General features: G+C 33.2%; 2 protein-coding genes across 2 annotated transcripts; one reads left to right on the forward strand and one right to left on the reverse strand.

Annotated features, from left to right (window-relative positions):
- The first annotated feature begins 11509 nt into the window (after positions 1–11509).
- On the forward strand, positions 11510–14037 carry LOC134244101 (uncharacterized). The gene has a single exon (XM_062726378.1). The coding sequence runs from the start codon at positions 11607–11609 to the stop codon at positions 13788–13790; it is 2184 nt and encodes a 727-aa protein (XP_062582362.1). The 5' UTR covers positions 11510–11606; the 3' UTR covers positions 13791–14037.
- A 12082-nt stretch (positions 14038–26119) lies between these two features.
- Positions 26120–58885, reverse strand: LOC134244077 (uncharacterized). The gene is made up of 5 exons (XM_062726352.1): positions 58584–58885; positions 55780–55927; positions 52973–53005; positions 30436–30500; positions 26120–28583 (listed from the first exon to the last, which is right to left on the reverse strand). Exons 1-5 carry the CDS (start codon positions 58774–58776, stop codon positions 28276–28278), a joined length of 747 nt encoding a protein of 248 aa, XP_062582336.1. The 5' UTR covers positions 58777–58885; the 3' UTR covers positions 26120–28275.
- Positions 58886–72089: the final 13204 nt, after the last annotated feature.

The raw sequence follows: 72089 nt of genomic DNA on the forward strand, positions 1-72089 counted from the left end.
TTACACATATTTTAACAAAAGTGTGGTGCGCCGTCAATTCAGGAGACGTCATTTTCGGGGGAATCGCATCAGAGAAAAATCGCTATATTTCTGTTAGTACTTCAAATATTACGTCCGATATCTAAATACATAATAATAGAACAATTTAAAGGTAAATTTGAGAAAATTGTTGAAAAATATCGCGAATTTTAGAAAATCAATGAGTTAAATTTTTGAATCTGCATGCTTGTACTTCAAATTTTTTGTCGTGCGCCGTACCTCTCAATCAATGATATCAACATACCGATAATTTTGGTAGAATTTTTTTAAAATACAGAAATTTTGCACAAAATTTATTGGAATTTTAAAGATACATATTTCTGTGAAATTTTATAACTATATGACGTCTGTAAGAGTAAATAATAGCACAGTCCGCGTAATTTTTGAACGGCCCTCGTATATACATGTACGTAATATTTTAGCATGATGTAGCCAATGCTTGAAGAGACTTTTTTTACAAACACATGAAAGTTTTAATTTACTTCAAAGGTTACTATGGGTTTCTTTTTCCTTTCAATATACATGGGTTCAATTTTTTCCGAAACAAGTGCCAGTGGTATTCGTGTATATTATTAGACCTGAATGACATTCCATTATTATTATTATCAACTGCCCTTACTTAATTAAGAACATTTTAACATATTATAATATTACCTGTGATCAATCAAGAATATTCAAAGAATTGTGTCTTTGTGGGTGATATGTCATTTTTATGGCATATTGTGTAAAATATGAACGCTCTATTTCATTCAGGATTTATAACCAAAATTGATTTTATTCTAGTCAATCGTGAAGGTAAAGGTCTTTTTTGGTCAGAAATCATAGCATACTCGGGAATATCTTGTCAAATGTAATGCACATGTCAAACATGAAAGCCCTATCTCTTCTTTATCAAAAGTCATCAGGAAAAAAAAAATTGCAAAAAAATGTATAAAGAATGTCAAACTTTAAGGCCAAGGACATACGATCAAAAATAATCGTGTCATAAGAAAGTTCTTGTCACAAGCAATACATAAACTTGATTCGAAAGCCGATATAATATTTGTCATAGATAAAACACAACTTAAATCTGAAAGCTCTACATCTTCTCTTTCGAATGTTATCGTCAATTTAAAGTAATAATTTTTTTTAGTAGGTCAAACTTCAAGGTTACGGGGTCAAAATTCATAGTGTATTTAGAAAGGTCTTGCTAGTAATACACAAGCTTAATACGAAAGCCTCATCTATTTTAATTCAAAAGTTTTTGAAAAGAAAATCAAACTTCAAGGCCAAGTACAAGAGGTCAAAATTTATGATAGAGTATTTAGAAATATCATGTCACAGGTAATATGCATGTTTTATAGGAAAACCTTACCTTTTCTCATTAAAAATTTATGGCCTATTCTAAGCAATGTGTATTTTTTAAAATTAGGTCAAACGTCAAGATCACAGGATAAAAAATGATAGTGTATTTAGAAAGGTTTTGTGACAGAAAAAATACATTTTGAATATTAAAGTCCTTCCTCTTTTCTTACAAATTTGCATAGAACGGTCTTGTCAAAGACAATACACAGGTTTAAAATGAATGCCCTATCTCATCTAATTCGAAAGTCATGACAAAGATTAAATTTTAATAGAAGGTCAAACTTCAAGTTCAAGGTAATGAGGCCAAACAACGTAGTGTATTTAGAAAGGTCTTGTCACAGGTAAAATATTATATTTAATATAAAAGCTCTTTTTCTTCTCAATTAAAAGTTATAAGGAAAAATTAACATTCTTCTGAAAGGTACGTCAAACTTTAAGGTCAAGGGCACAAGATCAAAAAGAGCAGTGTATCGAGAAAGGTCTTATTACAAGCAATACACAGATTGAATATAAAAGCCCTTTCTCTTCTCATTCAAAAGTTATGACCAAGGTTAAATGTATGGCCCATTCAAAATAATGTTAATTTTATTTTAAAGTAGGTCAAACTTCAAGATCAAGGTCACGGGGTAAAAGTCATATTGTATTTAGAAAAATATGGTCACAGGTAATATACTTGTTTAATATAAAAGCAAAATCTCTTCCCATTTTATAAATTTATGATCACAGGTAATATACTTGTTTAATATAAAAGCCCTTTCTCTTCCCATTTAAAAGATATGACCAAGGAATAAATTTTGTGTCGGACGGACAGATTGACAGAACTACAGTTTGACAGACGAATGAGAATTAATATATCATCGGTTTCGCAAAAACAGGGGATAATAAAAGAAAATGTTTGTATTCATAATAAATAGAATGTTCTTATCAATTGCCAGTTTATATTTTTTTCGAGATTCAGGAAATGAAAGAATGTGAATGGCAGTTGAGAATATTATGTAAATTTTAAAAACATTACTTTAAAGAATCTTACCATCTCTTCCTGAAAAAAGATGGATAAAATCAGATATTAGAATTATCAGCACAGAATTGGATGTACTCATTTTTACTGGAGAAATGTATTTTGAAAATTGATGGCTTGAATTCGCAATTACCTGTAGAAAAGGAAAACAAGTTTTAACAGGTCGATACCACTAGATTTTCTGACGTCAGCATAAATTTGCATCATATGTGCTTGGGTTAAGGATACTGCGTAATTTCTCTATAATGTATTGTCGAGGTAATCCGAACTATACTCGTAACATTTTTCCCTGCACAGTATCAATTTCAGTTTTTTGTATAGTTTTCTGCTTTAGGTACAGTACAATGTCACGGGATATCGATTTTACGCCATAAAAAATGCACTTTTTAAAAATTACACATCCCACTGTATACTTAAAAAGTTTCTGTTTAGTATACAGTGAGATATGAAAGAAGAAAAAAAAATCCAGGAATTTTAAATTAAGAACTGTTACATTGATTCATATTCCACATTATGGAAAAATATTTACATTTGCAAATGTTTTCCTTTATATAACACGACTGAAAGCAATGTGTATCTATAACTGTTTAAATACTGGTTCTGGGTCAAGAGGTCATAGATGTGCGTATGGATAATCGTTTGACGTAATTTCTCAGTGACGTCATAAAGGGTCGACGCACGTTCAGAGGATTACATACATGCCGTTGGGTTTGAAAAATAACGCATTTCACACGTTAAAAGTCACAATCAGGCAAATATAAAGTATGAATAAGTCACAAATGTAAATATAAGTAATAAGGTATCATTTTAAAACATCTATCGGGCTATAAATACGGGTTGGTACAAGATTAAATTCATCATAAAGCCCTTCGGGCTTTATGGAATTTAATCTCGTGACCAACCCGTACTTATAGCCCGATAGATGTTTAAAAATGATACCTTATTTCTTAAATATTTTTGCTTCGTTGAAAAGAAATCAATTTGAGGAGTAAGATTGTCACTATTCAAAGCGACAAAAATTATGACGCTGTTGATCGTCACCGAGCAGCAGATAACGATGGAAGAACAATAAAAGAGCTTCCGTACACTCTCCTAGTGTGAGAGTAATTCGTCAACTAGAAAAGTCAGCGCTTCTCGTAAAAGTCCATTAATCAAAGTAGAATACTTGTTTTCCGCAAAATAATTTTATATTCAAATCTAGATGTTCATCAGTGCTTACTTACCTTTGTTTTAGTGCAGAAAGGTCAATATCCATTACAAAAGAGTTTGAAAATTAAAGAAAACCTCATATTTCTCGTTTACTTTATCATAAAAGGTATACTTTTTTCTTTACTAAAATAAAAACATAATTTATGTGCTTTTACATTTTCTGGGTTTTTTTTTAGCGCTTTAGCATTTCACACTGTTTTTGCACGTGTTCCTGTGTAAAATTAGCATACAAAGTTATTATTTTTTATGCCTTAAAATTTAAAGGAATTGGCCAGGAAAGAAATCTCAAAGTTTTGAAAAATTCACACAAAGACTTTTTGGACATAGGTCCCCCCTTAATCATAGTGCCGTGGTCCCTTTAAATATTAGACCCCTCTAACTCCATCTAATTAAAATTGAAAACCGCGCTTTAGTTTTATAAAAGGTAATAAGAAATCCCTCGAGTGGATGTTAATTCCGGAATGTTTTTATTGTGTCTCATTAATATTCGGAGTAGCTGGGGTATTTCATCGATGGATTGAAAACATGTACAGAGCGAATTTATATAATGGTTTCTGGAATATACATAATACAAAATATACAGACAACTTCTCAAGGATTACGCCAGTTTTTTTTTTTTGAAAGAGGGCTGCTTGGGATACTCCTTCCCTAAATCCCGACCCCCTTCAAACTTCGGTAGTTTCTGCGTGGAATATTAAATAAGGGAAGCCTACTTGTACGTACATGTACATGTAAACGGAAAAATCATTTTAAAGAGAAACTACTTCTTTTGCATTTTCTAAAAGATTAGTGCCGTATATTTTGATATCAACTCTCTCTCTCTCTCTCTCTCTCTCTCTCTCTCTCTCTCTCTCTCTCTCTCTCTCTCTCTCTCTCTCTCTCTCTCTCTCTCTCTCTCTCTCTCTCTGTACTTTAAAAAGATACAGTTAATACTTAGTTCATGTAATGGTGAACAAAATAGCAAAACAATTTATTCGGTGCTGCATGATGATATTTTATCACTAAAACAATTTAAACTCATATTATAATTCTGACGTTCTGTAATACATTCATTGGTAAGATTTAACAGTACCTTGAATGAGGATTAAAAACATTTTAGAGATTTTTTTGTCACTAATCGGAATAGCTTGTCGAGAAGGGCCAGAGAAGTTGCAATTGTAACCACTTAAGAAAAATATATTACAAATATATAAACCAACAAAAATGAAATTTCTTTATCGACGAATTGTTTAAAATAATTAATATTCATTTTGTAATGGCATAAACGACAAAAAAGTTTAAATGTTCCTGATAATGCATAATCTTATTTAATCGTTTTTACATTTTTTTTAATCAAAATGTACTTTCTTATATTTATCAATGGCGACCAAACCGAAACTACCATGATGCCGACGAATAGGTTAGTCGGAAAACGCCCTTTCAAAGGTAAAACTTATGATGGCCGAAGGTACATGAAAAGAAAAGAGTACCGTCTACAGTTGTCCAGTTTGTTTGGAAAAAATAAACAGACCAAAATGCCTCCCTTGTTTACATACATTTTGTGAACAATGTCTGCAGACCTATATATCCAGGACTGCCATTGGGAAAGATCCAGAGAAGTTTGATTTTGAATGCCCTGTCGCGTGACATGTCGACCTGTACGAGGGATTTCCGTGAATGATTGGGCAAAGCATTTTCCTACCGACATATTGATCAACATCTTAATGGAATCGAATGATAAAGAAAAAAATAAATAATGTGCCATTTGTCTACGTGATAACAAGGAGAGTAAGGCGGAGTCCTGGTGCCATGACTGTGCAGAGGCTATATGTCCTTCCTGTAAGCATCTTAATCAAATAGTTGCTTCACTACGGAGACACAAAATTTTAGCGTTACCTCTTGATGGGAAATACGAACAGTTTAATTTCCTGGAACTAGACGAACCCTGCCATTTGCATCAAGGCAAATATGTAAAAGTTTTTTGTTTGGATCACGAAACTCTTTGCTGCAGCGTTTGCATTGCAACGCAACATAGACATTGTGAACGTGTGGAAGCTTTGGATGAAGTTTCTAAAAATATGCCGAATTCAGTCGTGGAATGGAATATTGACGCTCTTTCAAAACTTCAAAGATTATAGAAGAAACTGCAGTACATAAAGAAAGTGAAATATTGCGCAACAATTCCAAAAAGGAAGAAATTCTGAAAAATGATCAACAGAAATTGCGAATATCAAAACTAAACTTGATGACTTTCAGCAACAGTTTGAAAAAACCTTCTTGAAGAAGCATGAAGATATTGAAAAAAAAGTCAAACAATGCATTTTTGACATGAAGCAGTACCTTTTAACTGTCAAAAACGGAAGGACCCTTCTTTTTGCAGTTCAAAAAAAGAGACTCGAGTAAGCAAACGTTTCTGTACTCATTAAAGATATTAAGAGATGTAGATGAACAGTGTGAACATTACAAAACCAGAAATGAAGAGTATGCTTATGAACATGATCACACAACAATACTACAACAGATATACGAACATGATAAAATAGACGAGGTCAAGTTTCCAACAAGACAATCAGGGAATATTTGGAATTTTTCAAAGTATTTTCAGCCTTCCCGGTCTTCGAGAACATGGATAAAGACAAGACTGCAGCAAGTTTTGAGAATTTACAAAACCCGTTATCTCTTAAAGCAGTGAAGAAAGCTCCCAACTCCAGAACAACAAGGAATATTTATAAACAGTGAAACATTTGCAATGGTCTCGTCGTCAAATTCTCTGCTATTCTACAACCCATCCGATGGAACTTCAATGCCATGTTATCCTCCATGGAAAACAGCAGGAAAGCCCTTTTTAAGTTCCGGGCCAACCAGAGACACTCTGCACATAAGCAGTTTGACCAAAATTTGGAAGTTGAAGATGAAAACCATAAAAAATCAACCATTGCTTCTTGTGTCAGAGAAATAGATCTGAAGCTTTTGCGTTTTTGGTGTAGATGAGGAGCATAACAGAATTGTAATAGCATCAACAACCCAGTTGACAATCTTTTTACTCTCCCCAGTCTCATCAGTTATTAACACAATCGCTTTCCAGAAACCACAAACGGGTCATGTAATGGCTCTGTTGAGGACCTGTGACCGGATTGCTATTCTGACAGGGAATAATGAGGTGGTTTGTTTTTCAATGACTGGAAAAAAAATATTTTGCTATCAACAGAAAGATGAAGAAAATTTTAACTATTTGTCATTTGACCCCCAGAATAATGTATACTCCTTGCAATGGAAAAATCCAAAGTGTGAAAACTTTGCTGCACCATGTGGGAGTTGTAGGCGCATAGGAAGTACATGTAATAAAAGAACTATAATACAAGTGTGTAAAGTTATTCTTTATCGGACAAAGGCGCCGTTTGTGACAAAAGTGGCCAATATTTTTATGGCAATTGTAAAAATTGTGGAGAACAAGCAAACGCACATTTGAAAAATGTTCTTCATATTGAGCATGACGGTAGTAGTTGTCGATGTTTTATTTCAGATTGACCCAAGCCATTTTCATGTTTTTCATTCAAGTATATGATGAATGTTTTATTGTCCATGGAGGAGTACTATCTACACGCTTCATAGCTGAGATTCATTTTTTTTAATAAAAAATTTATCTGTACATAAGGGCTGTAACATTAAATATTTAGTGATCTTTTTATTATATGCACACTTTATTTTGAAATAACAATCACTTTAAAACTACAATAACATTTTTATGCGCCCGGATCGAAAGATTTTTTGTTTGTCCTGTTTGTCTGTCTGTTTGTCTGTTCGCCTGGTTGTCTGCAAACTTTAACCTTCGCTATAACTTTTGAACCATGAATGTTAGAGACTTTATATTTGGCATGCCTACTTCACAAATGAAGTTCTTTCAAATGACACCAAGGTCAATGACCTTGTGACCTTGACTGTGACCTATATGCTAAAAATAGAAGCTTTTTTGCAAACTTTAACCTTTGCCATAACTTTTGAGCCATAAAAGATAGAGACTTCACATTTGGTATACATACAACACTTATTAAGCTTTTTAAAAAGACACCATGAACAATGTGACCTTGACTGTGGCCTATATGCTAAATATAGCGTTTTTGACAGCAAACTTTAACCTTCGCCATAACTTTTGAACGAAGAAAGATAGAGACTTAATATTCGACATGCATACTCCACTTATAAAGCCCTTTCACACAACACCAAGGCCAATGACCTTGTGACCTTCACTGTGTCTTATATGCTAAAAATAGTTTTTTGAACCTTCACCATAACTTTTGAGCCATGAAAGATAGAGACTTTATATTTAGTATGCATACTTCACTAATTAAGATCTTTCAAATGACACCAAGGTCAATGACCTTGTGACCTTCACTTTAGCCGTTATGCTTAAAATACGTTTTTTTAATTTGTTGCCGCCGGGCGCATAGTGTTTCACAAGCACATCTTGTTTAAATTGTTGTAGATAAAGTAATTTTTTTACGTTTGAACTTAGAGAAGCTTTTCAATATGTAAATATGACTTTTGCCTATAGTTTGACTATCAAACCTGTTTAGAGTTATAGAACTAGTGTTTAGAAATAAATATGTCGTCGAAAATGTTCATGTTGATATCCTTAGACCCGTTTTACAATAGAATTTACGACTACATGTAAGACGAAAAACTTTGGTTGATGTCAAAATTTTGCAAAATTAATGATTAAATTTAAGATTCCTATCATGAAAATATCTTTCAACATTCTTTTTATAAAGTTAAAAATTTATCTTCAATCTAATGCAGATAAAAAAGTTAAAAGCAGATTAAAGTTTGGTCTTAGGCGGTTTTTTGTGCCCCAGAGACACTGAATTATTTATACTTAAATATATGACGTAAATAAAATGAAAATTATTGTCCCCCGCTTGAACAGTTGGGGATATTAATTTGGATCTATCTGTCATTCTGTCTGTCTGTAACGCTTTCGTTTCCACACGATATCTCGAGAATTCCTTGAGCTTTCGAATTGAAATTTTGCATAGCAACTCACTATGGACTAAAGAAGAAACCTGTTGATTTTGAGGTCAAAGGTAAAAAAAATTGCATATTCTGTCCGTTATAACACTTTCGTTTCCGCGCAATATCTCGGGAACCCTTTGAACTTTTTCAATGAAATTTTTCAGAACAACTCACTGTGGGCTAAGGAAGACCCCTATTGATTGAGGTCAAAAGGTCAAAGTTCAAGGTCGTAAATTTTTTATATTCTGTCTGTTTGTAACACTATCGTTTCCGGGCGATATTCCAAGAAGATTTTGAGCTTTTGCAATGCACATGTAATTTTATACCAAAACTCCCTTGGAGCTCTCTCTTCTCTCTCAAAGTGTCCCGCCCCGTTTGTTTTATTATTATTTTATTTATTGTATTTTTTACATGTCGCTATTTTTAGCACAGGGGCAAGAGGAGAGTTATTCCGTATAAAACAGGTTCTCGGCAAACTTTATATTCTTATTACAACTATTAGAACTGTTTAATAAAGGCCAAATTAGACACCATTCATTGTGTGAAATTTAGTATATCGAACGTGAATATATACATGTATGTGACTTCATTTCTGCATATAATTTATGGCGGTTGCAAGCGTTTCCGTGGTCATGTGGTATGTCTCTCGCTTCACATGTGACATGGGTTCGAATCCCGGATGATCCACTATCTTTTTTTCCAAAATATTTTTTCATACTTAATGATAGTATTCAGTATATGAAATGAAAAATTTATTAGGTCTGGCTTGTACAAACTCATAAAATCATCATGATAAATACTCCATATATAAGAATCTTCTATACACATAATAAAGAATAAGCAATCAAATCTTTATATCCATATTGGCATATTTTATTTTCTTAAGTATACATTTAATAATTCCACAAATTCAGTCAGGGGGATCGACCCCCCCCCCTCCCCCCGAACTGCGCATGGTTTACTTTTTCCCTAAGCGGGGGACAAAAATTCTCTGAATTAGCTTGTTAGTATTATTACAATATAAATATTCAGACATTTATTCACAGGAATGGGTTTTCGTTTTACAAATTATTAAAGATCCTAAAACTTAACAAAATCTACCAGATCTGGAGTCGGTGGTCCGAGTGCTTGACTGTCACTCTCCAACTGCCGAATATACTCGCATGAAAATTAATATAAAAATACAAATTAATATTTTATCAATAGAAAAATAATGAAAGAGAGAAAAATACAAATAGATATCAATTAATGGATTAATTAAATAAACACAAAGTCACTTTCATTGTTCTTGTAAGAGTCACTCAACAGACATGGAAGGGGAGAAGGTGTTCCTTTGGGTACATTTCACACGGTGACAGAAGAGTGGAAATATTTTTCTGGCAAATTAAAGAGATGAAAATACCACAGAGTCTGACACATCTATTTCAAACTTGGATATTTAACTTGAAAAAGACATTAATGGTAATCTAACAACAAAGCTATATGATAAACGTGACGAATTTTAACTTTTCTATCGTCATTTTCCCTTACTTATGCAGCAATATACCTTTGTCACCTGCATACGGAGTGTATATATCTCAGTTGATTCGATACACAAGAGCTTGCTCTACGTATGAATAATTGATAAAAGGAGGTAAATTATTGACAAGCAAGTTGATGAAAAAAGAATATCAGCCATTTCGTTTAAAGTCATCATTTCGTAAGTTCTATGGTCGATATAAAGACCCTGTCAGCAAATACAATTTATCATTGAGTCAAATGCTGACTGACCTTTTTCATACTTATAGTAAGTCCATTATTTATACAGTGAATTGACGAAGGATTTTTCCGTTATTTCCTGATCATGACAAGGAGCACACGGCGGGTGTGACCGGTCAGCAGGGGATGCTCACTCCTCCATGGCACCTGATCGCACCTCTGATATTTCGGAGGTCCTTGTTTGCTTTGCTCCTATTTTGTATTGTTTTATGGAATTTGAGATTGATTACTGTTCGTTATCTCAATATCCATCTTCACCAGTACGAATAGATGATAGATCACTTTTTGGCAGTAAATACCAAAACGATGCCTCATACTTGAGCAAACTATTGCAAGATATGTGGCTGCGGTTGTCAATAAGCGTTTGCAAATACTGGGTGTTCTGGAGCATGCTAACGCTTATCCTGATATCCTGCTTATCCTGACACTGGATCTCGCATATTTTGATAATGTGAAATGTTTGCAAAAGGAACAGTAGCAGTTTTAAAAATGTCATGAATCTCGATTTTTAAGGTGAAATATATGGAGAATTAACGAACGGCATTCAAGCTCAAAATTCCATTCAACAATACAGAATAGGAGCAGAGCACACACAGACATCCACAACATCTGAGGTGGGATTAGGTGTTATGTTAAAACCGGTATACAAAAGACTTTCTTATTTAATTAAACAACCAGCTGAAAGTTTTTTTTAAAAAAATGAAATGCACTTTCTTAGATTTTTTTATCAATTGAATATTTCATTCTACATGTACGTTAAACTCATTATTTTTTTTTAATGAAGACTATTAAATCATGGAATTTTGGATTTCTCGAGTTTGAGGACAAAGTCATTTAATATCTATTTATAGATGCTTATAAGTAACTGCAGTATTAGTATTGCAAATTACTTATATTTAATTGATAAAGTTGAGAACATTATATTTAAATATAAATACTATTTGTTGTATGGGGAAAACAAATCAAGATGTGTTATCTGGGGATTTTTTCAGATCAATTAATTTATTAACATTAGAATATGGAGAAAAAACTTTCTATAAAAAAGGAAACATTACAAAAACTTTTATAAGTCAGTGAGATTATTGTTAGAATTTGAATAACTTGAAAATGAAGCACGTGGAAAAGATTAACTCTTTGAACGTTGTTGACGGAACGACTGACAGAATTAAAAGATGCAATCATTTTTTGTTCCAATGTGCCACCATTCTTTTCCAAACCGATACTGTAACCTTGAATCGTAACAGTCAAAATGGCGGAGGGAGCAACTAAATTAAATCCCACAATTTACAGTTGTCCGATTTGTTTGGAAAAGATTATCAGACCAAAACGCTTGCCTTGTTCTCATACTTTTTGTGAAAAATGCCTGCAGACTTTTATATCTAGGGCTGCCATTGGGAAAGATCCAGAGAAGTTTGACTTTGAATGCCCTGTGTGTCGTCGAGTTACAAATCGACCAGAACCATGGATTGATGTGGACGAATGGGCTAAATATTTTCCAACCAACATATTGGTCAACTCACTGACACGTTCAAGTGCGGAAAAATCGGAGGAAAAATTGTGTGCCATTTGTTTGCGAGACGACAAAAAAAGTAAGGCGGAGTCATGGTGTTATGACTGTGCAGAGGCTATTTGTGTTTCTTGTAAACGTTTTCATCAAATTATCGGATCTCTTCAAAATCACAAAATCTCGGCACTAAGTTTTGAAGGCAAAGATGACAAGTTTACTTTTCCGGAATTAGATGAACCTTGTCATTTGCATGAAGGTAAATGTGTTGAAGTTTGTTGCTTGGATCATGAAAAACTTTGTTGCTGTTTGTGTGTTGCAACACAGCACAGGCAATGTGAACATGTAGAAACTGTGTCTGATGTTGGTGAAATAATACCTAAAGAAGTCGTGGAGTCGAACTTAGAAGTTCTGTCTGCAATATCAAAGATAACAAAGGAAGTTTTAAAGCACAAAGAAAAAACAATTATGCTCCTTGGTGCACAAAATGAAGATATCCTAAAAAATGTTTCCAACGAAATTGCAAAAATTAAAACTAGACTCGACGAACTGGAGCAACAATTTCGAAAAACTTTCATGAAAAAGCATGAAGATATAGAAGAGGAGATGAAGCAGTGTGTCTTAGATATAAAACAATACCTCCTGATAGTCAATAATGGAGAAGCACTTCTTTCTGCAGTTAAGGATAAAGGTACCTCAACACAAATATTTCTCTCTTCCGTGAAAATTAAAAGAGATATCGAAGACCAGTTTAATCAACTCAAGATCAGAAATCCCGAAGACAAAGAATACGATTATAAACATGATCATACGACAATATTAAAACAATTTTGTGAAAATGATAAGATTGATGAATTTAGGGTCATTGTAAAACCGACAGCCACTCTCTGGAATTTGTCATTGCATATGTCATCATTTCAGATATTTGAAATAGTTAGAAAGATACAGCCATCGATGGTTTTTGAAAATTTGTCCGAATCCGAGGCACTGAATATTGAGAAAAAAGGAGAGTTTGAACTACCGTTTCTTGCAGAGCAGAGCGTATTTATAGATAATGACACCTTGGCATTTGCTTCATCGTCGAACGTTCTATCATTCCATAATCTTGATGGTTCGTTACACTCATGTGTTTCGTCTTTGGAATTAAAAGGACAACCTTATCTATGGACAGGGTCAACACAAAATGTTTTGTACGTTGGATGTCATTCTACAATACAGAAATTACAGATAAGGAAGAAGTACAATACTATAAATTTTATTTGTAACGGAGAGGTTGACTTAAAGCAGGAGTTTGATATGTTTAGTGTTGACGAAACACAAAATAGAATTATCATCGCATCTCAGAGCAATGTGGTGATCTTTGCCCTTTCTCCCGCTTTGTCAGTAATTCATACTATCCCAAGGACAGATAGTAACGCAATAATGAGTATTTCGAAAACATACGAACGAATTGCATTTGTAGAAGGAGATGGGGTAGGTTGTTATTCTACGGCTGGGAACGACATATTTCTTTATGAGAACGCTAACATGAAGAACCCAAAATTCCTTGCATTTGATTACAAAAATAATATTTATGCTGTGTGTTCAATGCCTCGAATAGCGAAATGCGATCGTTTGCATATGTATTGCAGAAAATGTGGTCTTCATAATTACGCTGAAGGAAGAGAGCTAGATACTTTATTGAGAGAAAATATAATTTGTGGAAGATGTAACCAGGATTTATATGAGCCCTGCCGAGATGGCAGATGTGGAAGACCAATAAAGGAACATTTACAAAGTGGCGGAGTTTTCTGCATTTTCAAGGATGGAAATAACAGCCAGTGCCTCCTTTCAAATTATCCAGGTGCCCGCTATTTGGCGTTTAATCCTTGTTATAACGAATTTCTCATTTCTGATGGAACAAAGTGTACTATCTATAAACTTAGCTGATAATCCTTCATGAAAATGTGCTAAAACAAACAATTTGCACTACAGTGTCCATGTACATCACGTGTTTGATTTGTTTTTTATTTGCTAATTTTCCAATCGTACAAATTGAGTATAAACTTAAGATATGAATGCAAGGTACACAGTTGTCATTATCGCAACACATTGTTATGCGTTAAAAGATCCGTCATTCAAATATAAAGAGGTTTATAGATAACATACTCGCTTGACAACAAAACATAATTTATAACACTGATTTATCAATGGTTTTAAACATTGTTAAATGTAAAATCAATCATGATATAAATAGAAAAAATCACTTTAAAATAACTTTAAAATTATATGTTATAAACGACTAGAGTACCTTTACTTGCCTGTTTACTTATAAATTCAGTTTTAAATTGGCACTTTTTCAGTTTGAAGATATATAATATGTTTGATTTTAAGTAATCATTTATGTTTCAGGTTAATATAAGGATTGGGTTACTAAAATGACATAAATATAATATTAAGCCTTATTATATAGCTAATAAATGTATATAGCACAAGTATCTAATAAAATACTACCAAAGTCCAGAGAATTATAGCATTGCCAATCTTAACGTTTTATGGAACGCTGAGTTTGTATTACGTATACGAGTATGTCCGAAACATTCCGAATACGAGCGTTCAATATCAAACGCCCCGTTGTAAACAAAAAAAGTCGTCTGGTCAAATTCTCGGAGCTAAATTAACGAAATGAAGTGGCATTTATTTTGTCACACAAAAGGAAATGTTTATTTAAAATTTAGTACGTAATAGACCCATTAAAACCTTAATTAGCAAAAAATCATATCGCTCGGTAGGGTCTTCGGAATGCTGCGATATTGAACTCTAACTGAAGAGACGTTAATTTGAATACCGATACTAGAAAATCATTAATTTGATTTTTTTCTAATTGGAATAGTTAGTATAAATTATGTAGAAATGTTTTAGCTATATGTATATAATAAAGGAGTTGTTGAGTTTATATTGGTGATTATTGGCACTCGTTGGCTGTTCAAATGCACTCACAAGCATTTGAACAGCCAACTCGTGCCAATATTCACCAATATTTTAAGTTCAATAGCCCTATAATATTTCTTTAATTTTTCTGAGAGCCAACAAAGGTTAAAAAACTGTTCAGTGTCCGTTTGTCAATTTAATTTCTGTTTGTATGGTGTTAAATAACCTTATCACAAGTTCAAATTCTTAAGATCAAGTACGACAGTTTTAGCTAAACTACTAGTCGATACAACATCCTTAAGTAAAAGAGAATTTTAATGTATACAGAAGAGGTTCACACCCTCTTTCTAGATGGACATAATTAAAACACAATGACAATTCTATCTTAATAATTTATAATCTTATCTTATATGATATATTATTATTATTTCAATATCTTCTTTTCAAGAAGGATATGGAGATAAAGAACAGTATTCAATCTCAAAGTCCATAAAACAATACAAAATAAGAGCAGAGCAAACACGGACCTCCGAAACATCAGAGGTGGGATCAGAGGCGGGATCAGGTGCCATGGAAGCAAGAGGAACATTTATAATCTTATATTCAAGTAAAATTATCATGATAGAGTAGACTCATTTTTCTTTTGGTAAAGTCGCGACCGCTTGACCACGGGGTAGTGTTGGGCAAAACTGTTTTAAAGTAATTATAACACCTAATAATACATAGGATCGAAATCTATTTATAAAGAATAGAAAAGCCAGGAATTATTATTATAAGAAATAACCCCAAGTAATGTAGATTCAAGTTCATGCAGTTCATTCCTTCAAGGGAAAAATGTTGCACAAAAGGTGAAACATTAAATGGAGTCTCAACTAAATTTTGATATGTTTCAATTAATTTTTTTATGAAAACAGCAACTTTTTAAAGCTTTGTTTCTTATTGGCTTATGCATCAACTTTTACTTTTCAAAGTTGAGCAAAATAAAGTTAAATTTAGATAGAGATATTTTAATATCACTAGAATTATTTTTCCATTTTAAATCTCATTACCTGCATTGTTGCATTGCTACTGAATTTGTACATTTATATGTGAATGCAGATAATTAACACTTCCCAATACCTCAATGTAGGATTTCTATTACTATGCAGTATGAATGCAGGCTCATCTCAGGAATTGTGCATTATAATGTCTATCAATGTCAGGCAAGGACTGACTCCAAGCATTGGTTGACTTCAAAGTCAGTCAGTCAATGCATGGATCGGCCAACTGCACATCAGTCAGTCAATTGACCGACTGCACAGTCAAGCAATGCAGGCATTGGCCGACTGCACATCAGTCAGTCAATGCAGACCTTCGCCGACTACACATCAGTCAGTCAATCCAGGCATTAGCCTACTGCACACCAGTCAGTCAATGTAGGCATTGGCCGACTCCATAGTCAGTCAATACACCTTATTCTCTAAAGGTAGACATTGAAGCCCCAGACTTGCATTGGTTGACTTTGAAAAAGAGTTCTGATATTTTTTTTTTCTAGCGCATCATGGAAAATATGCCAGCAGAACTATTGCTATTCATAATGCCATGTTCACTGAATAATCGTTGTTTATTACTTACATGTATATTTGCATTCTTTGATTTTTTTTCAAGAATATCAGAGGAAATCCTGACTTACATAAGGACGCAGCTTCTTGTCTTCAGTAAAGAAAAACATACAGCTTCAAAACCAATAAACCTGATTAATGCTCCTTTTCTCTAATAAATCACAAACATATTTATAAAGTATTTCCCTTCCAAACACAGTCACATTTTTGTTTGTTGCAGTTGTGACGTCATCGATCAACGTTATTAAAACCCTCTGACGAAAATCAATAATTTCACACTATGATGAAAAAAGAGAATGCTTTTATAATGATTATTATTCCAGAATGCTATTCTATATTTTTTTTTAGTTTTTCTATTTATTTTTACTAGCTGAAATCATTCTTGAAATCTACTAGTTAAAGATTTTTTTCCTTTCTGAATGTTATTACCCAAGTGTGAAGAGTTATCGTTCTTTGTTCAAATACGCATGATACAAAAAATAAGAATATGGCAGTTCTCTACAATTCTTAAAAAGTTTTATTTTACAATTAAATACATTTACCAAAAATTGAAATTTTAAAGATATAAATCAGCAATTTTAAATATTCTGAATTTCTTTTTTTTTCAAAGAATATTATTAAAAACTTGTTTTTATTCCTCTTATGAAACATTTCATATATATACTTCTCAACACGGTGTATAAGTATAGTAGAAATGTCCAACACGAGTGTCATAGAGCAATTGCACTCATAGTAAAAGAAATTGCGTCTATAGTGCTATGAATGCAATTGATGACTGCATATTCATAGTGGGAGAGTGCAGTGGATATGCAAATATATTAAATTAACACAGGAATATTCATGGAAACGTGATATTTTTAAAGTTATACGCCAGCAAAGCAATAATTAGGAACAATATTAAAGTAAAAGCATCTTGGAGGATTAGGATGTGACCAAAATACAAGGTGAAGTTTTTGTCATTGGTTAGGACGCCAAAATCTCGTCGAGATAACTTAAGTATTTCGGCAAGTTGTAATCCTTGTGAAACACTCGGTCTCAGGACAAACAAGAATTTATCAAGATAATAAACAACATAGTTTGGTTTTGAGCAGGTACGTAGCAATGGGGCGGGGAGGCCCTCCACTATTTTCCCAACATTAGTTATACTGTAGGAAATGTATATTGAAAGGCAGGTTGGCCTCCCCCAATTTGTGATATAAGGAAAGAATAAAATTGGCATTGAAAAAAAAATTAGGGTGTGACCAAAATACAAGGTGAAGTCATTTTGTTTGAGAAAATAGGATTTTCGACTTTGGGCAACTGTTTTTTTTCCTGTTTTTTGCTTGTCAACTTTTCCAGGTAAGGTACTAGTATTCTTTTTCTCTGGCTGCCGCCTCTTTCAAAAACGATGCTACGTGGCTGCTGAGTATTGTAATTAACAATGGTTTAATAATCATAAAGCATAGACATTAAGATATTCCAACTTAACTCACTATGAGTTATAAATCATACGTTGATGAGATGGATAAAGCTAATCCAAGAAAGATAACCTTAGCTTTGGCTTCGGTAAATGTCGTCAGTTTCCGCAATCCAAGTCGTCACAAACCATGCGCATCTTTCTTCCTTTTCCCGAAGTTTCTGGTACATACTAACACAAGCAAGATCTGCAACACAATTCCTTATTCATATCCTTTTTTTCTCAACACAAGTGCGAATTTTTGGTTAAGATTTAATAATTTCATATTTAATCTACAACCCCTCCGATGGAACTTCAATGCCATGTAATCATCTTTGAATTAGCAGAAAAACCCTTTTAAAGTTTCGGACCAACCAAAGACACTCTGTACATCAACTGTTTGACCAAAGATTGGAAGCTGAAGATTAAAAAAAAACATTTAAAAAATCAATCAATGCTATTTGTGTTAGAGAAATAGATCTAAAGCAAGACTTTTGCGTTTTTGGTGTAGATGGGGAACACCATAGAATTTTTCCAAAACCCAAGTGACAATCTTTTTATTCCCCCCCTTTGTATCAGATACTAACACGGTCATCTTTGAGAATCCATAAACTAGTCCTGTAATGGCTCTGTCGGGTTGCTATTATAATGAGATGGTTTGTTTCTCAATCACTGGCGAGGAAATACTGTTAACGTGGAAATTTTGACGATGTGCTAATTTTGACTATATTGACGATTTTTCTTTTCTCGTCAAAATTTACACTAGTCAAACTACGCATCATATATATAGCATCACAAGAGACATTGACCATTCTACAATTTTACCGCTTAATTTTCTCGGCTTTCCCCTATTAAAACTAGACCAAAGTTACTGTTAATTTCCTTTGTAATTAGTTATGAAAACATAGTGATATATAATCACACTTTTTAAAAAGAATTGAATCTAAGCTAGTATATCAAATACTAGCATGCATAAAGTAGCGTAATTATCATGCCTTGCTTGACCAGGTTTGTTACCTTAGGCAATTGATCGCTTATAATGAAAACAAAATACAAAATGGTACAGTAATTTATGTACCCGTAATTGTATCTTTCACACATATAGGGTTTGTACAATCTTACACACTGTAGATGGTCTTACTGTAACTGTGGAATTCTCTTTTTACTTTGTGAAATTAAAAATGCATATCTTGATTCACTATTTCGTCAAAATTAACACTCGTCAATTTTTGTAAACAAAAAATCGTCAATTTTTCAACTCGTCAATAAATCCACGTCCACAGTATATCGGTTTCAACAGAAAGACGCAGAGAAACTTCAATGTTTGTCATTTGATCCCAAGAAAAATATATACACATTCTGTTGTTATTTAGTCGTAAACTAGGTTAACTGCTCATACGCAGGATATACCAGTTAATTTAAAATAAATCATTTCTAATTAATATTTAATTTTCCATTTCTATGTTTTCTCCGTGATAATTCTTTGAAAGTTAGTTGACTTAATATCTTGATAATTCTACTGGAATGTTAATTTCGCCAAGGTCAGGAGCTATAAGTGCATCTAAATCTCGCGCGTCTGTCTTTGGAACTATTGAAATTTTTTGTCCAATCAAATGACGCATTACAGCCCAAATTAAAATTATTCGAGGTTTATTTCGCTAGTCGGAAAGGCCAGAGAAGTTGTGATTGTAAGTTTCGGAAATTTTTTACAAATATAAAAAAAAAAATTAATAAAAAAAATGAAATTTTATGATCGACGAATTATTTAAAATAATTAATAATAATTTGTATTGGCATAAATGAAAAAAGGCAGAAGTGTTCCTGACAATGCATGTTTAATCCTTTTTACATTTTTAATCAAAATGTGCTTTCATATATTTATCGAAGCTACCATAATGCATTTCGTCGACAAATAGGTTAGTCGGCAAACGCCCTTTCAAAAGTGAGAATTATAATGGCCGAAGGTACATGTAAAGAAAAAAGTACCGTCTACTGTTGTCCAGTTTGTTTGGAAAAAATAACCAGACCAAAATGCCTCCCTTGTTTACATAGTTTTTGTGAACAATGCCTGCAGACCTATATATCTAGGGCTGCCATTGGGAAAGATCCAGAGAAGTTTGACTTTTAATGCCCGTTATGCCGTCGCGTGACAGGTCGACCGGAACCAGGGATTTCCGTGGATGACTGGGCAAAGCATTTTCCTACCGACATATTGATCAACTCCTTAATGAAATCGAATGATAAAGAAAAAGATAAATTATGTGCCATTTGTCTACGTGATAACAAGAAAAGTAAGGCGGAGTCCTGGTGCCATGACTGTGCAGAGGCTATATGTGCATCCTGTAATTAATCTAATTAAAATTAGATCCTTTACGCTCCTTTATTTTGCTATGTCGCTGTACAGCGACATAGCAAAATAAAGGAGCGTAAAGGATCTAATTTTAATTGGATTGATCCTGTAAACATCTCCATCAAATAGTTGCTTCACTTCGAAAACACAAAATATTAGCGATACCTCTTGATGGGAAAGACGATCAATTTAATTTCCCGGAACTAGACGGACCCTGCCATTTGCATCAAGGCAAATATGTTGAAGTTTTTTGTTTAGATCACGAAACTCTTTGCTGCAGCGTTTGCTTTGCAACGCAGCATAGACACTGTGAGCGTGTGGAAGCTTTGGATGAAGTTTCTAAAAATATGCTGAATTCAGTCGTGGAATGGAATATTGACGCTCTTTCAAAACAATTAGAAAGCGTTTATCTCGAAAAGTAAAAGGCGCACTAATCTGAAAATTTCAGTAAATGTTTATTCATCATATTTAAGTGCATGATAATTATTTTGATAAAATATAGGCAAAAATAAAGATTTTATTATGCTTGAATGTACACGGGGTATTTACCTACGGCGCACCAAGGTTTTTGACTTGAATTGACCATAGAAGAATTTTTTTTTTTAAATATCACCATATCTTAAGTATACAAATGAAATGGGAGTTTTCTTAGCGAAGTCTTTTTTGATCGAGTCCCTGAGGAGTACAAAACATAGGATAAACTCCTAATGTAATTGCAAAAGACGCTATCACAGTAGACCGCCCGATATGAGATTTTCTATTAGTTGAATGATGGTGAGAATATTTTCCGTAACTTACTAATAAATCTTCAGAAGATCGCATGAGGGTGCCAACTGGTTCTTCGACCGTTCATGGAAACTAAAAATGTTCATCAATGAAATTCCTAAATTTAAGTCGGACTCATCCAACTTCATTTTCAGCAAAGATAAAACGTGACGCCGATTTAGACACATTGACGTTATAATCCATGCGCCGTAAGGTGATACAATACATGGCATAAAATCTCATAATTTGTTTATTTATGCATATATTTATCTGAAATTTGCTATGTATATTACTAAAATATGTACTAAATAATAGTGAAAATTTCAGAATGCAGTGATGTTCAGTTTCTGAACACTAGACAACTTGTCCACGATTTTACGGGACAACCCTCGTACATGTAAAATATGTCGTCCATGTTGTATATGTTTATACCTAGACAGGTTAGAAATAATTCTGAACTGAATTGTCTGGCTGTACTGTTATACATGATGGACATAAATTAACAATTCGGGAACTGATAAAAAAATATAAATATTCTGAAAATTAAAGAGAAAATATTCTGTATACTGACAAATTAAAGAAGGCTTAGTGCTTTGTAACATTTGGGTTACAGTGTACCACTTTTTGGAAGGTGTTTTGTGTACAATAAAAGACATGATAAGTCAACTCCAAGAGAAAAATAGAAATTTTTATTTCATTGGCAACAAAAATTAACTTGTGATAAAAATATGACAAAGTATAGTACATTTGATTACTTACTACCTTGCCATTATTTTCTTAGGATATCGATCATTTGACAAGTTTGTTAGATTGATTGATTGTATATTGTTTAACGCCAAGTCGGCAATTTTCAGCCATGTTTCGGCGGAAAGTTTGTTAGAATTGTAACGAACATAATGCTGTATAACAATGTAGAATCAATAAACCAACGAATTTTGAATAGAATGATTTTTAACAGTTACATCAACTAAATATTACAAGTATTTCCTTCTTATAGAGACCAGTGCTGCTAATCAGCCTATACACGACTGGGCAAGCCGTTTGCATGAATATAAATTTTCTTGAACATTGGCTGTTCCATCAGTTATGAATATTTAACACATTTATTTTTACTTTAAATGTTTTCACATACTAATGTTAATATAGGCAATAAAATATCTTTTTTTATATCTTATTGTTTAATTTGACCGGTGGCCCACGAATGATTACTCACAACGAGTCATTAAGTGGGCAATGTGGCTCTTCTAGGGATGTATATACTTTTCAAAATATAAAAAAATTAAAACGCATATAGAGTATTATAAATTTCAATAGAAAATTTGCAAAGGTTTTTAATTTTTTGTACCACCCTTGCTTAAAAAGTATGAGAATTCATAGTGATTTGAATATCCGTCCTTCCGTCTTTACGTCTGTCCGTCCGCCTGTTACCTTTTCGGATACCCATCTTTTACTACGACCATAAGGGATAAGGGAGAAGCGTAATCATTATTTTCTTCATTATATAGTTGTTCATTCAGAATATTTGTTATTAACAACCCTATTCCTTCATTTCAAAATTAATTGCGTTCGTTGAAAATCACTAAATAGTTTATAGTACTAGGTAAAGAAACATGCATTATAATTTTATTGTGTAATAATGTTTCCTTTCATTCTTGATAAAGTTTGCTGCAAGAATGTTTGGTCTTGGGATTTTGGATTTCTCGAGTTTGATGACAAAGGCATTGGATGTCTATTGCTAGATGCTAATAAGTAATTAAACAAAATTAATTTAAATTACTAATAATCATTCGATAAAGTTTTGAACTTTAGATAGAAATAAGAATAGTATTGTAAATAGTTTGAAAAAAAAATTTGTTTGTCTGTGTTTTCAGATCAATTAATTTGCTAACAATGAAACATTTTTTAAAAACCTTCTTTTTAAAGTTATATTTTGTAGGCAACATTTAAAAGAAATTATTGTTAAAGTTGGATAATTCGAAAATGAAGCACATGGAAAGGATTAACCCCTTTGTACGTTGTTGACGGAAAGCTAACAAATTTAAAAAATGCTGTCATTTTTTTGCTCCAATGTGCCGCAATTATTTTTTAAACCGAAAATAACTTGAGTCGTAGATTCTGAGGTCAAAATGGCATAGGGCACACCTAAAATTAATCCCACTATTTACAGTTGTCCAATTTGTTTGGAAATGATCATCACGCCAAAACGGTTGCATTGTTCTCATACCCTTTGTGAAAAATGTCTGCAGATTTTAATATCTAGGACTGCAATTGGTAAAGATCCAGAAAAGTTTGACTTCGATTGCCCTGTGTGTCATCGAGTCACAAATCGACCGGAACCAGGGATCGTTGTGGACGAATGGGCTAAATATTTTCAAACCAACATTTTAGACAACTCATTGACAACTTCGAGTGCTGAAAAATCTGATGATAAATTCTGTGCCATTTGCTTGCGAGACGACAAAAAAGTAAGGCGGCGTCATGGTGTAATGACTGTGCAGAGGCTACATGTGTATGTCCTTCCTGTAAACATCTTCATCAAATTATTGGTAGCCTGCAAAAACACAAAATCTCGACATTGCGTTTTGATAACAAGGATTATAAACCAAAACATCTGGAACTGGACGAACCTTACCCTTTACATCAAGGTAAATATCTTGAAGTTTTTTGTTTAGATCACGAGGCCCTCTGTTGCAGTGTTTGCTTTGCAACACAACATAGATACTGTGAACACGTGGAACCATTAGATGATGTTTCCAAAAAGATGTCAAATTTAGCTATCAAAAGGATTATAAATGTTCTTTCTAAAATATCGAAGATAACAGAAGAAAGCTTTGAATTCAAAGAAAAGGAATTAATTTGCATTTAACACAGTACATTAAAACAGAACTTGATCAACTGCAGAGACAGTTTGAGAAAGGTCTACAGAAAAAGCACGAAGATATTGAGGAAAGGTTGAAAAATGTGTTTTCGATTTGAAGCAATACCTTTTGTCTATCAAAAATGGAAAGATTCTTCTCTCTGATATTGAAGAAACAGGCTCCAGTAACAAGCATTTGTTTCTGCAGCAAAAACAACAAGAGATGTAGAAGAACAGTTTGAATGTTATAAAACTAAAAACGCAGAAGACGAAGAATATGATTATGAACATGATCATACCACAATTCTGAAACATATTTTTGAACGCAACAAAATAGATGACGTCAAGCTGCTTACAAAACCGTCAGGTACTATTTGGAACTTGGGTATACATTTATCTTTGTTTGGCATCTTTAAGACGGTGCAAAAGGCAGATACCTCAAAAGTCTTCGAGAGTTCTTCAAATTCCATGTCACTGACAGCAAGGAGGAAATTGGAATTTGAATTGTCTTCACCTGCACGCCTTGGGATTTTCCTGAACGAAGAAACACTGGTAATGGTTTTATCGCCAAATACTTTGCTATTTTGCGATCCTATCGACGGGACAACGATTCCTTGCAGTCCTCCTTTGGAAGTTGCAGGACAACCATTTTTGTGCATTGGACCAACCAATGATACTCTGTACATCACCTGCCTTACCAAAATTCAAAAAATGAAAATAAGAAAGAAAACAAATGGTGTCACTACCTGTTGCATTGGAGTAATTGATTTAAAACAAGATTTTGGCGTTTCTTGCGTTGACAAAGATGAAAGCACAATAATAACAGCATCCCAAGTTCAGGTGACCATCTATAAAATATCACCTGTTTTATCAACTGCTCGCACCTTTTCCTTTCAAAGTCCAGTAACTGGTCCCATATTTGCCTTGTCTAAAACAGGAGACCGGTTTGCTATACTAAATGCAAATGAAGAAGTCGTTTGTTATTCACTAACTGGAGAAGAAAAATTTAGGTATCAAAACCTATATAAGAGGAGCCCTCGATGTTTGTCATTCGATCCACTTAATAACATTTATGCAGTGTATTGGAAAAAAATATGAGCTGCCAAAACTTTTATACGCAATGTACATGTAGTCATGAGCAGTATAGTTATGGTATGTGCAATTATGGATATTATAATTCAAATACTGATTCCTATTCTGTGTCGATAAATGGTGATCTCCATAACAGATGTAATTCTTATGTACAAAGTAATTGTCAATCTTGTGGACAACCACCAAATGCATATTTAGAAAATGGCGGACTTTTCCAGATTCTGTACGATGGAAGTACCGGTCGATGTCTTATCTCGGATTATCCTAGAGTCATTTTTATGTCTTTCAAACAAGCGTGCGAAGACTTTTTAATCTCAAACGGAAAGAAGATTTCCATTTACAAGTTGAATTGCTAAGTTATAACTAAAAATCTTTTATCGTTAAAGTATCTGTGGACGTTCGTCTTTATTAATTTTAGCCACTTTCAGCTCAGCTTATGAAGTCGAGATCAATATCTCATAGACAATATTTACTTTACATTTGATTTCATATAATGATAAAATGGAGATATACATACGTGTGCATAACATACAAATTCAAAATATTACTCAATTTCATTGTGTCCTTGTTGAATTCGCTTATTACAAATTAAAGTGTTCCTAGATTTTATGATTTTTTTTTACATTTTGCTAACTGTGTCCAATAATTTCATACAAAAACATATTCTACACGTACATGCAATACCTTCCTGGACCTTGGTCAGTCAATAAGTTATAAGTAGAGTCTTTATCTGGTAATTGTTAGTCTTTATAAAATATTTCATAATACACTAGTAAGATTTGCAGGTGAAATTATTAATGAAATTTTAATAAATGAGACATTTTTTAATTCATGCATGTAAATCTGTCATCAAGCATTCTCTGGTGTACAGTATATATTTATTGCATGATAGTGAGGGAAACATGAAGATTTCTTTGCCCATGAAAAAAATCATATTTCCCGAGGGCAACGCCCTGTATGTCTTCAACCAAATAGATCAATGATTTAAGGCAACAAGTTACACGTCATAAAGGGATTGAACAAGTTTCAGAATATTAATAGTTTAAACATTAAATAAACCCAACAACGGATGGATAAATGACATTTTATTAAAAAATATCTTTAAAATTTGCAGTATATTATATTTATACATAGAACATTTGTACAATTTATTTTCATGCATATTATATGCGATTGATGAGCAAAAAGAATGAAGTAAATGACAAATGAATGTTTTTACCAGAAATAAGTGATATTTTTACAGTCATTCATTGAAACTTCACCTTTTTGCGAAAAAATCCTCAGATGCAGATGAAAGATATACAACATCATACATGCATGAAATGATATAGAGAAAAATGTTTTCAGGAAGGGTGTCAAGGAAACAAGAGGTCGGTGGGCCACAACGCTCACCTAGGTAACTTTGGACCTGCCATTCTTCACCAGGTTTTCCCTCTTGTGACGCAACCTTACCCCTTGGGCCATGATTTCAAAACTTTGAATCTACAGCAGCCCATTATGCTTCCGAATAAGTTTCATCTTTTCTAACCTAATGGTTCTGAAGAAGAATTTTTAAAAAAGATTTTCCCTACATATTTAAACGTTTCAATTTTGACTCCCTATTGTGTCCTCATCCAATCCCCTGGGGCCATAATTCAGCAATTTAATTTGAACAGAATCACAGGATGTTTCCACATCAGTTTCATACTTTCTGGATCAGAGTTAGTGCCAACTTTAGTTAGATTTGGCACAATGGTTCTGGAGTAGAATTTGATGTCAAAACTTTACAAATGGACGGACTGACATCTAAACAAACGCACAGACGCCAGGCACAGGGTGATTAGAAAAGTTCACTTGAAATTACATTTCAGGTGGGGTAATTACATAAATCTAAACAAGCACCATATAAATAAATGCCCATTTTGGACATCATATACAGAGATCTTACACACAATTGAGTACATTATGTTGCTTTGGCACCGTGAGTGAAAAAATGTGATAAAATACTATTATAATGAATTATAAATGAAAATTGTTCTAAATCAACGTTGATCGTTAAAGGTCGTTTGATTGGAAGCAAAGAATACATTAATTAATGATGTGTTCGTGTCTAACTTTACTTATATGTACCACGATTTTCAAGATGCAAATTTTCAATATGCGAGAGGCTTTCAATAAATAATGTCATTAGCTCGATGACATACAACTTAGAAATCATATGACATAAAGCTTGGCTTTGTCCTCATTATTGAATCTTTAATGAATTGATAACAGTTTATGTGACCACTTTTCATCACGTACTTTCATTGTGGGAAGCTGAAAAACAAGGGCTACTCGAGACACTGCATTATAAATGAATGGTCAAGAATCAGTAAAGTAGAGAGAAATTAAAGGCTTCATTAAATCAGTTGTAAAACCTGTAAATATCCTAAAAATGTCTTAACTGAAATATGTGCAAATTTACAGCAACCAATGTCTGTTTCATAGACACGTGAACAGGTGGATTTCAATAAACAAAGGTTAAATATAAGTAATAGGCATCAAAAATGGGTATCGTCCTTGGCAACAAGCGTATATTTACAAAAATTCAACAAATTATCACTGATTATGTCTCATTGTTTTATGTTTTATTGACTTTCAGACACTTAGCAAAATTGATAGAAATCGTTTTGGGGTACAACACTGTTGTAAAGAAATATTTGAAAGTAAAAAAGTAAAATGAGTGAAAACAACAGAGGGTAGGAATATGTGAACAGTTATTTTAAAAAAAAATGTACTTAACCACGTTTGTCTGAAATTCAAACAGATAATGAAACTCCATTTTGCTTTAAACCCTCAAAACAAATTTACAATAAGATGCAGTTACATGTAACAAGACTGCTAATGCTAAAAAAGCAAGAAATTGCAAGAGCTATAGATTTTTTTTTTTTTTTGCAAATCAATAAAAGGTTTATGAAATGAAGGAAACAGAATGAGGAATTCACTACATTAGATTTCTTCATGACAGCGTCGAAACCTACAGGCCATGAAGCGTAAAGGAGTTTTGGGGATAAACAAAAAGTTATTGTTTTATCACACCAAAAAAATTTGTAAGATCTTTCAACTTTTGACTTGTTTCATTTCCCAAACTTGATAAACACCTATCAGAAAGAAAAAAAAAGCAAGTACAGCAAATCATAGGATCTGCCATATTCCAGTATACGAACTTCATTGGTCATACTCAAAAATGTGTTCTAAAAACAATTAGAAATTAAACAAAAATGTTTCAGACCTGTGTTTTAATTCAAAGAGAATATTTTAGTTTTAAAAATCACTCAGACTAGATCATAGAAAACCGTTTTTATGTTTCTTTCCGAGCTCCAATGACATTATTTATTGAACGCCTCTCGTAAATGGGAAATATTTGTATAAATACAAATGTTGTTTTACAGTCTAGTGTCTAATACTCTGTTGTCCGTTGCCTCTTGTGGTGAATGATGTCCCTTTTCACTTATCTGAGGCTGTCCGTAACCTTGGCCGTAATTCTGAGGTTGTCCGTAACCTTGGCCGTAATTCTGAGGTTGTCCGTAACCTTGACCGTAATTCTGAGGTTGTCCGTAAGCCCAAGACTGGCTATATACTTGTTGTCCGTAAGCCTGAGGTTGTCCATACGTTTGTTGTCCGATTACAACTCCTTGTTGTTGCTGCTGTCCGTAAACACCTGCTGGTGACGGATCCTGACTCTTTCGGCAATCTGTACAAGTAGGATAATATTTTTCCATGAGGAGAGGGTAATATAATCTTTTATATTTCCTTACTTTTCTTTTAATTACTTTCATTTGTTTTATTGCATTTCCTGCATATAATGCTTTAAAATGAATTGCTAAAAAGGATTTCATAGATATTAAGCTTTTCAGACTGATAATTTCAAGTATAGTTTTTCAAGTCATTTTAGAAAATGAAAAATTAAAAAAGTATGATTATTGTAAATATTATTAACAATTTTAGTTTATGTTCAACCTAAACAGAGCAATTTTGTTTAAAAAAAAAAAAAAAAAAAAAAAAAAGAATCACTAGATTCACAATATACGAGGGTTGTCCGAGAAAAACGCGAACTTTCTGTATATTACAAATACTATTCAACCAAAACTCAATACTTTTCAAATGTTATTGGGAAATCATCTTTTAGATATTTTGGCTAAATATTATAGGGCTTTGATGTCATATGCATATAAAAACAGCATTTAAATGGTGCTAAATATTGGTGATCGGCGCACGGCAATTTATTTGACTTTAATAAATAGCATTGTGAATGAGGTTCTCGTTGTTATAAGCCTATAAAGCGATAATGTCAAAAATTTTATTTATTTAAAAACTTTTTAGGGATTATTAAAAACATTGGTTTTAAAGGTTTGTCTTTTTTAAAAAATATATTTTCTTGCTGGCCGGAATTTCAGACGATCCTATTTTCAAAGTAAATAAACGAATGAATATTTGTACGAGGGCCATTCGAAAAGTTCCTAGACTTTTGTCGTAAATTTTTCATTTAACGTCATATTGCAACAAAATTCGTTACACATTTTTAACATAAGATTCAAATAATTTGAGTGAAAAAGTAGAATATATATTTTGATATTTCTAAAAATTATCAACGATTTATTAATATAGCAAAATTTGGGCCACGGAGCAGGGTCAAAATGGAGAAATTTACAATATAAGCTTTATATTGTTTATAGTCATACAATTAATAATCAGTTGGCGCTTAAATTGAATTATGATTCAAGTCTCTATATATAAGTAAAGTTTTATAATATCAGATGCTAAGGGGTAATGTAATGCATCACTTTGTTTAAAAGATTTCAATTTCTAAAGTCAGATAGACTTGATAAATATAAAAAGAGCAGAAAACGAGGACGCCATAAGACGTCACGTAGCAGCAGGTCGCAATACATATACAGTTTTGTTTTGCATTCGTGAAACCACTAAAAAAAACTCTGAAAATGCTGACGGAACCAGGAAATATTCTTTTAAAAGAGTCTTGCATTTTTCTTTACTATGAAAGACATCTTTTGAGTGGAAGAGATTTCGGATTGGACGATTGATGGTCTGTGAGGAAACAGAATATTAATAGTTTACAATCTTGTCTCATGAGATAGTGACGTCATTAAACGTGACGTGCACGTCACGGTTGTGGAACTTGTGAACGCAGAGATACGTGGTAAAGAATTTAAAAACATTGATAATTAAACTTAAAACTACTCGAACAGTTGTTAGCAAACAAGCTGTTAAGTGTTATTGATACGTTTTTATCAATATTGAAGACGCTGTAAATCAAACCATGTATAAAATCAAAATAAAATAAATTCTGATAAACTTTCTCGAAATTCTTTTTTGACGTTACATTGTTGTTATGCGTGGTGACAAAACATGTTGCTTTTAAATTTGACTAACACAAGTGCCATTTAATCAAAAAGAATGAAACTTCACATATCGACAAAATTAATGTTTTAAATGTGAAAATGTTTTTATCTTTCATTTTGTAAAAATATTATAAGGAGGAGAAACATTGTCTACGTATTTTTTGCATGACCGTCGTAGATACTTACTGAGACAGACCGCTATACAGATAATGAAAAAGACAACACCTCCGATGATAGGTCCAATTACTGCCCTGATAAAAAAAATAAAACATCTACCTTTACCTGTTTGATAATATCTATTTTCTAAGATTTAAATACAAAATATCAGGTATCTGGAACGAGCATCCTCGTAACCATTAAAATTACGAAGATCCAGAGAAACACTAGTGGATAAATATAAATCGAATCTTAACAACATAAGATCTAGGAAATGAAAAAAGGACAGGTATACTGTAACCCCCTCTCCTAAATAAATATAAGGGAAAAATCGAAATTCATGTACACTGTATATTTATTTATTTTTTTGAAAGATTTGTAACCGGTTGACTGATAACTCGGTCGGAACGATAGCAATCGGTTAAAAAATTTGTAATCGGTTAGTCGGAAAAAATAAGATTTGTACAAATTTGAACCTAATTTTGTAAGGCATTCATTTAAGAAAAATCTTTGCATAAGCGATGATAATTCATCGTTTGCACATATTCAAGCTGACTTGGATCGAATTATGGTTCTCCGGAATAAGATTGTAGGGTAATTGGTCATTTTGTGTTTGAAGTGTTTATTATTGTTAAAACACCAGGTATATGTACATGTAGTTACATCTACCCTGACTGTCCCGTATTCTTTTAATGATAATTAAATCAATGTTGTGAACTGCGAATTAGTATGTTTGGTTTTTTTTGCAGTTATCTATCGAATAAATTACTTAACAAACTTTTTAAATTAAGTGATGTATTTCAGACTAAGTTTTAATTTTAGTGACAACGCAGAATGAACAAATGCGAAATCTGCAATATAAATGATTTCTTAGACATGATTCGTATGGATGAAACTAAAATAAAATGTATAAGCTTGTGTTTTTTTAAAGCAAGGATCAAGACAAATACAAATATATAACATTTAGACTTAAATATCAGTCTTCTTGTATATCTGAATAAATCTACTTAGGAAAAAAGATTTATGTACATCAAGAAAACGCTTATTTTGATCCGGTTAACCGGTTAATCAGTCGAAACGTCTTGCGGTTTACCGGTTAGCAATTCTGTATTCGATTGCCATCCCTAGTCTAAATCTATGGTCAAGGTCGAAAGGTCAATATTGTTGGTATGGAGAGAAAGGTCTTATCATAAGAAATACACCTTTGAAATGTAAATGCCTTTGCACTTACTTTTTAAAAGTTTGACGTAGGTCAAAGATTTTCTTACAAAATAGATGAAACTCTAAGGTCGAGGTCAAAAATATGTATACCAATTAAAAGGCCGTATCACAATGAATACATATGATAAGTATGAAAGCCCTAGCGCCGACTGTTCAAAAGTAATGGACAAGGTTAAGAGGTTGATATTTATGCCCCCGTATCAAAAGATCCCGGGGGTATATTGTTATTTGTCCTGTCTTTTTGTCTGTCTGTCTCTTTGTCTGTCTGTTGTAAACTTTAACCTAGCCAATAATTACATGTAACTATTGATTGGGTGGGACCACACCCTATTATCGGCAACTGGGACTGCCGATGCAACTGAGAAGACAGACGGCAAAGTTGATTTTTGTAATGACAGATACCCAATTCATATCATATTCTGACTATTAGGGTGGTACATCCCTCTAATGAAACATATGAAGATAACAAACAGAATTAAAGATGTTGAATTTTTTCAATGAAATATATGGAGATACTAGTAACGAACAGTTATCAAGCTCAGAAACTCATAAAACAATAGAAAACAGGAGGAGAGCAAAAGCGGACCTCTAAAACATCAGAGATGGGACCAGGTGCCACGGAGGAGTGAACATCCCCTGTCGATCGGTGACGCCCACTGTGTGCTCCTTGTCATGATCGGGAATTAACGAAAAAATCTGTCGTCAATTTAATGTATAAATAATGGACGAACAAATACCATGAAAAACGTCAGTCAGCATTTGACTCAATGATAAATTGTATTTGCTGACAAGGTTATTGTAAAGACAATAGGACTTACGAATTCGATATGATGACTTTAAACGAGACTGCTGATATTCTTGTTTCATCAAATTGTTTGTCAATAATTTACCTCGTTTTAGAAATTGCTTATACGTATAGAGCATGCTCTTGCATATCGAATCAACTGAAATACATAAACTCCGTATGCAGGTGATGAAGGTGTATTGCTGCATAAGTAAGGGAGGCTGACGATAGAAAAGTTAAAGTCAACACATTTATCATAAACTTGTTTGTTAGATTACAATTAACGTCTTTTTCAAGTAAAATATCCAAATATGAAACATATTTGTCAGACTCTGTGGTATCTTTTATCTCAAGCTCACCAGGATATATCGTATCAACGAAAGAAAGGAGATCATAACTGTAAATTGACAATACGTCGTCAATATATCTTAATGCCGAGTTGAAAGCCACAACAAGTGTTTTCTTCTTTTCATGCATAAGTTTTTGAAACAAATTCTGCTTTATAGGAATATAACAAGTCTGCTAATAACGGGGCACAATTGTTACCCATTGGAATTCCAATAGATTGTTGGAAGACTTGGTGTTGAAAAACAACATAAATATTTTTAATCAGAAATTCAAGCAATTTTTTCATGTCGACTTCAGAGTACTTGTGTGCACAGTAAGAATGATTTTTTTCAAAAAAATTTTGAAAATGACCTATTAACAAGGTAAGTAAATTAACGAGTTCAAATTTTATTGAAAAAGCAGTTGTCAATGATATGAAAAATCCTAGACTTAAATTTATCATGGGGAATGGTGGCATATAACATTGAAAATTTTTTAAGCTATTGGTTTTGGTAAAATCTTGTGATTTCAAAATGTCCAAATGTTCCTAGAATTTTTTTTAGCATCCACATTTACAACTCTTTGGAAAATTAAAAAAAATATTCAAAACTGACATATACGTTGGAAGAATTTTCTTCCTACAAGAGAAACACTATGAGTATATTTAGTTGGATTACAACATAAAGAATGAAATTCAAGTTCTTCTAAAATACTAGTACAATATATTGTACATATAAGCATATACTGAGTTCATAGTAAAAAATTTCATTATGATATAAGGTATCTCTTGATTGTATGATTTACTATTTCAGAAAATGAATGCCTAACCGAAAGTATTGCTTTTTTTTCAAACATTTGATGCAAACTCACCGAAATATACCTAAGGAAACCATGACAGCCTTGTGGCAACGCACTTTGAAAAAAATTTTCTATTTCAATACACAGGCATCCGTAACAACTCAACCCACCCAAAAATGGATATGTATTTACATTACCAGTATGACGTTGAAAAATATCAATAATTGTAATAACTTAAAGCAGATGAAAACTACAAATTTTTAAAAACAGTAAAACGTTTGAGAAAGAATTTTCATAGTCTTGAAAAATCATATTACCCCTTTTTCTGAAGATAAATGGCTATGCTTTAAGTCGTTCACATTTAATCCCCCCCCCCCTCCTACTTCTACTTATAACAGATTAGAACTTTTTCTTTTAAAAAGAAACGAAATAATGATATTAAAGAATCATCTCTATTTCTTTCTGTCTTATTTAAGTGACCCATTTCCCATTTATGATAACGGTATCTATCAAAACCAAAAATATTTAAAACGTAAATATCACAGTTCCTGAAGTGATCTTTTCAACAAAAAGTTATCCAACCAGGGTCAGTTATTTATCAAACCGATTATTTGTAAAAATATTGATCAAACTTTACATTTTTTTTCCAAAGTGCGTTAATATGGTCGATATTAACGCACTTTGAAAAGAAAATTTATTTTTTTTTTCAAAGTGCGTCAGCTTGGTCCCTACGAAAGCCAAAAAGGATCAATCTAGAGCGAAAAAAAATTAAAAGGCGTTATAAATTATAACGCCTTTCGAAAAGACGTAATAACGCGAAAAAAGGCATTATAACGCCTTTCTAAAAGGCGTTATTACGCCTTTCCATTCTAAAAAGGCGTTATTACGACTTCCAAAAAGCGTTATTACGCCTATACAAAAGGCGTTATTACGCCTTTCTAAAAGACGTTATTTTGCCTTTTTAAAAGGCGTTATTACACCTTTCCAAAATGGTTAAAACTCTTTTTGAATAACTATTATTATGCATTTTATCGGCCTGTGCTTTAACCCCCAACCCCCAACCCCCCAACACCACCACCAACCCTACTCTACTGACCAAACTAGGGACTTCTCAGTAAAACTTTGTTTAAATGTAATAATTTGTCATAGTTTTACACACTCCAACAAAATGTTCAGGTACCAACTGCAAGCACCCAATAGTTAATTATAATATCTAAACTGTAGCACTGAAGACTTTTCCCCAAAAGTGTGTACCGGTATGTAAAGAGGGGGGGGGGGGGTACCCCATTCGCACTCGTACTACTGGCCTTCTTGAAAAGGACAATGGAAAGGTGTTATTTTATGTTAATAAAATAAATAATTATATGAAAGATTTAATTAAAACCATCTTTATTTATGCAATTCTCTATATTCCTGCACATCTCACTGACAACTGTTTGCATTCATATTAATTTAAACAATATTTTATTCACAGATGTTATTGTGAATAGGATTGGGCAGCAGGCGCACCCTATTTTAGCCCTATCCCTTGCATTCATATTAAGAGAAGGCAACAGTCTACTTGTGAAGATACGATATAGGCAGATGTATCTTGGAACTTTCCTTGCCATGTATTAAAATTCAGGTCATTGCCATGTATTAAAATTCAGGTCATTCAAAGACATTTTTTCTCTTCTTAGAAAAAGGATGCAAACTATATGCATAGGTATAATGAGCAATTGAAATCAACGATCTTTGGTAGAGGTGTGTCTGGTATCTAAGAAGGACTAAGTTGGTTCAACATTGAAAATATATAAGCATTTAAAAAAAAAATCATAGAAATCTAATCGCTTTTTGTTTTAATTATTTTTTTGAGAAATTCGTCCTGTATCAAATTGTGAAATTCTTGTCAAAAAAGGTTAAATTTCTGCATCCCCCACCCCATTCCTCGGTTAGGCTAAATATGTCATGTATTCAAAATAAAGGCGTAATGAAGCCTTTTAGAGAGGCGTAGTAAAGCCTTTAAGAAAGGCGTATTACCGCCTTTCAGAAAGGCGTAATAACGCCTTTTAGAACGGAAAGGCGTTATAACTCCCTTTAGGAAGGCGTTATAACGCCTTCTGGAATGTAAAGATGTAGTAACGCCTTTTCGAAAGGCGTCATAACGCCTTTTTCGCGTTATTACCTTTTCGAAAGGCGTTTTGACGCTTTTTAATTTTTATTCTCTCTAGATTGATCCTAGTAGGCTTTCGTAGGTCCCAAATTTAACGCACTTTGAAAAGTCTTTTCAAAGTGCGTAATTTTTTAAAGAGCAAGTTCGCAGCAAGTATCGACAAGCTTATAGCATATAGTTTACTTTATCAATAAGATCCATGATTCCGTGAAGCTTTATTTCCTTACTTATATCATCCAACTCTTCAAGGTGTATAAATAATAAACAAAAAATTACCAACTTTAATGAACAAAAGATAAACTTTTAGAAGACTCTGTTACGCATAAAATTAGAAAACAATATATTCAAATATGGCTGTCGTGTCTCTTAAAAATCGGGCTTTAAATCCGGCACATTCAAGAGAAAATTTATACGCTGGATTAAAATATCATTAACAAGAGGCCCAGGGGCCACATCGCTCACCTGAGTGAAAAACGTTTACTTGCAAGAATTATGCATGTAGATGTTAGGAGTATGAACTTCCTCTTTTACTCTAATTGGACTCTATCTGAGAAGAAATTGCTAAGAATGGCTTTCTTTTCAACCAGTGCATAATGCTTACCTCTAATCAATTTAGTCATAAAGAAGTCAAGCTCGGTATTTGTGCAAAATATAGCACTTGTACTGTCAACTCTGAAGTCTAATATGCTAACGTTGAACAATAACATTTCTCTCCTTTTTTTTGGGGGGGGGGTGTATATTAGCTATGATAGTTATAATAAATCAGAAAATGAATAAGATTTTACTTTTATTTCTTTACAAAGTTCAACAGACTTGATGCAAATTTATCAGACAATTAGTAGAAAGTATAATAAAAATTATGAAGCGTTAATAACAATCAACTATATAAATTTTGAATGACTTCAACAGACAAATATGCACACAATATCAAATATGCAATATTGCAACAATTTTGTGACAGAAATGCAAAACTAACTGACAATAACAATACATGCATGTAGATGCTCAATGTAAACATTTCAAACATTTGTTTATAGGAAATTTCAGTACATCAAAGTAATCATTTGATAGATAAAAAATACACTGTATTATTCCAGTTCACTTAATAGTAAATCTTTCCTATACATAACGAAAGCGAAAATTGGAAAGATTGCAACTGAAAGTGAATGAATATATATGATGGTCAACAGTCTCAGACTTTCAATATCAGCTATTATTTTTAAAGAATTTTAAATAAGTAACATTTAATTGGAGAACCTGCAGGAATCAGATTACCTAAACTTGATGGTAATATTCCAAATGGAATGATTAGATCTTTTTGCAATCAATAATTTTGATTTTAAAGACCAGTCATGAGAAATTACAGTGATCCACCTTTTTTCCTCTCTTCTATAGGAGAAATTGTAATGCTATAAAGAGGTGGGTTTACCTCCCTTTACGGGCTGTCCATTGACCCCCTCTTTTCATACTTACCTGGGTATAAGTGTTTAATATATAATCGATTCTCATTACATTATAATATAATGGTGGTCACATATTAAATATCTCAATGCTGGAGAATATTAAAGACAAAATATCAATTAACATGGAGTTAACTGAAATTAGCAATATACCAGTAACTCAGAATGAGTTGTCAGTTACTGTCTGATTATGCAGGTTGATTTCCTATTCTACACAGGTTACTAAAGCTTAAGTAAAAGTAAACATTTAAAGCAATTTCTGAATGCTTTGAAATACAAAAATACAATAAACTTAAACATTTTAACACAACAAATCAAAAAAGGTAAATAATCAAGTCAAAATATTTCAATATAAAGTTTCATATATGTAATGAACATAGTTTCAAAACAAAATGATGTAAATAATAAATCACTAATCAAGCTGTGCTTCAAAATTCATCTATCAAATTCTAATTCAGCTACATGTACAAGAATAAACAAGTCATTCTTAACAAAAATCAATAAATATGCTGGATGGCCATGATCATTTCATTTCATTTCATTTTAGGTACATCTATTGGTTAATTTGTTGACCACCCAGCCTGTTTAAAGCCTGAGTAATTGTGATATCTAAAATACTGCATGATGTTGATAATAATGTAATTACCGGTACATAAAGACTTGAATTAAATGTATGATAAGAATATTGAAAGTGATATTGTTATTGCATTTGCGCTGGAAACATATTATTTCATATACACTGTAAAGGTTTATACTCTCATGTACTCCAATATTGTTCTGTAGGGACTAAATGACACAAAACACAGTAACATTAATACACTAACAATATTTCTATACAGCATTTTTTTTTTACATGAACAGATAATATTCAGTGAATACACTTCATAAAACTATAAAATACAGTGTTGAACATATATCAAAGACACCAATTACTTGATGCAAGTGTATATTTCTAGTACATGCATATAGTACAACTCTAATCTTTATTAAGCAGAACTCATTAATTTCTTTATATAAACTTTGCATACTTGTCTGCATTAACAATTCATGTAATCTAAAAATATTTCATGTATATTCAACATACCAAGTTCATGATATTCATGCATTAAAGAAAAGAATCTAAACAGTAAGGATAAAACTAACTCACAAACATCAATACAGTATATGCATAATTTATAAATATGAACACATAATACAATGATCTTAATTTTTTTGACATGATCGAATGATTGTCATTGATGCCGATACATGAATTTTCCTTAACATGCAACATTAATTTATTATTTTTACATTTATTGATTGTCTGTTGAAAATTAATCCACAATAAAAAGTCATAATGAAGGTTTCCTGTTTCACAAAACTTTTTAAGTCCAATTGTTTTGTGATCATTACTGAATTGTTTGCAAATTTTTCAGACTATTCCATGCATGCATATAAAAAATAGTTTAAAGTATATATATGACTCAAAACAAAAAAAATTTACATGAAGTAATTGGTGCCTTAATTATAATAGATACTGTATACAGGGTAATATTCGCCCCCATTTTATTTTTGCCCCTGTGACTGTCATCGATCTTAGAGGTATACAAATTTTAAACGGGGCAAATTAAAAGAACAGAGTTTGATTTCTTCAACAAAACTGTGAAAGGGCGATTATAAATGTTGCAAAATTGTGTGAAAGGGTGAAAATAAAACAGGGCAAATATAACCCTGTATACAGTAACCAAGGTACCAAATGTCACTAAGTGACACTGGCACATTGGTAGGTGGGAGAGGGGACAAGATGACGTATCTCCCCCAAATAAATACTCATGTGTCCCTTTATATATCAGATTTATAATCTACATGTACAGTACACCATTTTATGGTCTGACCAATATGCCTCAATCACATCAGTTTCACAATGAGGGAAGTTTGTGAAAATCAAATCAAGTTGTGAACCTAAATCATGAGTTTGTGTGCATTTTAACTTCAACTTCATAAAGTTCAGAAATTCTTTGTGACCTGCAAACAAATCGAAATTGAAATCTCCAAGAATTATCAATTTTTTCTCTGTGTCTATGAAAGGTTTTAAGTGCAACATAATTTCACGTTCAAATTCTTTAAAAGAACATGCTGGGAACTTGTAGAAAACAACTACCTGCACTTCTCCAAAGTCTCTGAAATTTATTAAAGCTATGATGAACTCAAGCAAAGTGTTGCTGAATTTTGAGATACATTTCATCAAATGGTCCTGTTTAACATATAATGCTGTTCCATGATGAGGACGATTGCTGTCACTTCTCTTTTCATGATTAAACAAAGTCAAGTAACCTTCCATCATAAAATTCTGTTCATCATTGATGGTTAATCTTGTTTCTGAAAAACCAATAACATCTGATGCTACAACATTGGGTTCATTTTTAATTTCACTAAAATGTTTGTGAAGAGATCTTGGATTATTAAACATAATTTTTAGTTTGTTTTGCTCTGTTTTGTACAATGGAAGATAACACAGTTTTAGGGGTGCTTCCTTCCTCATTCTTTCCATTTCTTCTACAACTTTTTCATCCACAGTTAATGCTTGCTCATTGAAATTCAGAATATGCAACTTGTCAACAGACCTAACTCTACTAAGAGCTACATAATGAATGTGGGGTGTTTTCCTTATCCTTGACTGAGACAAATCTACTACAATTTCATCAACAGTGCAGCCCTGGGCCTTATGGATTGTCTTACCAGCAGCTGGTCTTAAAGGAAACTGTATTCTTTGATATGTAGTTGAATTGAAAACAAAAGATCGCTGACAGTCAAATATTGGTGTCCAATCATCCATAACATCATCATGGAAAAGGTGTCTGTATTTCTGTCGAGCAATTCTCCCTACTGCAGAATCCAAAAACTTCACCCACACTATACTTGGCCTTGATACACCAGGTAATCTGTTTTCAACAAGAAATACAGTACATGATGAACCATTTGTCAAGCCATCAGTAACATCTATATTGACTGTAATGTCATAAATCATTCCAATGGCTAGAGTTAGTCTTGTCATGAGATTTGCAGTTTTGCTTACATCATCTTGATTTTGCAATGATCTTAGTAGTCGGTCTTTCACAGACTTACTGTGGTCTTGGAGGACACTGTCAACAGCTTTCACAATGACTTTTTCACCAGGAAGTTGCTCTATAAGTTTATTGTTATAATCATCTACTTTCGCATTCATTGTGAAAAGATGGGGAGCATTTTGTGGATAATTAGGACAATTTTCAGCAATGATACACTTGTGAATAATGTCTAAGTCCTCAGAAGTCATCTCATTGTGACGAAGACGGTTCAAAAGGTGTGCAAATTCTAAATCATCCTTTTGTCGCATTACTTCATCTAACTCAAATAAGGTGAAGTTTTCTTTCCAAAGATTACATGCAAGTGCTTGGGCATTTTGTTTTAAATCCTGAAAAATCCATCCATCCATGATTGGTTTAAGTTGAAAGAAATCTCCAACAGCAATAATACTAATGTCTCCAAAGGGTTTCTTCAAACCAGTAAGAAGCTGAAGTCTATCGTTGATAAATTCCAGCTTTGCATTGCCAACCATTGAAATTTCATCTATGATGACAACTGATAAATTTCTGTATTTAGTTCTAAATGTGTTCAGTTCATCACAATGCATGTTTTGCTGCCTTTGGTTGATTTTCTGATGAAATGCAGAAGCAATTGTTTGACCATCAATGTTAAATGTAGCTATACCAGTGTATGCACAAAGAAGAATTCGTATATCGTCTGGATTTTCTCCCTCCTTAGCACATAAATACCGATGTAAAGCTTGATTAAGTGCTCTGATTAACACTGACTTCCCAACGCCTGCACCTCCTGAGAGATATGCATGAATAGGTTCCTGTTTACATTTGATCCATTGCATAACATGATTGAAGAATTCACGTTGCTTCAAATTCAAACTGGCTACAAGCTTTAAATACTCATCATCAGGTAATCTAACAGAACTCTGCTCACTCAGTTGTCTTGTTGATGGAATTCCAACATCATTTCCTATATCATACTCTCTCTGTTCAATTGGCCTTTCAGGATTAAAGTGAACAAATTTTTCAGAGTCAACATTTCCTTCATATTCATCTTCTGCCTCAGTTTGTTGAGCACCAGGAGCTAATTCATCATATGCTTCTGTCAAATCATCTTGCACCATCTGTTCTGTCTGCTCAAGCACATCAGCATTGTGTTCATACTGTTTGATTTTCTGAGCTAAGAAAAATTTCTTCTGGTTAAATGACTGCTCAAAGTGCTGCTGTCCACACAGAAGATCAGAACTTTCATTTCGCCATGGAGTGAACAGCATTAGTTTTTCTCTATAGTAATTTTCTGGGTCTGTCTTTAAATTGTAGCGCACGTATCTTAAAACTCTTGGCGTTTTTCTGCGCTTTATTTTGATTCCATTTTTCAACACTACTAATGAGCTGTCATCTTTAAATTCACTTTCAATATCAGATCCACTCTCTTCATTTTCTGACTGGTGTGTCTCATCATCATTTGTTTCCATTTCAGACAACTCAGTTATATTTTCTTTTGGGAAAACTACATCTATCTGTGAAACATAGTCAGCTAAACACCAGTTTTCAAGTTGTTTTGGACGTTTTGCATATCTTTTGACTATGTTACTGCATTCTATGTCTGTGGAGTTAGCATTCAACTTTTCAAGTTCTGAATCAGGTTTGACAAGTATTACACGGTCATCAACTGGAGATGTGTTTATAAACATTACATCTCTTGATGCTTTTGTAAGTGGCATTTGCAAAACCAGATATGCTGCTTCTTGTGCTCCAACTTCAACACTGTTGAGAAATTGATTTCCAATGTGTCTAACTTGTCTCTTTATGTCAAGATTGCCCTCTCTTGCTTCTTTTGCAGCTCTACTCAGAAGATCACTCATACCCCTTTGGGATTTACTTATGTATGAGACAATGTACATTGCACAAGCATATGGGTCCAAGACATACTGAATGTCAATATTAGCTGCCCATGCATGAAGAAGGGTAATGTTGTAAGCATTCACTCTAAGATCGCAGGGTTTGCGCTTTAGAAATACTTTGGGTCCTCTCAAGGAACTTCTGATGCATTTGATATAATCATTTTCAGATAGCTGTACTACATCCTGCAAGAACTCTTGGAAACTGAAGCTAACATCACATCCATTTTTAAATTCATTCATTTTGTCCTGCATAGCTTTATACATCTTCTTGTATTTCTCAACTTCACTGTCCAAAGGTTCTAATATCATTGTAGTTTGCAGTGGTGGCAGTGGAAATCCAAATCTACAAACAGCCTTTCCTCTTTTTTTGCATGTTTGAGAGTGTTTATGCACCTGTAATTCTAGCATCTTGTCTTCTGTATTTCTTTCACATTTTAAGTAGTTATCAACAAATGCAACAATTTCCTTGTTATCATTTTCCAAGTATTTTGGAGCATTTTCAATCCATACAATCATGTGAATATGTGGTGATCCCCTTTGTTGGAATTCAACCCTATAGAAGAAGTCCTGTACCTTTCCAATAGGATGATGATCACTCTTAATCACAGTATTCAAAAAAGTTCTAAAACGATGATCAAAGTACCTTGTGCATGTAATTGGATCTTTCTGAACTAACTTTGATTTTTCAGTCCATGTCATGCTCTCAATTTCTGAATCTGTGTACTGTCTGCCATCATTTAAGACTCCTAGTGCCCTTATCAGATCATTCCAACGTGTATCTGCAGCAGAAAAGGACATAAACCAAGTTGGTAGACCAAGCTGTCGTATCATTGCAAAAACATCTTTCTTCCTTGTTTCAAGATATGGAGGAGAATTTCTCAACTGTTTGAATACATAAAATCCCTCATTGTGTCTAACAATGTTGTTAATTTGATCAGGATTTCTTATTTCATTTGCAGTAAAGGTTTTCCCCTTTGTTTTGCACTTTCTAAGAGCTAAATTGCATTTGTCTGTTACCTGTTTCAGCTGAATTTTTTTAAATTTGAAAAACAAGTTTGGCACCGACTGTGCAGCACGTCTATCAACACTTCGTAATTCCCACTTGGCAATATCAGCATATGAAACAGGTACTTGACGCTGATTGTTTTCTACTCTTCCTTTACCGCAAAATATTGTTGGAAATGACAAATACTCGGCCATTTGATCTTGATACAAACTAAGTGGACGTTGTCCCTCTCCTGGAGCAAATGTGAAGATCTGATTCATATCATATGAGTCACTGTCTAGTAGTGTATCACAATTTCCATCCTTACCACTACTATCAACTTCACAGAATTCGTCAGAGTCTGAATCATCTGATTGGTCACGCAATTTTGAATCTTGTTTGGTCTGGCCCTCTATAAACTCTCTCATTAATTCGCTTGCTGAATTGGTAACTTCATGGAACCAGTTGTCATCTATGTTTATGTTTGAATTCTGATAATATTCACTGTTTTTCATTAACCAATGTAAAGCAATCAAGACCTTTGTAGGTCGGATATTTTCATGAGAATAAGAGTGCTGAAAAGATAGTTTTCTTTTTAACTTCACTGGTATTGTGACATTTTCATCAAGTCTCCTAGGAAGACTATTGATTGTTGGTTGTATGTCAACTGGCACATTTACAATATTTCCTTTTACAGAATACTGCCCTCCTCTTGGTAATTCTCTTATCTGCATGAAAGGAATCCTTAAGGATACAAGTCTTTCTTCCAATGGTAACAGATTTAGTTCACTTGGTTTTTGTATCCATGTCATTCCATTTGCAAAAGAGAGTTTGGGAGTTCGACTTTCTTTTAAGCTTGAATTACAGGTATTGCATATCCATTCCTGTCCATTTACAGACTTTGTATTAGTAAGATACTTTCTTTTGATTTCAGCATCCAACAAAACATTATCGACATTTGAAACACTTTCATGAAACCATGTCTGTTGGCAACATGTGCAGACAAACACAGGACCCAATCTTACATTGTTGTGAAAATTGTCAACACATTCCATTGCATTACCTCCGAATTTACTTTTTCTGTATCTTTGTTTTTCAGCTTCAATATTGTCAAAATTCTCTCTCGAGTGTGCTTTTGATTGTTGTGCAGCAATTTTTTCTGATGTTCTATATTCTTCATTTTTTCTCTTTTCTTTCATTTTTATTCTCTCTTTTTCTAACTGGTTAGGATTTTGTCTCATTTCCTTTTTCTTCTTTAAATCTCTTATTTGCTCATCATGCCTGTACTCTTCTTCTTGCCTTTTAATTCTCATACTGTCTCTTTCCTTGTCTTTAAATTCTGCATCCTGTCTCTTGTTTCTCTTACTGTTTCTTTCCTTGTCTTTAAACTTCGGATCTTGTCTCTTGTTCCTCTTGCTGTCCCTTTCTTTTATTTTATACTCTGGATCTTGTCGCTTGTTTTTCTTACTGTCTCTTTCCTCGTCTTTAAACTCTGGATCTTGTCTCTTGTTTCTCTTGCTGTCCCTTTCTTTTATTTTATACTCTGGATCTTGTCGCTTGTTTCTCATACTGTCTCTTTCCTTGTCTTTAAGCTCTGGATCTTGTCTCTTGATTCTCTTACTGTCCCTTTCTTTTTCTTTAAATGCTAGATCTTGTCGCTTGTTTCTCATACTATCTCTTTCCTTGTCTTTAAGCTCTGGATCTTGTCTCTTGTTTCTCTTACTGTCCCTTTCTTTTTCTTTAAACTCTGGATCCTGTCTCTTGCTTCTCATACTATCTCTTTCCTTGTCTTTAAGCTCTGAATCTTGTCTCTTGTTTCTCTTGCTGTCCCTTTCTTTTCCTTTAAACTCTGGATCTTGTCGTTTATTTCTCTTACTGTCCCTTTCCTTGTTTTTAAACTCTGGATCTTGTCTCTTGTTTCTCATATATTCTTTCATGTAATCCTTTTTATCTTTCTTTATCTCTGTTGTTTTTAAGTGACCAGTATTACTACCAACAGATTGTTTGTTTGTGAAAGCAGTTGTTGTTGACTGATCTAATCTACAATATTGATGTGTACTTTGATTATTGCTTGGGAAGCTATGAATTAGTGTATGAAAGACAACAGGCATTACTTCAAATTCTGTTGCAAATTCAATGTGCATACTTTCATACATTGCATACAGAAACCCTAACAAATCATCTAAGCAGCAACTGTGTCTCATCAGAGACTTTCCATCACAATCAGACAAACCATTTTCGCCATGAGAATGCGAGTCAAAAAAATAAAAATCATTGTCTGAAGCTTTGTACAGTGCTGAACATATTGAGCCAATCATTATTAATACATATCTAGATAACCCCAATGCCTGTTGAAGACATTCATGTAGAGTTTGAATTTGATTTTTGTTATCATCTGTAACCAATAAACCAAACAATGTTTCAAACTTATCAACCATGTGGTGATTTTCACCAGAATCAATATGAATTGGTAGTTCATCAAACATCAGTAATCTACTTTTCAGTTTTCCAGTACTCTGAAGATTCTTCACAACTGTGTTGTACAAATTATCTCCCTTGAGCAAAGTCTGATCTAAAAAGGAACTAGTGAATGAAAAATTTTCATATGAATTTGACAACATCATAAGTGAATTACATGTACACTGATTACCTCTTGAAAATGATGAAAACCTCGTGCTTCCCTGATGGAAAGATCCAAACACCAGATTATCTGAATTCTGATGCATACAGTTTCCTTGCAGTGCATGTGTTGTTTCATTTGGAATATTGTTCATTGTAAATTGGGTAATATTCTGAGTTGTAATCTGAGAGATATTCTGAGTAAGCAACTGAGATGAATTCTGAGTAATAATCTGAGATAAATTCTGATTCAAAGTGGTCTCAGGGAGAGCCGCAGAGACCACTGTCACAGGGGTGGTAGAGATCACCCCTGCCGGTACAGATGTCATAGGTGTTAGGACGTGGCCTACACCCAGAGGCACAGATGGTTGGACGTGGCCAACATCTGTGGGGTACTTGTCACCCACATCTGCCTTAGAAGATTTCGTCTTCTTCACAGCAGCTTTCTTCCAAGTCTTCTTCCTAGGCATCTTGTGATCTACAAAAAATATAAGATTGTTATAATCTATACTTTAAAAGATTGATTAGAGTAGCCTATACTTAATACACACATTCTCACATTAATAATGCTGCCATCATGGACACTTTCAAAATTACATGCAAAACATATGCCAAAATTCATTGAAAGAGGGTCCTTTGGATGAGACCGTATAAATGGAGATCCTGTGTCCCAGTAGGTGTTGGCATTAAAAAATCTCTCCCTGCACAATGGCCGCTAGTGCCCAGTACAGGACAAAATTTGCAGCTCCACACCAGCAAGTGGTGGCGTCTTGATGAGTGAAAATTTCTTGAGAGGGACGTTAAACAATATACAATCATTTAAAGAGGGATGCAAGTTACATGTAATTGGTAATCCATTTTTACATAAAACTTACCTATAAGATGTGTCACAGATTTCCAGAAATTGTATGTACCATATAAATGTATCCAACACTTACTGGCAATAGTTTTGCTGTAATCATTCAAATTACACACATGCACCAACATCTAACTATTGTGGTATTTCATAAAATTTGACAGATTTTTTTTTAGGGGGGGGGGTGGGTTAGGGAAAAGAGCTCTACTGTTTTGAACTTATAGCAAAGACACTTAGATTTGATAAAAGTTACTGCTTCTTAAAAGTGCATCATAGCTCAATATCAAAAGTCATGACAAAGATTATCATATTCAATTGCATAATCAAACTTCATAAAGTCTTGTCACAAGTAATGGACAATGACATGTTAAACGGGTCAGTGAAAATCAAAATTCAAGAGGTCTGATGGGCTTGTTAATTGACCAAATCATACACAATATATATATTTAAACTGTCTTGCTTGCATAAATTTCTTAATTCTAAGAAACTAGAACTGTCCAAACGGGACAAAATACCCCCTGCTGGGTTTTTCAGAAGTAAGTTTTTCCATAATAAATATATGTATCACACATAAATTATGAAATTTCTCTTCCAGTGACCTTGAACTTCCCCAAATGACCTTGGGTATTGGGCAATCTTAGTGTGAAATGACAACCTACCAAGTTTATCCACAAGAAAGATATGGACCGGACACAAATTATGAAATTTTTCGTCCAGTGACCTTGAACTTCCCCAAATGACCTTGGATCATGGTCATGACAAACCCTTGAATCATGGGCAATATTTGTGTGGAATGAGAACCTACCAAGTTTATCCATAAGAAAGATAAGGACCAGACACAAATTATGAATTTTACTTTCAGTGACCTTGAACTTCCCCAAATGACCTTGGGTCAAGGTCATGACACTCCCTAAGGTCATGGGCAATCTTGTGTGAAATGAGAACCTACCAAATTTATTGATAAGAAAGATATGGACCGGACACAAATTATGAAATTTTACTTCCAATGACCTTGAAGTTCCCCAAATGACCTTAGGTCAAGGTCATGACACACCCTTAGGCCATGGGCAATCTTTGTGTGAAATGAGAACCTACCAAGTTTATCCACAAGAAAGATATGGACCGGACACAAATTATGAAATTTTTCGTCCAGTGACCTTGAACTGAAGTTCCCCAAATGACCTTGGGTTAAGGTCAAGACACACCCTTAGGTCATAAGCAATCCTTGTGTGAAGTAGTAGATTCTAATGTCCCTCCATAAGATAGATATGGACCAGACAAGTTTGCACAGACAGCTAGACAGACGGACATACAGACAGACGGACAAGGTGATTCATATATATCCCCCAAACTTCGTTTGCGGGGGTATAATAATAAAAAGAACAATCATGTGTTGGTTAAATGTATTATTAAACGTAACATGGATGTATTATGTTACAACTGGAACTAAGTAGTAACTATTAACTAGTATTTAAAAGGTGTCCTAGGAACAACTTAACGAAACATGACAAAGTTGAAACCAGAATCCTCTATCGAGACTGTAGCTCTACTGGTTTGTACTTAAAACTAAGATAGAGAAAAGTAGCCAATGGGACTTTAAGCTTTACAACAGCAACAAATTAATAATAATCCTTGATCAAGTCTTTTTGGGGGGCAACTTCTGTGCCAAAGAACTATATGCGGTATATTGCATATGTTTGCCCCCACAAAAGTCAAATTTTGAAAACTTCCTGAAATGTGTTGAATTCAATAAATTGAGCGAGAAATATAAGTTAACAGAATATATTATAGTTCCAGAGCAGTGTATTCACAATTTCTGTTTTTATGACGTCACAAACTAGTCCGATTTTATATCCTTTTTCAGAAAGAGGACAAAATGGACAAAATTTCAACAATTAAAGCTTTAAAATTTATAGAGCGCATGTGTGTTCAGGAACAATATTGACATATTCATTCATTGATATTATCATTCTACACTTTATATCAAAATATTTATCCTGAACACACATGCGCTCGGTGACTTTTATTTAAAATATCGACGAAATATGTACATTTTTCTGCAAAATTCATAAAAAACTGAAATTTACGTCATATTTGTGACGTCATTACGTACATATGTCGTCATTACTTATGAAATTATTCAGTGCTTTGAAGTCAGCATATACTCCCCTGTTTAAGGACTTAATTAAATATTACTGCATCAAAGTTTGATTTTGGGGGGCAAATGTTGGTAAATACCGCATATAGTTCTTTAATTGAAATCAGACCAAAACTGTTGTAGAAGTAGCATTTTGAAAGTATTTCTCAGAAATGTCTATTTTTAGTAACCATGGCAACACCGTTCATTGAATTCAAAAACTGACGCACTAAATTATGTATCTTAGTGTAGTCTACTTGTGTGCCAAATTATATTGAAATCAGACCAAAACTGTAGGAGGAGTAGCATTTTAAAGGGATTTCACAGAAATTTCTATTATAGTAACTATGGCAACACTGTTCATCAAAATCAAATACCGATGCACTCTAATTATGTATCTTAGTGTAGTGAACTTGTGTGCTTAGTTATATTGAAATCAAACCAAAACTGTAGGAGGAGTAGCATTTTGAGAAATTGTTTACAGACAGACGGACAGCTAGACAGACAGACGACCGACACCTTACCATCACATAAACTCTTCAGGTCTCTGACCAGTAGAGCTAAATATGGCAGTTTCAAAATTTAAAGTATTTAATTAAACATATTTATGCAAGTATGTATTAAGTAGGCTAGGGGGTCAACTAAATATTGTTTTATTAACTACCAGATATAACTTAAATTTTGAGATATGATATCTTAAGCTGTCAACTATCATTTGGTGAAGAAAATTTTTAGTTTTAAAATTTGATCACTTTATATCTTTATATGGAACTCTTCATCTAATGGAGATCAAATTTGTCTTAAAATGGCCATGACCACCCAGCCTCTTTAATTTATAGTTATGTATTTTTTTTTAATTAAGGGGACCAGTGAAATTTTCAGTGGACCCCATTGCCAGAAACCCTCAGGTGATGTCGTCTTTACTTATCATCGCGCTGCTTTTCATTTCCAACATTCTTTAATTTCTTTTCTGACATTTTTTAATTTCATTTCCAACATTTTTTCTCATTTCCGGAATTTACCTTTGTGGCAATTTAATGTTTCCCAAGTGATTGAAAATGAAATTATAAAAGTGTTTATATGTTGCAAAATATATATTAAAAATGTAAAAATCCATCTACCATACATATACATGCATACAAAAATTATAGTTACATGTAGCACACAATGTGCACTAAATTAAATTTCAGAATAGCACCAAAAATATATCCAAGAATTTTGATTTACCCTAATCGAGTTTTTAAGTTTTGGTACTGCTCTACAAAGAACTTAATTTTTTCATATGTAAGTCTTCAAATCTTTTACTACATGTGCTACTGTAGAAGTACTTTTTTCTGCATGGTATTGATTAACGCTATGTACGCAGTCACAAATTTTTTGCAGAAATTTGTTCAAGCGTACTTAATGTAAATGCAGGGCATAAAATGACTGTCTAAGAAATCCGCATTATTTTCAACCCGCGGCCTAAATGGAAATTGAGATTTCGCGAAAATATGACCCCTTGGAAAAAAGTACATCTACAGTCTCCTTAAAATGTCAGAAATGAAAAGGTGATTACAAAAAATTCTGAAAATGAAATGCAGCCTATCAACCATGGGCAAACTAGCTGAAATATTGCAGTAAAATATGCTAATTTGTTGTTTATAGTTAACCAATCAAAAAGTTGGAACTCTTCAATTTTGAAAAATAGGTTTATTATTTTGCTATTTATTGTGTGAAATATTTTGATGCTTGTTAAAACGTGTGAAATTTGATTTAGAACAATTGAAGTCAATTGTACATATCACTGACATCAATACCAATCAGATATTATATAGGAGTACCTCTTTCTAACTGCAAAATGCAACGATGAGTGAATTTATTACGATTTTGCGAGTTTTCCCACAGGTGATAAGTAAAGACAAGATAACCCGTGGGTTTCTGACAATGGGTGGGCCAGTAAATCTTTAAAGTTCACTACTGGTCCGACTGGAAAGTAAGTTTGAGAAGTTTTTGTGAAGACTGCATAAGATAAGTTCACCAGAGAATCTAGTTTCCATATGGTACAGCAAAGATACATAAAAGGAACTTGTTAATGCTAAGAAAACTTTTTTACTAATACTTCAACACTGTCAAGAATGATCACCTGTCCAAGGTAAACAATGGTGGAAACAATATTAAGGCACTGAATAGACACTAAATTTTGGTTTGAATTTTTAAGAAAAAAACAAACATAGATAACAAATTCTAACTACCTCCTTATAAATATTTTTGAAATTACTAATTTTTCGACATAGGTAGTATATTAGTATAAGTATTATAATAATAATAAAAAAAAAAAGAAATAGGCTATTTTGTTCATCTTTATTTTTTGTAGTTGATTGACTCCTGATTTATATAAAACACATAAAACAACAATTAACAACATGTATATCTCTATATCTTTTTATTCTACTTGTATCTTTATTTGAAATTACATTTTACTATACTTTATTTTAGGCAATTGCCAGGAAACTGTAGTGATAAACCACGATCGACAATAAATCACAGGCATATATGTATATATTATTTGTAGGAGTTTCCTTTCTGCAAACCTTTATAAACAAGTTCAAGTTGTACTGCTATTTTTACCAACAATAACTTATCCAGATCCTTTATCAGGTTTATTAACATCCCGGTTCTGAGACATTAAGTATTAAGACAGTAAGTATAGTAAATAAATAGATAAAAATAATTATTTTCTTTTAACACTAGCAAAATGTAGCAGTGACTTGTTCTTCTCCGTGTGTCCATTATAAACTGCGCAGTATTATGCTGCGCCGATTGCGAAACACTCTGCAATAATGCTGTGTGAATAAATATACAATATACGAAAGGTTGTAATTATTCTGATAAATTCTACACTTTTCAAACCTTACATAATGAAACCAACAATCAGCAATGATCAATATATTGCAGATAAGCGTTAAGAAACGTTCTTCTTCTACTATCTCCAGATCAAAAATGGCTGCGCCTCGCTTTCAGATATTGGTACACCGCACCCGATCGAAAAAAAAATAAACAAACTCTGTTGATTTTAATCCTGACGTACACAAACTATACAAAATTGATTCTGCATTTAATAATGCTGAATCACTCACTAACTGAGGGTGCTTCCATATAACTATAACCAATAATGGCTTTGCTGTTCTTGAGAAGAAAAATTTCAAAAATTTCTCCTATGTACCGGTATTTCTATTTTAAACTTTGATCCCCCATTGTTGCTCCGCCCTACCCTGGTGGTCATGATTTGAACAAACTTGAATCTACACTACTTAAGGATGCTTTCACATGAGTTTCATGTTCCCTGGCCCAGTGGTTCTTGAGAAGAAGATTTTTAAAAAATACCATAAATTTTTCACAAATTCATAATTATCTCCCCTTTGAAGAGGGTTTGGCCCTTCATTTGAACAAACTTAAATTCCCTTCACCTAAGGATACTTTGTGGCAAGTTTGATCGAAATTGGCTCAGTGGTTCTTGAGGAGAAGATGAAAATGTGAAAAGTTAACGACGACAACGACAACGACAACGACGACGACGACAACAGACAACGGACAAATTTTGATCAGAAAAGCTCACTTGAGCCTTTGGCTCAGGTGAGCTAAAAACATACAACTTTAACATCCATTACAAAATTTTAAATATATCTTAGACTGATGCAAAAAACAATTCTTACAAATGTTATGAAAAAAACTTGTCATAGAAATATTTAACCTTCTCTATGTCTAATAAGTTGTTCGGACAGGTCAAATCACAGGACTGTGACCGTATACACCTAAATTACAGAATTAGGTTTTTGAATCATTTAATATGTATATATTGATGACAAAATACTGAGATATCTACAACTTCAATTCAAATATTTCAAAATGGCAACTCCGTGTTGACCTAGGTACTGTTTATATTTCATTGGCTAGTTTGATTTGTTTACTTTCTTGCAAACTTTCTGCAAACAACAGATTGACATGTGGGTTTTTACAATATTCTTGCAAACATATTATGAGTTGGTGCAAAACGCGAATTTCTTCAACCGTGTAGTAAGGGTTGTAATGTTGCCCGCAACATCGCAGCTAGGAAAACTTTCTCCCTGCATACCTTTTTTGCTGAAGTTGTTGCAAACAACAGTTTCTAAATGCCCAAACCAGCATTTCAAAAACCCAAGTTTAGAAAAACGTACAGCTTGTACATAAAAAATAAATAACTTTATATAATATTTCAATACATTACTTCAAGTACTTGTACTTACCAAAGATTAATATTCGTTTTTCGTTCTGGGTCACTGTAAAACAAAATTTGAGATTAATGACAAATAGAACGTCTTATTCAAAACAGATTCATGTTGGTACCTCGATTAAAAAAATTGATAGGACTTTCATCCTCCACATATATATTTATTGTGACAAGACCTTTCAGTCTGCTTGTTCCTTTGTCTGTCTATTAACTTAAACTTAGACCACAACTTTTGAGTGGGTGGGCATGTTTCACAGGCATATTTTGTGACAAGACCTTTCTTTGGGTACCACCAAATATGACATCTTGACCTTTGAGTTTGACCTACTTTTACAAAAAAAATTATTATACTACACTTTAACATTGGCCATAACTTTTGAACAGTTGGAGCTAGGGCGTTCATCCTTCACAAGTATATTCATTGCGACAAGACTTTCCAGGTTGTATAAATATTTGACATTTTGAACCTTAACCTTAGACTTTGACCCACTTTTTAAATTTGGTTTATGCCCCCAGATCGAAAGATCACAGGGGTACATTGTTATTGCCCTTTCTTTTTCTTTGTCTGTTCGTTTCTCTGTCTGTCAGTTACAAACTTTAACCTAGCAAAATAATTTGACCCACCAAAATCAAGCGCTTTCATCACTTTCATAAAACTTTAAGACTTTCCACATTTTGTATTATTTAACCTAGCCCATAACTATTAAGTGAGTGGGGCTATTGCTTTCATATTTCACAGGTGCATTCCTTGTTACAAGACGACTGTTTCCTGAGACTCCTGTCAACAACCATTCTGTTATTCTCCTACCAAATCAAATTCATATATTTAACAAAAGTAAAATTGTTTTGGGAGACATGTATTATCATATTTATGTGTATTTCTCAGCAATCATGAATCATAACAAACAAGAATAATATAACAAAGAGTTGTAAAGCTACTTCATCTAGCTAGAACTTGTAGGAGAATGCATTTCAATTTTACAATAGATTTGAACTCATTTTAATTGCTAATGGTAACGTTACATCTATTTAAAGGAAATATTGATTTTGTGAATAATCACGTTAGGAATACAGATGCTCCTGTTCTCAAAATTTCCAAACATTGGGTTGTCAAGAAGGGGAGGAAGTTCTTCCTCGCTAACATCAACAATAACTGAAAGTACATTCGAGTATCGACTTTTGCCGCAGCAAAACGAACATCGGCTATTTCTGTTATTTAAATTTATCTTTGCATCTTTAAATAACTCGGCACTCCTCGACTGATTACATTTAAATCACGGTTATGCAATCAGCCGAGGTTTGCCGAATGAGGAAAACATATATAACACAGTTTAGTGTCATATGACGTAAGCGGGAACCCTTTTTACAGTCAATTTTAACAGTTCCTTGGACCAAGAGTCGGCAAAAACAGTCAAACGGTTGGACTTTTTAGAGTTAGAAATTATAAAGGGACTGTTTAATTACATGTAGTAGAGATATAACAATTAGAACTAAGGCTTTCATATTTCACAGGCGAATTTCATGTAAGAAAATTTTCCTTTGGATACAAACAATTGTGATCTTTTCACCTTGACCTTAGAGTTTGACTCATTTTAAAAGAATTTTACAAAACGTTTTAACTGTTAGTACTAGAGCATTCATATTTCACAGGCGTGTTCTTTGTGATAAGACCTGCATTTGGGTACGTACAAACAGTTATGACATTTTCGCCTTGACCTTGGAGTTAGATTTGCATTTGAGAAACTTTAATCCTCGCAAAAACAGTCATACGGTGGCATCGGTGTTTCACAATCCATCTTGCTTTATTTTTATCTTCTTTTTGGCAGTCAAATAGGCAGACAGACAGACAGCAAAAAATGTACCATATGCTCTCTATGATAGCATATGGTTGAAATTCTCAAATGCAAGTTAAATTCCGAGTTCTTAATCAAAAGATAAAAATTGGTACCGGAAAAAGGTATTTTCACTAGGAAACATACCTGTGAAATATAGAAGCCCCAGTTTACAGTTCATTAGTTATGGTAAAGGTTAAACTTTTTAAAAAGTGGGTCAAACTCTAAGGTTTAAATTTCAAATATTTTATCATCTAAGAAAGAAAAGGGCCGCGTGGGGATACGGGTTAGAATAGGTCTTCAGTAACCCCTTGCTTGTCGTAAAAGGCGTCTAAATATGGCAGTTCTTTGGAAGAGACCGAATAAACCGAGGCCCCGTGTCACAGCAGGTGTGGCACGATAAAGATCCCTCCCTGCTCAAAGGCCCTGAGTGCCGAGCATAGGCCTAAATTTGCAGCCCTTCACCGGCAATGGTGATGTCTCCATATCAGTGAAATCTTTTGGAAAGGGACGTTAAACAGTATACAATCAATCAATATAAGAAAAGGTCTAATCACACTGAATATGCATGTGGTTTATCAAACTCCAGGTATTTTAAAGCTATGGCTGTGATTAAATGTCCAGTTTTTTTTTTTTTTTTTGTAAAATTGGTTCAAACTCAAAGGTAAAGGTCACAAGGTCCAATTTGGTGTTACCAAAAGAAAAGACTTGTCACAAGGAATGCACTAGTGAAATATGAAAATCATAACCCAACTAACCCAAAAATTATGGACAAGGTAAAAGATTTTTTGGAGATTCTGTGGACAAATAGACAAAGGGACAGACGGACGGACAGGACAAAATCTATATACTCCGAAACTTCGATTACCGGGGCATTAAAAGATAACTGCTTCTCAATTTACAACAGTTTTTATTTCTGCTACTGCAATTTTAAACTGATATTATGAAAAATAATGCATGCAAATTCTATTTCAAAATATCCTGTTCTTACATGTATAGCGTGTCTTCTTTCCTCGGAATGATACATTTGTTGAACCATGAACACTGAGTACCAAGCTTACAACAATAAGTTGTACCAATACAACAATAGTAACCTGAATCTGGGCACTGGCTATCCAAGTAGCACATATACGTTTCATCTAAAATTGTATAAATTATAGATACATATATACCGGTAGTTGTATAGGTAAATTATAGTAAAAAAAAACTTATAATAAAAATTTGCCGGTGCTTTTCCTCTGAAAATGTAAATGAATCCGTTTGCGAGGAAGGAGGTACTGATGGAATGTAATTCGGAGTAAGATACCTTGTATTATTATTATACGTATACTGAAAGGAAAAAGAAACGCATGAGTACATATTAAGCGATTTATAACAAAATATTTTGACTATGTGGCCGAAAATTATAAAAATTGGTTAGATTTGTATTTTCGTTTCTTAGCAATAGAATCACTGGTCAAAACTACTCAACCATGGAATGTATGGCGTCACGTGGAGGAAATTATAAAAAGCCAAAAAACACATGCATATTGATGAGGTCAATTTTGTGATCACAATTTGTAATGCCTAACGATGCATTAGAGTTATAGACATCATTTTTGCATATATCTGTAGTGAGTATAGATTTCTTGTGATTTTGGTATGGCGGTCGGAAGTTACATTGGGTCTAGTGATTGAATTGTATATAAAAATGAATAAAAAGGCAAACACATGTTGTTGTGCAGTTTGTTTTTTACTTTTTAACCAAAAAGTTTTTTTTAGATGTCAGCGAGTAACTTTATAGGTTTCATAGGATACCAACCCTGATGATGACGTTTGCGCGTAACAACATCAGGGCTTTTCATCATGCCACCTCGATTATTGTCGAAGCATTATCAGTTAAACCGATATTTTTACAGCAGACAATCATACTGTTAATTTTTATCCTAATACTGACAGAAACTCTCTGCTCTAAGTTACATCCGTACGTAAGCATCGTATACGTAATATTTTAGCATGTTCACACTGGGAAATGTAGCCAGTGTTTGACGAGAGTTTTTTGACATCCATTCACGTGTACCAAACTTTTTGGATTCTGTTATTTCTATCCTGAATCAAAAATTCGTGAGATTCATTAGGCTGGAGGATTTGTTGGCTTTAGAATGACACAGCTACATAAACTCTCAACCATGATTGCATGTAAGAGTACCGCCGGATGGGTTGAATTATAATCCTATGAGAAAGATAAATGCTCTGTTGAACTCAATGTACAGGAGAATCGAGGCTATTGCCGATGCGCAAGGGAGGTGATGAGAATGTTCATTTTAATGTTTGAGAGGTATCGACATTTAAGCTTCAATCACACATGAATTATCAATCAAAGTCACACAGGGCTTTGGTAACTTGTTGATTAATGATGAATTAAGATATTTGATAACAATTCTAGAAAACATTCGAAATAATGATTTTTATTTTCTTCAAAAGTTACTATGCGTTTCTTTTTCCTTTTAGTATACAATGGGGTCAATTTGTTCCCAAACAAGTGCCTGTGGTATCCGTGAATATAGTTAGTCCTGAATGACATTCCATTGCCTCGAAATCATTATCAGCTGATCCTGAATTAATTAACAACAATTTAATATATTACAATATTACCTGTGAACTAATTTAATCGAAAATATTCAGAGAATTGTGGTTCCCCAATTTTGGTGTCTTTGTGGGTGATATGTCATTCTTATGGCATATTGTGTTAAAAAAGAACGCTCTATCATTCATTGATTTTATTCTAAATTAGGTCAATCGTGAAGGTAAAGGTCTTTTTTTTGGTCAGAAATCATTGCAGGCTTGGATATTTTTGTCACATGTACTGCACATGTCAAACATGAAAGCCCTATCTCTTTTTAATCAAAAGTCATCAGGAAGAAAAATGATGAAAACAATTGTATAAAGAATGTCAAACTTCAAGGCCAAGAACACACTATCAAAAATAATCGTGTCATAAGAAATTTCTTGTCACATGCAATACATAAATTTAATTCGAAAGCCGATAGAATATTTGTCACAGATAAACACAACTTAAATCTGAAAACTCTGCATCTTCTCTTTCAAATGTTATCGTAAATTTAAAGTAATGATTTTTTAAGTAATTCAAACTTCAAGGTCACGGGGTCAAAATTCATAATGTATTTAGAAAGTCTTGCTTGTAATACACAGATTTAATGCAATCAAAAGTTATAAGGAAAAATCAACTTTTTTAAAAGGTAAAATGTAGGTCTAACTTTAAGGTCAAGGTCACAGATCAAAAATAGCTGTGTATCGAGAAAGGTCTTATTACAAGCAAAACACAGATCGAATATGAAAGCCCTATCCTTGCTCATTAAAAAGTTATGACTTAGGTGAAATGTATGGCCTTTTTAAAATAATGTTATTTTTTTTTAAAGTAAGTCAAACTTCAAGGTCAAGGTCATGGGGTAAAATTCATATTGTATTAGAACGTTTTGGTCACAGGTAATAGACAGGTGTAATATGAAATCCCTATCTCTTCCCATTCAAAAGATATGACCAAGGAATAAGTTTTTGTGTCGGACGGACAGATTGCCAGAACCACAGACTGACAGACGAATGAGAATTAATATACCTTCGGTTTCGCAAATGCAGGGGATAATAAAAGAAAATGTTTGTATTCACAAGAAATAGAATGTTTTTATCAATTGCCATTTTATATATTTTCTCGATTCAGGAAATGAAAGAATTCGAATTGAAATTGAGGATATTATGTTAATTAAATTTTAAAAACATTACTTTAAAAAATCTTACCATCTGTTCCTGAACAAAGATAGATAAAATCAAATATTAGAATTATCAGCACAGATTTGGATGTACTCATTTTTATTGGAGAAATGTATTTTGAAAGTTGATGGCTTGATTTCGCAATAACCTGTAGATAGAAAAACAGTTTTAACAGGTCGACACCACTAGAGTTTCTGACGTCAGCATAAATTTGCATCATATGCGCTTGGTGAAGGATAATGCGTAATTTCTCTATAATGTATTGTCGAGGTAATTAGAACTATACTCTGAACATTTTTCCCAGCGCACAGTATTAATTTTAGGGTTTTTTTGTAAACCTGTCTGCTTGATCTACACTAGAATGCCACGGAAAATATATTTTATGCACGTTTTAAAAATGACATATCCCACTGGATACTAAATATTTCTTTTTAGTATGCAGTGGGATATGAAAAACGAAATAAATCCGGGAAATTCAAATTTAGAACTGTTACATTGATTCATATTCCAAATTATGGAAAAATAGTTTTCTTCGCTAAAAAGAAATCAATTGAAGAGAAAGATTTCGCTCATTAAAGCGACAAAAATGATGACGTTGTTGAACGTCACGGAGCAGCAGATTAAGATGAAAGAATGATTCCACTTAAGCTTTTAGTGCCGTGATCCCCTTTTCGGACTCCTCTAACTTCTAATTAAAATTTAAAACTGTGCTTAAGTTTTATGAAAGGTAATTAAAAAAGACCTAGAGTGAATGTTAATTCCGGAATGTTACGCTTGTCTGATTTGGGTTTTTAATGTGTCTCATTAATATTCGAAGAAGGTGGGGCATTTCATCGATGAATTGAAAACACGTACATATCCAATTTATATAATGGCTTCTGAGATATAAATACTTAGTTCATGTTATTGTGTACAGAATAGCAAAAGAAAAAAAATTGCGGTGCTGCATGTGGTGACATTTTAATTATCACTAAAACAAATTTCTTCATTGTATATGTGGTTGTTTTTGTCCCCCGCTTTCGCAAAAGCAAGGGGACATGAAATCTCCTTCGTCTGTCTGTCAGTCTATCAGTCTGTCAGTCCGTTAAAAAAACCTGAACCTTGCCAATAACCTTTGATTAAGTGGAGCTTCGACTTTCACATGTGATTTACTTATGACAATACATTTCTTTGATTAACACCAAACTTGAGCTTTTGACTTCAAAGTTTGACCCATTTTTACACAAAATTTCCAAACGTTTACTTTGGCAAAAGTTTTGAATGATAAATACTGGGACTTTTATATTTCAAACATGTATTACTTGTGGCAAGAGTTTTCAGTAGATACCAAGAAAATTGACTTTTTGACCTTGACCTTGGAGATTTTATGATAAAACTTTAACCTTTGCGATAACTTTTGAACGGTACATGTAGGGGCCAGGGCTTTCATGCTTCAAATAAGTAATCCTTATAAGAACACATTTTATTGAATAACAAATGCTTTTACCCTACTACCTTGTCCCTGAAGTTTGACTTACTTTTTCAAAAACTTTTACCATGACCACAACTTTTGAACGGTAGATACTAGGACTTCATATTTTTTCACATATGTATTTTTTTGTCACAAGACCTTTCATTGGATACAAACAACTTTGACCTTTTGACCTTGACCTTGGAGATTTCCGTACTTATATAAAATATTTCAACCTTGACCCTGAATTTGAAGTTGCATTTACTTAAGGCTATGACTTTCGTATTTTACATAGTTATGTTATGCTTGTGACATGATCTTTCATTGGATGTCAAGAATGACCTTAACATTTGAACTGACCTACATTTCAAAAATTTAACCTTGACCATAACTTTTGAACGGTTAGGGTTTACATCTTTCACATACATGTATGTAATCCTTGAGACAAGACCTTCTTAAGAAACCAACAACTTTGACCCTTTGACCTTGGAGTTTGTCCTATCTTTTAAAAATGTATCCTTGGCCATAACTTTTGACCTGCTGGTGCTAGGGATTTCGTATTACCAATTGTATGACGTGTGAGAAAACGCTACTTTGGGTAATTTCATATTTAATTTGCATTTAAGAAAAGGTTTAATTTTCGCTATGTTATCAGTGTTATTCAAATGCTTCTTGTTCCTTACATTGAGAAGAGATGGGCTTTCATATTTGACATGCGCATTTCTTGTTTCTGACCCCTTGACCTTCACGAATGAACTTATCAAAAAAAAAAACTTCAGTGATAATTTCTAAATGACATATGAAAGGGCGTTCATATTTGGCACAATATGTCATAAAAAGCATCTCAACCACAAAGACACCGAAAGCGAGGGACCACAATTCTTTGAATATGCTTTTTTTTGTTTGTTTCTGGTCCCAGTAAGCACTCAAGTGTTAAATCATCTACGTACTTCTACCCTGTGTGTATTTTATTTCTATAGTCAAAAATACTTTGAGGAAGGCCACTGCAACGATGGGGACTATGTCACAATGAAGTCAGTGATATGTCAATACCCGTAAATAGTGAAGAAAACGGTTGGCGTTTCAGTACTGATTTAAGCTTTAAATTATTCATAATCCCGGGGCCAGGACATTTAAACTTCAGATATATATTTTTTGTTGAAAGAACTTTTATTGGATACCAACAAATATGAACTTTTGACCTTGACCTTGGAGATTTCCATCCTTGTGATAAAACTTTAACCTTGGCCATAACTTTTGAACGAAAACGGATAGTGCCTTCATACTTACATGTATGTAATTCCTTTGAGAAGACTATTCATTGGATACAAAGAACTTTGACCCTTTGACCTTGCCCTTAGAGTTTGACCCATGTTTAAAAAGTAAACCTTGACTATAACTTTAATAGGATTAGAGTTAGCGCATTCATACTTTACATATTTTATCCTTGTGACAAGACTTTTCTTTGGGCACCACCAAATCTGACCCTGTGTCCTTGACCTTGGAGTTTGACATACATTTCAAAATTGGTAACCTTGACCTTAACTTCTGAACGGTTGGGACTAGTGTTTCCATATTTCACATATGTATTTTTTGTGGCAGGACCTTTCAATAGATAACAATAACCTTGACATTGGAGATATCAAGAAATACCAATGAATTACAGTTGCATATAAAAAAGTTTCACATTTGCTATGTTGCCATACGGGGGCATAAGTGTTTCACAAACACATCTTGTTTAAATTGTATTTAATTGATTTACTTAAAACAATAATTCATTAACTAAGTCAACGAGAATTCAGAGCAGTAATTACTTAAGGGGATGAAGGACCTTTAGCTGAAAAAATGCCTGTCATTTAATTTTTTTCATATTTTGTATATATCTTATTTAGTATATCCTTAATACTATAAAGCAGACATATCAATAGGTTTCTAGACTTATTTCTGAGATATTGAGTGACAAATTCTATACCCCACAGTGTCTGAGCGAAGTTTTTATTCTCCGTGTTTCTGGGTCCATTACTCGGTCGATAATTGAAATTTTTCACCATAGATAAAAAATATACCAGAGGAAATGTGCCTTTTAAAATATTTTAGAGTATGAATAGGGTTAAAAATTCGAAAAAGCAAGATTCTTTTGTAACACTACATCTGGAGACGGAAATTTACAACTTTTTTAGGACAACTTAAACCAGAAAAAAATTAATTTGCAAAAAATCCTATCATTCAATATTTGAAAATTTACGTCGAAGTTGAAGGTCATCATTGTATTGATTAACTGTAAAGATATCGATTGGTGAAGCTGAGCTCAATATTGCAAGGGGCAAAGTTAAAGGAGTCATGATCATGAGAAAAAAGTGTTATGTTTATACATTTCTCGAGTACGGGAAAACCCAACTATGACGTCACACATTCCAGAAATAAGCGAAATAATACAAACCCACAGAACTTTTCCGTCAACAACCATGTAAAAATATTTTTTGCGTTCTGAAAGAACGAGTGCACTTATGGGCCCCGGTAAAATGTGAAAAAATAAACATTCAAATTAAGCAAAATTTTTCATCCCAAATCATTAATTGATATCTAAACTGTAAGTTTCAACAAATTTTACCGCTGAAATTCACGTATATACAAAGAACAAAACCATAGAATGCGGCAGGGGTCAACCGACATTTGTGATTTTCTATTGTAAATCGAGAACGGTCATTCATTTCAAAGCTTTTGTTTACTATGAGCCTAACTTTGTACAAACTTGTGCGAATGACAAAAGACGCATAATACATTTATAAAACTTGTGTGAAAGTAGGAAATTTGTACACGATTAGGCTGGTAGTTAAAATATTAAAAATGTACAAAAAGTACAATGTTTTTCCTATAGCAAGTGAGAGGTATTTATCTGTATGACCCATGTTGAACCCACTTGTGGAATAAATTATTTAAAATACTGATAGTCACGTGAGTTCTACCCAGGTAAACATTCCTCAAAGGTGCTCACTGTAAAACATCGGCAGGTTTTTTATCATTTAGTCAAAGTCGCGCCGCTTAGAAATATTTCTATGTATCTTATTTTAATATTACGGCAGGGTAAAGAGAGTTAAGCGCCACTCATGAAAGTGTCAGACATTTTTAACATTTATGCACGACAATGAAACAGGTATTGAAAGCCACCTAAACACTCCTTTTAGATTTCAAATTCATTTTATTGTATATATTTTTCGAATGCAAGAGTACCGATTTCTTAGTTTGATTATTATGGCTACAGGCAACTATACAACTTTTCTCAATTTTTAAAACAGATATAGCACAAAAAAGCTACATTCCACAAACGCGCCCGACTATGATCCACCATCAGATTGTTGTCCCCCGCTTGAAAAGTGGGGGATATTAATTTGGGTTTGTCCGTCCGTCCGTCCGTCCGTCCGTCTTTCTGTCTGTCTGTAACGCTTTCGTTTCCACACGATATCTCGAGAACCCTTTGAGCTTTTGCAATGAAATTTAGCATAGCAACTCCCTATGGACTGAAGAAGACCCCTATTGATTTTGAGGTCAAAAAGTCAAAGGTCAAGGTCATAAATAAGCAAATTCTGTCTGTTAAAACACTTTCGTTTCCACACGATATCTCTAGAACCATTTGAGCTATTGCAATGAAATTTTATATAACAGCTCCCTATAGCCTAAGGAAGACCCCTATTGATTTTGAGGTCAAAAGGTCAAAGTTCAAGGTCGTAAATTTATACATTCTGTCTGTGTGTAATACTATTATTTCCGGGCGATATTTCAAGAAGATTTTGAGCTAATGCAATGTAATTTATATCAAAACTCCCTAGGACGTCTCTCGCCCCTCTCAAAGTGCCCCGCCCCGTTTGTTTTATTAGTATTTATAGTATTAATTACATGTCGCTATTTTTAGCGCAGGGGCATGAGGAGAGTTATTGCGTATAAAACAGGTTCTCGGCGGACTTTATGTTCTTATTACATCTATTAAAACTGTTTAATAATGGTTAAATAAATCAAACACCATGAATTGTGTAAAATTTTGAGAATACTGAACATGAAAACATGAATATATACATGTATGTGAATTCACTTCCGCATATACTTCACACCAGGTAAAGCGATTCCGTGGTCCAGTGGTTATGTCTCTCGCTTCAAATGTGAGAGGTCCCGGGATCGATTCTCGGTCGAGTCTTTCTTTTTTTTTTCTTTTCTTTTTTTTTCAAATACTTTTTTTTTTTTACTAAATGATAGTATTCAGCATGTGAAATGAAAAATTTATGAGGTTATAAAATCATCATTACAGTGTTATAAAAATTCCATGTAAAAAAAATCTTCTATGCACATAATGAAGAATAAGCATCTTTATATGCATATTGACATACATATATTTTATTTGCTTCAGTATACATGTATACATTTAATAATTCTACAAATTCAGTCAGGGGGAGCCGACTATTTCCCTAAGCGGGGGACACGAATTCTCTGAATTAGCTTGTTCAAGATCTCTTCGCCTTGATTTACATAAACGAAACTAAAAGAAGGTTCGGTACGACTTTTCCGGATTTTTAGGGTGTACATATAGGCATTTAAAATAGGCAATTGTTTCAAATCCATGCTGTTTGGGTGAAGATTATCGTGCTTTTTAATTAGAAATATACACTAGTATATAACTATTTCCAAAAGAGAACGATTTGGTTATATATTCTAAAGTAAAATGGCACATTAAAAGGGCCCATTAAGCATTGCTTAAGTGCACTTGTCCTTTACAAGATACCCTACCATGTACATATTATGGCCCGTTTTTATGATTTTATACAACCCATTTTTACCGTGTATGATCTTACTGTACTAGAAGATCCACTATGACGTCAACGACGCGCAGTGTAGGGAAACGGCAGAGTGGATTAATCTATTACGTAATTTGATAATATTTGCAAGAAATTTTGATTTTTTTCAGATATTTTTATGCTAGATGGTAAACGTAAACAAACAGTCAAAAAAATTATACAAGTACTGTGGTTTCAATTTCGTTTTGTACATATTTTATCAGAGATTATGACGTAAACCAACTGAGTCCCGTGACCATACATCCTTCATCCCCTTAAATATGGTAGTCTAATCACTATCAGGAATGATTTCTTGATGTGTAAAATAGAATTTTGGCTTCCAAAATAATTGTCTGTGAGGAGGAGTTATTTTTCCTGCATGTGAAAAAAAATCATACTAATAAAAATGCTGTATTAAGTACATGAAACATTAAACCATTTATAAAATGGTCCTTAAAAAAAAGATACAACTTATTAAATTTATATGGCTTTTGATGTTGGAATGAAATGTTTTATTTTTAAATATAATAAAAACAATTACACAAATAAATTGGCAAAAGTCATAGAAAGTAAAATTGTTTCCATCATAAGTTGATTTTTTCTAAGAAACTACTCAGAGGGCTCAATTACGGAACGCTGATAAAGAAAAATCGTGAGTAGTACTGTTGTACTTTCAAAATTATCTCTCTTATCAGAGGGTTGGTACCTTGCAGTGTTTATTATAATAGTAAATAAATGATTTTAGTAAATATGATAAGTATTTCATTTACTTAGTATTCCTTTAAGTAATAATATTCTACATTTAAATTAAATTCAGAATTACATTTACTTAGTAATAATTCATAAAATTTAGTAAAAAGAAAGCATATTATCTCTTAATTAAGTACAATGTAATAATAATTTACCAAAAATGAGCAGTAGTTCATTAACTAAGCAATATAATTCCTATATTTTATTCTATTGATACTCGTTAATCATTTTAATATAAGTAAATGAATTCATCCTTATTAAGGTCTTCCGTTTCAGACGGAAGACCTTATAGTGATTCTACTGTTTCTTTTTATTATTATTATTATTATTATTATTATTTTTTTTTTCCCCTTTTGTTTTTGACGATTTCTCAGAGATGACTGGACGGATTCTCATGAAATTTTCAGAGATAATAGACAGTCAAAATATCTTTCAAACGCAGTTTTCAGTTTTTCAAAATTCACTTCCGGTCGTCAGAAATGTCCGATTTCCGTTTTTTTCGAAAAAATTTTGTCCGAGTCATATCTCAGAAACGGTAAGAGATTAAGACACCAAACTTATATGAGTAATAGATCTTGATAAGTAGGCAAAACCAATCGGGTTAAGATCGTCCGTCATCACTTCCGGTCGTCACAGGAAGTGATCAAAGAAATCGAAAATTTCAACTTTTCTTTTATGAAACATTTTTTGCCTCACATTATAGCATCTTATTTGTAGTTTCGAAATATATCAGTCCCACCGGAAAAAAAAAACGACAACTTCCGGTTATAAGAGAAAAACTGCATATTTTCAGTATTTTTCTTTCCCATAAATATTTTTTATAGATAAAGTATTTGTAATGATTTTTGGATATGTTATTCAGACTGCAAATCACTACATTAACGTCAAATATCTTTGTAAAATTCACTTCCGGTCGCGTGATTTCCTGTCCTCAAAATGAGAAGTTATCATAGCTAGATCTCGTAAACGGTAAGAGATTAAGACACCAAACTTAGATAAGTGGTAGATCTTGATTAGTAGGCAAATTCAATTGGGATAAGACCGTCAGCCGTTACTTCCGGTCGTCACAGGAAGTGATCTAAGAAATCGAAAATTTTAACTTTTCTTTAATGAAACTTTCTTTGCATCACATTATAGCATTTTATTTGTAGTTTCAAAATATATATTAGTCTTACCGGAAATAACAACGACAACTTCCGGTTATAAGAGAAAAACTAAATAATTTGAGTATTTTTCTTTCCCATAAATACTTTTTATAGATAAAGTATTTGTAATGATTTTTGGATATGTTATGCAGACTGCAAACGTCTACAGTAATGTATAATATCTCGGTAAAATACACTTCCGGTCGCATGATTTCCGGTCCTCAAAATCAGAAGTTATCATAACTAGATCTCGTAAACAGTAAAAGATTAAGACACCAAACTTATATGAGTAATAGATCTTGATTAGTAGGCAAAACCATTTGGGATAAGATTGTCTGCCGTCACCTCTGGTCGTCATAGGAAGTGATCAAAGAAATCGAAAAAATCAACTTTTCTTTTTTGAAACTTGTTTTGCATCACATTATAGCATCTTATTTGAAGTTTCGAAATGTGTCAGTCCCAACGGAAACAGAACTGACAACTTCCGGTTAAAAGAGACAAACTACATAATTTGAGTATCTTTCTTTTCCTTAAAATTTTGTATAGTTAAAGTATTTGTAATGATTTTTAGAAATGTTATTCAGACTGCAATGTCTACAGTAAAGTCTAATATCTCAGTAAAATTCACTTCCGGTCGCGTGACTACCTGTCTTCAAAATCAGAAGTTATCATAGCAAGATCTCGTTAACGGTAAGAGATTAAGACACCAAATTAATGGTAGACCTTGATGAGTAGACATATTCTTTGAGTTTACGATCGTCCGCTGTCACTTCCGGTTGTCACAGGAAGTTATCAAATAAATCGAAAATTTCAGCTTTTCTTCATGGAATCTTTCTAAGTAATGCATTATAGCATCTTTTTTTGTAGTTTTGAAATATGTCAGTCCCACTGGAAACAGAAACGACAACTTCCGCTTATGAGAGAAAAACTGCAAAAATTTAGTATCATACTATCCCATAGATATTTTTTTTTTAATAAAAATAGCATTTAAAATGATTTTTGGACGTGTTGTTCAGATTGACATGTCTAGAGTAACCTCAAATATCTTTTCAAAAATGTACTTCCGGTCATGTGATTTCTTCTCAAAATGAGAAGATAATATTACGAGATCTCTTACATGTAAACTGTAACAGATCAAGACACAAAACTTATATGAATAATAAACCATGAAGATTGGGCAACAGATATAGGGTAAAATGCGTCCCCCGTTACTTCCGGTCGTCACAGAAAGTGATGAAAAAAAATTGAAAATGATTTTTGTAAATGTTATTAAGACTATAATTGTTAAAAGTAACGTCGAGAATCTTGGTAAGTTACACCTCCGGTCTTTTGGTTTCCTGAAAGCATTTAAAATATTATATGCTTTTTTTAACATAGATAAAAGCTCATTCATGCACATAAATAGAGGAGAACGGAAGACCTTCTTTGTTGCTGTAGCAACAAGAGTTTCTAGTTGCTAATTATGTTTACAATTACAAACCATGATAGTCATTTACTTGCTATTCTGACCAAATGGATAACTAATAATTACTAGTTTTTTTAAATCAAATATCTTATTTTAAAAACAACAAGTAAAACTTTTTTTAGAGTGTAAAATCTTGGCATTAAGTTTTGAAGGCAAAGATGACAAGTTGACTTTTCCGGAATTAGATGAACCTTGTCATTTGCATGAAGGTAAATGTGTTGAGGGTTGTTGCTTGAATCATGAAAATCGTTGCTGCTGTTTGTGTGTTGCAGCACAGCACAGGCAATGTGAACACGTAGAAACTGTATCTGATGTTGGTGAAATAATACAATGTACATAAAGAAGTCGTGAAATCGAACTTAGAAGTTCTATCTGCAATATCAAAGATAACAAAGCAAGTTTTAAATCACAAAGAAAAAGCAATTATGCTCCTTAATGCTCAAAAGGAAGATATCCTAAAAAATGTTTCCGAAAAAAGTTGCAAAAATTAAAACTAGACTCGATGAACTGGAGCAACAGTTTTGAAAAACCTTCACGAAAAAGCATAGAAGAGGAGTTGAAACAGTGTGTCCTGGAAATAAAACAATACCTCCTGGTAGTCACTAATGGAGAAGCACTACTTTCTGCAGTTAAAGAAAAATGTACCCCGACACAAATATTTATTTCTTCCATAAAAATTATAAGAGATATCGAAGATCAGTTTAAACAATTCAAGACCAAAAATCCTGACGATAAAGAATATGATTATAGATACGATCACACTAAAATATTGAAACAATTTTGCGATCATGATAGCTTTGATGATGTCAGAATCATACCTAAGCCGACAGGAAGTCATTGGAATCTGGCATTGCATATATCTTCATTTCAAGTTTTTGAAAATATAGAAAAAATACAGACATCGAAGATTTTTGAGAACATGTTGAATTCTGGATCAATGAGTACAGAGAAAAAATGTGGGTTTCGACTAACTTATTGTGCAGAGCAAGGCATGTTTGTAGATAATGAAACTTTGGCCTTTGTTTCATCACGGAACACCGTCTTATTTCATAATGTTGACGGATCATTATATTCATGTATCAGTTCTATGGAATTCAAAAGAAAACCTTGTCTTTGGGTAGGATCAGCAAGACATATTTTATACATTGGATGCCTTTCTACAATTCAAAAATTTAAATTAAAGAAAGCCTTTGATACTAAAACACTTATTTGTGTTGGTGAAGTCGACCTCAAGCAAAACAAGCCTTTGATATTTTTAGTGTTGACGAAGATCAGAACAGAATAACCATCGCATCTCAAAGCAGTATTATGATCTTTGCCGTTTCTCCAACTTTGTCAATTATGAGCTCATCAAAGCCTGGACAGCAATACAACCGTTACAAAACATTGTCAAAAACACAAAACTGTTTGCTTTTGTAAGTGGTATTGAGGGCACGTTATTCAATCACTGGGGAAAATCTTTTTCAGTATAAAGATAAAATTTTTAAAAACCCCAAATTTTGACTTTGCGAAATAATATTGTTGTCGTGTGTTTATTGCCTCCGATAGCAAATTGCAACTGTCTTGGAGTCCGAGAGAAATTGTGATTTTTTAAAATGGATTTTTTGACATAGCGTAAATGCTTTATTTTAAGAAGTCGTTTGTTTGGATGAAAGCACCTTTTTCTTTGAATTACTTTTGTGAAACGTATAATTGTAGCCAAATGATAAAGTATTTACAAATTGGTAGGTTAATGTAATTTTCCAAATGGAATTAACAGTCAATGTTTGCTTTCCAAGATTTAGGAGAATTTTTGTCATTTAAGGTATACAAAAGGTTTGAACTTTTTGGGGCTTTGGAGTTGAAGAGTTCCACAAATGAAGGACGTGTGCAAAAGTTAAATGGATTTGTACACCACTTCTAAAACAATTTTTGAAGAATTAAAATTTGGAAGTGTTTTATAATTTTTGCACATTTTTATTTGAATTATGCAAAAATTTTAAAATTATCTTTTAAAACCTCTGGTAAGGCATTCTGATTTTTTGTGTATGAATATGTAATTATATTTTTAGTTGAAATTTAGAATATCTTTGAAATCTATCAGTAGGTAAGGTACGTTGCGTATGTCCTTAATCAGAGTTATGACGAATTCCTGATTTCAGATGGAACGAGGTGTACAATTTATAAACTTGTTTGATAACTCCTTAACCTCATAACAATGTAGTGTTTGTGGAACCCCCCTCTCCTTTAATTATATTGGTTTTGTGCTACGACTGTTAGGTTGTATGACACTAGTCTTATTTCTTGGAACCTCATCGTTGTTTAATCATTCTCATTGACTGAAATGTTTTACTATACGAGGGTTGTCCCAAAATTTCGTAGACTAAGCTCATATCTTTTTAAGAAGTCAAATGTATCTTTATTTTCAGGATGGAAAAGCGTGTTCCTGGCAGATAAATTACGAATTTTTATTGTGTTTACTTGAAAACTATTCGAGTAATAGGATATGAAGCGATTTTGTTCTCTTACACCCGGAGCAATCTGCAACGTCATAAAATACAAATGTCAAGGGTTTAACATTTTAGAGAAAATATTTCATTTATCAGAATCAAATTCTTAAATTAAACGAAACGTTCATAATTAAAATGTGATATATCTTAATTACTATGATATGATAAAACATAAAAATATGTAAACAAAGTATATACATGTACAGGTATGAAAGTATTATATATAATTTGAAAACGCTATATTTTCACGGGCTTTTCGTCTGTCTTCTCTAATGGAGTTGCTCAGTGGAACTCTTGCCCAGATCTTAGCCCTGTCTTTTATATTTTAGTTACTGAAACAGTTATTCATTTACAAGGAATAACCGTTTCAGTCATTTTAAATACTAAGAACAGGAAAACGTTTCCATGTGCAGCAAACATTTATGACTGGTACATTTCTGTAAGAGTGGGATCAAAACACTTTCATAGTCCAGTGCGCCGCCTGTGCCAACGCAGCCGCCATTTCTAAAAAAAATTCGGATTTCAACTCCATGTATATAAAACGCTATACATTTCATATTTAGTAAAACATTAGCATCAAAATTTAAAGAATAATTTAAAGAATAAAAGTTAATAAAACAGTACTAAGAATTTTCATTTCCATTAAAAAAAATACAGGGTTATTATTACTTTTCCGTAGGATTTCAAATATAATATACCTAATTTTAATTGCAACTTTTGGGTATTGCGCCGCCTATGACATCGGGTTCCTACAAAACAACGCTTGTCTATTTTGGGACAACCCTCCTATTTTTTTTTAGCTTGTTGCAGGTCAATTTTTCTATCATTCCACACTGAATTCTAATGACTTTTTTCATTCGCCCCCCACCCCCCCCCCACCCCCCCCCCCCCCAAACAAGGATCATACCACGGTGGGAATAGTCGAAAGGGGATAGTTATTTCTCTCTGGAACCTGATCCAACTTGTAGTGTTTTAGAGGTTCTTGTTTGCTCTGCTTTCCATTTGTATTCTTACATATGTCAATTTAAATTATATAGAGATTTGTTGCTTCCTCCACGTGAGAATTAAAGAAAGTTACTAGACATAGTGATCATTACATCTGTAAAGCTTAAGAATATTAAGTGCACAGTTAATGAGTTATGTTGATGCCTACCAGTGTGTTGTTGTACCGGTATAATAATAGCCTCGCCGGATATAAAATTTATATTACTAACCTTTTATACTTTCAGGTCCTCGATCCCTCAACTTTGTAATAAACAAAACATCCCACTGTATCCCATAACAATATATGGTTTGTAAAACATGTTTCTCTCCAATATGATCTTGTAAAGATCCTTTTTTGGAATCATTTTGTCTTGCTGTAATTATATATTGAGATAGAGAGGTCATTCGCAGCATTGTTAAGTGAATA

This window comes from Saccostrea cucullata, unplaced genomic scaffold, assembly GCF_032062105.1.
Source record: "Saccostrea cucullata isolate Sc308-1 unplaced genomic scaffold, CSIRO_AGI_Scuc_v1 ctg769, whole genome shotgun sequence".
Lineage (NCBI taxonomy): Eukaryota > Metazoa > Mollusca > Bivalvia > Ostreida > Ostreidae > Saccostrea > Saccostrea cuccullata.

What these genes read in the sequence shown, in the direction of transcription:
- LOC134244101 (XM_062726378.1), top strand. Translation starts at nt 11,607, where the DNA reads ATGGCGGAGGGAGCAACTAAATTAAATCCCACAATTTACAGTTGTCCG.
- LOC134244077 (XM_062726352.1), bottom strand. Translation starts at nt 58,776, where the DNA reads ATGATGCAAATTTATGCTGACGTCAGAAACTCTAGTGGTGTCGACCTG. An exon ending in TCTTTGTTCAGGAACAGATG is followed by an intron (nt 55,928 to 58,583) that starts GTAAGATTTTTT and finishes ATACAATTTTAG; the next exon opens with ATGAAACGTATATGTGCTAC. An exon ending in AAAGAAGACACGCTATACAT is followed by an intron (nt 53,006 to 55,779) that starts GTAAGAACAGGA and finishes TTTGTTTTACAG; the next exon opens with TGACCCAGAACGAAAAACGA.